This window comes from Oncorhynchus gorbuscha, linkage group LG10 (assembly GCF_021184085.1).
Source record: "Oncorhynchus gorbuscha isolate QuinsamMale2020 ecotype Even-year linkage group LG10, OgorEven_v1.0, whole genome shotgun sequence".
Classification (NCBI taxonomy): Eukaryota; Metazoa; Chordata; class Actinopteri; order Salmoniformes; family Salmonidae; genus Oncorhynchus; species Oncorhynchus gorbuscha.
Genome location: NC_060182.1, coordinates 45249919 through 45304473, shown reverse-complemented (window position 1 = coordinate 45304473; position 54555 = coordinate 45249919). Strand labels below are relative to the sequence as shown.

Genomic DNA, 54555 nt, shown 5'->3' with positions numbered 1-54555 from the left:
CTAATTAGAATGATTTGAATCTGAGAGTAAATATGGCCATATATATTCATAAAAGTCACCTTGTCCAAGAAAGATTTACACGGTTATCAAAAACGTCACAACAAGGTAAGCTTACAAAAAACACAGCCCTTATTTTAAGTGTTTCTAAAATCCCCTATGAGAAAAACCATTTCAAATCAAATCAAATCCATGTTTAGTTGTCACTTGCGCCGAATGCAACAGGTGTAGACCTTACAATGAAATGCTTACTTACAGGCTCTAACCAATCATGAAAAAAAGGTATTAGGTGAACAATAAAGAAAAAATAAATAAATAAACAATCAAATAAAAAACAACAGTAAAAAGACTAGGCTATATACAGTAGCGAGGCTATAGAAGTAGCGAGGCTACATACAGACACCGGTTAGTCAGGCTGATTGAGGTAGTATGTTCCTTTAGATATGGTTAACATGACTATGCATTTATGATGAACAAAGTTAGCCAATGTGCGGGAGCACTGGTTGGTCAGCCCAATTGAGGTGGTATGCACATGAATGTATAGTTAAGGTGACTATGCATATATGATAAACAGAGAGTTGCAGCAGCGTAAAAAAGAGGGGTTGGGGGGGGAACAGAATGCAAATAGGCCGGGTAGCCATTTGATTACCTGTTCAGGAGTCTTGTGGCTTGGGGGTAAAAACTGTTGAGAAGCTTTTTTGTCCTAGACTTGGCACTCCGGTACCGCTTGCCATGCGATAGTAGAGAGAACAATCTATGACTGGGGTGGCTGGAGTCTTTGACAATGTTTAGGGCCTTCCTCTGACACCGCCTGGTGCAGAGGTTCTGGATGGCAGGAAGCTTGGCCCCAGTGATGTACTGGGCCGTATGCACTACCCTCTTTAGTGCCTTGCGTTCAGAGGCCGAGCAATTGCCGTACCAGGCAGTGATGCAACCATGCTCTCGATGTTGCAGCTGTAGAACATTTTGAGGATCTCAGGACCCATGCCAAATCTTTTTAGTTTCCTGAGGGGGAATAAGCTTTGTTGTGCCCTCTTCACGACAGTCTTGGTGTGTTTGGACCATTCTAGTTTGTTGTTGATGTGGACACCAAGGAACTTGAACCTCTCAACCTGTTCCACTACAGCCCTGTCGATGAGAATGGGGGCGTGCTCGGTCCTCCTTTTCCTGTAGTCCACAATCATCTCCTTAGTCTTGGTTATGTTAAGGGATAGGTTGTTATTCTGGCACCACACGGCCAGGTCTCTGACCTCCTCCCTATAGGCTGTCTCGTCGTTGTCGGTGATCAGGCCTACCACTGTTGTGTTGTCTGCAAACTTAATGATGGTGTTGGAGTCGTGCCTGGCCATGCAGTCGTGGGTGACCAGGGAGTACAGGAGGGGACTGAGCAAGCACCCATATGGAGCTCCAGTGTTGAGGATCAGCATGGCAGATGTGTTGCTACCTACCCTCACCACCTGGGGGTGGCCCGTCAGGAAGTCCAAGATCCAGTTGCAGAGGGAGATGTTTAGTCCCAGGATCCTTAGCTTAGTGAGGAGCTTTGAGGGCACTGTGGTGTTGAATGCTGAGCTGTAGTCAATGAATAGCATTCTCAAATAAGTGTTCCTTTTGTCCAGGTGGGAAAGGGCAGTGTGGAGTGCAATAGAGATTGCATCATCTGTGGATCTGTTTGGGTGGTATGCAAATTGGAGTGGGTCTAGGGTTTCTGGGATAATGGTGTTGATGTGAGCCATTACCAACCTTTCAAAGCCCTTCATGGCTACGGATGTGAGTGCTATTACAGGTCTGTAGTCATTTAGGCAGGTTGCCTTTGTGTTCTTAGGCACATGGACTACGGTGGTCTGCTTGAAGCATGTTGGTATTACAGACTCAATTAGGGACATGTTGAAAATGTCAGTGAAGACACCTGCCAGTTGGTCAGCACATGCCCGGAGCACACGTCCTGGTAATCCATCTGGCCCCGCAGACTTGTGTATGTTGACCTGTTTAAAGGTCTTACTCACGTCGGCTGCGGAGAGCGTGATCACACAGTCGTCCGGAACAGCTGATGCTCCCATGCATGCCTCAGTGTTGCTTGCCTCGAAGCGAGCATAGAAGTGATTTAGCTCATCTAGTAGGCTCGTGTCACTGGGAAGCTCGCGGCTGTGCTTCCCTTTGTAGTCTGTAATAGTTTGCAAGCCCTGCCACATAAGACAAGTGTCGGAGCCGGTGTAGTATGATTCAATCTTAGCCTTGTATTGACACTTTGCCTGTTTGATGGTTCGCCACAGGGCATAGCAGGATTTCTTGTAAGCTTCTGGGTTAGAGTCCCGCACCTTGAAAGCGGCAACTCTACCCTTTAGCTCAGTGCGAATGTTTGGGGTATGTTGTCATGTTTTGTCTTATATTGTCTTGTCATTTTGCTTTCCCTTCTGTTCGTTTCCCCCTGCTGGTCTTATTAGGTTCGTTCCCTTTTTCTCTCTCCCTCCCTCTCTCTCCTCTCTCTATCGTTCCGTTCCTGCTCCCAGCTGTTCCTATTCTCCTACTCAATCATCTAGTCTTTTCACACCTGTTCCCTATCTTGTCCTCTGATTAGAGTCCCTATTTCTCCCCTTGTTTTCCGTTTCTGTCCTGTCGGATCCTTGTTTGATGTTCGCTGTGCTGTGTCATTGTCTCGCCCTGTTGTGTCTTGTCACCTTCAGATGCTGCGTGCGAGCAGGTGCCTTAGTCTGCTACGGTCGGTGCCTTCCCGAGGCAACCTACAGTTAATGGTCGAGTCTCCAGTCTGTCCTCGTCACTACGAGTGGATTTAAGTTTTTTTATGTTTTGTTTTCTGCTCTGATTGTCCAGGAGTATTGCTTTTATCCTTTACTGGAATAAAGACTCTGTTTTCGCCAAGTCGCTTTTGGGTCCTCATTCACCGGCATAACATATGTACGTACAGTCACTGTTGGGACGATGTCCTCGATGCACTTATTGATGAAGCTAGTGACTGATGTGGTGTACTCCTCAATGCCATCGATCGGAAGAATCAGAGAACATGTTCCATTCTGTGATAGCAAAACAGTCCTGTAGTTTGGCATCTGCTTCATCTGACCACGTTTTTATAGACCGAGTCACTGGTGCTTCCTGCTTTAATTTTTGCTTGTAAGCAGGAATCAGGAGGATAGAGTTATAGTCGGATTTACCAAATGGAGGGCGAGGGAGAGCTTTGTATGGGTCTCTGTGTGTGGAGTACAGGTGATCTAGAATTTTTTTCCCTCTGGTTGCACATTTAACATGTTGATACAAATTCGGTAGAACTGATTTAAGTTTCCCTGCATTAAAGTCTCTGGCCACTAGGAGCGCCCCCTCTGGGTGAGTGGTTTCCTGTTTGCTTATTTCCTTATAAAGCTGACTGAGTGGGGTCTTAGTGCGGTCTTAGTGACTTCACTACCAGTACGCACACACCTGACAGTTACGTTGCAACCTTATCCCTAAACTGTATTAAATACAAATAATTCCTCAGTAACCCATAATGACAAAGTGAAAACAGGTTTAGATTTTTTTGCAAATGTATAAAAAAAAATAAAAAACAGGAAAAACTTATTTACATAAGTATTCAGAACCTTTGCTATGAGACTCGAAATTGAGCTAAGGAGCATCCTGTTTCCATTGATCATCCTTGAGATGTTTCTACAACTTGATTGGAGTCCACCTATGGTAAATTCAGTTTATGTCAGTGCAAAAATCAAGACATGAGGTCGAAGGAATTGTCCCTAGAGCGCCGGGACAGGATTGTGTCAAGGCACAGATCTGGGGAAGGGAACCAACAAATGTCTGCAGCATTGAAGGTCCCCAAGAACACAGTGGCCTCCATCATTCTTAAATGGAAGAAGTTTGGAACCACCAACTTCCTAGAGCTGGCCGCTCGGCCAAACTGAGCGATTTGGGGAGAAGGGCCTTGGTCAGTGAGGTGACCAAGAACCCGATGTTCACTCTGACAGAGCTCTAGATTCCTCTGTGGAGATGAGAGAACCTTCCAGAAGGACAACCATCTCTGCAGCACTCCAACAGTCAGGTCTTAATGGTAGAGGGGCCAGACAGAAGCCTCTCCTCAGTAAAAGGCACATGACAGCCCGCTTGGAGTTTGCCAAAGGGCACCTAAAAACTCTGACCATGAGAAACAAGATTATCTGGTCTGTTGAAACCAAAATTGAACTCTTTGGCCTGAATGACAAGTGTCATGTCTCGCACCATCCCTACGGTGAAGCATCGTGATGACACCATCATGCTGTGGGGATGTTTTTCAGCGGCAGGGACTGGGAGACTAGTCAGGATCGAGAGAAAGACGAAGGGAGCAAAGTACAGAGAGATCCTTGATAACCTGCTCCAGAGCACTCAGGACCTCACACTGGGGCTGTTACGAATCCCTTTTGGCCCGACAGTCTAGGGGGGATGGTAATGAGACCCGTAACATAACTCATGCAAATTATTATTGTGACAAAGTAAAAGTGTGAACAAAATAACCACGACAACAGAAATCTACCGTCAAACTCCAGGTTTATTTATAAACACACGGTAATGGGGGGAGCAGGAAAAGGGGCTGAGCTGGACCCAAGGAAAGAAACAATAAATATACAAAAACACACTCCTAAGCTAGACTAGCCTACTTTAACAGCTAACTAACTAACCAAAAATACAGTGGGTGGTCCGCCCAGTTCTACCTAGTGTATTTAACAAAGTTCACCTACGGGAAGTGTATGCCCATGGGCGACTTGTCTTGGGTTTCCCCTTTTCCCACCAGCAACAAACAAACACCATAACCAAAAACAATACTCACAGGTGATGACAAAGTGCTATGGAGGTGCTTTAAACAAAAGAGAGGTTAAGATACAAAGCGAGAGTGAAACACAGAGACCTACAGACATGGCATTTACAGAGAGATTGAGCTAGAGATTTGAGCTGAGCTTTAGAACAAACAAATGATGGGGTTTTTAAACCATGGGGAAGGAACTGTGATAGGTCAGGAAATAGGAGGAGGTGTGTCTTCTGATTGATGATTGATTGTTGACTGATTGGGGAGTGATGGTTTTCACCTGTGAGGGGAGAAGGAGAGAAAAGAAACACACACACAGGATACACACACACGGGATAACTGTATCCGTAACAGGGGCAAAGGTTCACCTTCCAACAGGACAACGACCCGAAGCACACAGCCAAGACAATGCAGGAGTGGCTTCAGGACAAGGCTCTGAATGTCCTTGAATGGCCCAGCCAGAGCCCGGAGTTGGACCCAATCAAACATCTCTGGAGAAACCGTGAAAAAAGCTGTGCAGCAACGCTCCCCATCCAACCTGACACAGCTTGAGAGGATCGGCAGAGAAGAATTGGAGAAACTCCCCAAATGCTGGTGTGCCAAGCTTGTAGCGTCATACCCAAGAAGAGTCAAGGCTGTAATCACTGCCAAAGGTGCTTCAACAAAGTAATGAGTAAAGGGCCTAAATACTTACAGTACCAGTCAAAAGTTTGGACACATCTACTCATTCAATGTTTGTTTTTTAATTATCAAAATGATAAAATATCACAAATGGAATCATGTAGTAACCAAAAAAGTGTTAAACAAATCAAAATATTTAATATTTGAGATTCTTCAGAGTAGCCACCCTTTGCCTTGATGACAGCTTTGCACACTAATAATAGTTTACCCATTTAAAGCAAGTTTAAACACTTCACTTCAAAGAATTAACACTTCATCACTTCTAAATGTACAAATAACATAACTTGTATGTAAAGATTTGACATCTTAGTCGAAACAACAAGAGATAATCGAGTAGTAACAAGGTAGGCTATTATTACGAAAGCATAATTTCAGGTGAAAAAAAAATGCATTACAGCTGTGGCCAACATTGCTCCACTGATCCTTGATATACTGAGTGAGCAGACTTCTATTCCAGCCCAGCAATAGCACACTTGATTATTAACTCGTTAGATTTGATAAGTTGAATAAGGTGTGCTGTTGCTGGCTTAAAACAGAACCCTGCAAACCCAGCAGACCTCAAGCAGGGTTGGCCTTCTCCAATTGTAATAGGTTTATGTGTGTGATGTTTAACTGTATTTTTTTTAACAACATTTGCTCACATTGGTAGGCCTACACATATAACTCATGACATTTAGGATATACCCTTAGTCTCTTGGGACATTCATTGGGACCTCTCTTCATCTGCAAACAAGCTTTCACAGCTATCCATATCTGAGGACAGATTACATCACAAAGAAACAGACTTCATTATACTCCAATTAGACAGCACTGAATATCATGTGGCTTTTATCTCTCTGTCCTCAAAGTTTTCCTCTCTAGGGACTGGAACTGGAGAATATTTACATAAGGCTGTCACGCCCTGATCTGTTTCACCTGTCCTTGTGCTTGTCTCCACCCCCTCCAGGTGTTGCTTACTATTCCTGGTGTATTTATCCCTGTGTTTCCTGTCTCTCTGTGCCAGTTTGTCTTGTTAATCAAGTCAACCAGCGTTTTTGTGTCTCAGCTCCTGCTTTTCCCAGTCTCTCTTTTCTCACACTCCTGGTTTTGACCCTTGCCTGTCCTGACTCTGAGCCCGCCTGCCTGACCACTCTGCCTTACCATGACCTCGAGCCTGCCTATCGACTTGTACTGTTTGGACTCTGACCTGGTTACTGAACCCCTGCCTGGCCTGACCTCGAGCCTGCCTTATCGCCTGGTACTGTTTGGACTCTGACCTGGTTTATGAACTCTCGACTGTACCCGACCTGCCTTTGGACTATCCCTTTTGTTATAATAAATATCGGAGCTCAACCATCTGCCTCCTGTTTGGGTCTCGCCTGGTGCCCTTATAAAGGGAGTGAATTTTACATGGAGAATTTTGGACCTCTCTGAAATGAAAATGGATGGCCCTCCCTTCAGCATATATTTGACCTAATCCCTCCCTAAACGCTTGGGGGAAAAAAATAAAAGGTGACCCTCCCCTATACCCAAAATAATAATTAAAACAAAGTGGATATCAGAGAACATGTCTATCGTTTATCCTCACTTCTTGGACAGACCAGCGCCTTTGATATGGAGTTTTAGAAACAGTTCTTCATCCTGTAAGCATTACATGGCAATGCAGGAATATTGATAGAGCACAGGGCTGCGGGTCAGAAGATTGTGGGTTCACAGACCACCGTGGACAAGAGCATTTCATGAATCCATCATTGTATTTACAGGTCCGAGGAAAAATAGGCTCTAACCACTAGGCTACCTGCCGCCCCAGGAATATATGTATTCTCTGTATTATTCTTAATTGGATTGCTCTAGTACGATTACAGATAGATTTTGTTTTTGCATATATCCAAATGTCCTCCCACATCTCCTCGTCAATAATAACAGACTATTCTTTCTGCCACACTCGCTTGACCCCCTGTGTGTAAACAGTAGAAAAGGACCTTAAAGCATCATAAAATAAACGTAGATCTTTTCCTTTGTGACATTATTTCAATGACAGACATCAGGGTTTCCAATCAAGGTTGTGCTCTTCAAAATAGTCCTGCATTGGGAGTCGATATTTCTCGAACCAAATAGAGAATTCTTTCACACCCTGATCGGTTTCACCTGTCTTTGTGATTATCTCCAACCCCTCCAAGTGTCGCTCATCTTCCCCATTATCCCCTGTGTATTTATACCTGTGTTCTCTGTTTGTCTGTTGCCAGTTCGTTTTGTTTCGTCAAGCCTACCAGCGGTGTTCCCTCTGTTCCTGTCTCTCGATTGTTCCTGTTTTCTAGTTTTCCAAGTGTTGACCTCTTCTGCCTGCCCTGACCCTGCCTGCTGTCCTGTACCTTTGTCCCACCTATCTGGGTTACTGACCCCTGCCTGCCCTTCACCTGTCTTTTTCCTGCCCCTGTTGGATTAATAAACTGTTGTTACTTCGACTTTGTCTGCATCTGGGTCTTAGCTGAAACGTGATAGCCATCATTTGTGATCCAGTCAGAAATATAACATATGTGGGCACACCACTGATAAAACCTAATATTGGGCAGACCCCATAGAACTTGGCAGATTCAATATTACCATCTTAAGTCTTGGCTTGCATTTACTCCATATGAAGGAGTTTAACCAGCCATTTAAATATTTTATGACCTTATTTTAAAGGGATCATTTGGATTGGGTAAAGTAGTCTAGGGAAAATTTTCATTTTCAAGAGGGATATTCTACCCAAACATGAAATCGGAAGAGAGTTCCAGTGCTCCAGATCCTGTCTCATTGTATAACAAATTTGGCTTTGTACATTTTCTGGAATTTAGGAGTTACTAATATACCCAGAAACCTGAGGGAGACCATTTAAAAGGAAAGGGTCAGAGGTAGTAGGTACAGAGCTAAGACTACCAAGTGGCATATCCTCTGATTTACCTAAATTCACCTTGTAGCCTGAGAATTCACTGAATAATTCAACAGTATTTAACAAGAGATGTAATGGAAGTCTCAATCTGAAGATGAATATCAAAATATCATCAGCATACAAGCTTAATTTATGATCAGCGTCACCAATGAGCAGACCCTGTATAGCAGGCGTTACTCTGCCAGTGGTTCCATAGCGACCGCAAATAGGAGATGGGACAAAGTACAGCCCTGTTTGGTACCTCTGTGTGTGGAAAAGCTAATTGACCTTAGCCAATTAGTAAGGACAGCAGTCTGAGGGTCATCATATAAAACCTTAACCAATTTTATAAAGTTGTCACCTGGACCAAATTTAGTCAGAGCAAAGAATAGGTAGGATCACCACACAGTCAAATGCCTTTTCAGCATCTAGGAAGAGTGCTTGGATAGTCCACAGCGCTTGGATAGTAGGCTTGAATAACTTGAAGAAGCCGCCTGACATTATTATATGAGTTACAGCCCTTAATAAAGCCAGTTTGGTCCCCTTTCAAAATGAGTGGCAACAAGTCCTCTAGTCGTGTGGCTAGGATTTTAGAAAGATATTTTCAATCCACGTTCAGAAGGGCAATTGTTCTGTACGAGGAACAAGACTCTGGGCATTTTCCCTTTTGAGAATAAGTGATGTTAGCTTCCCCAGTTTTTTAGGGAGGCTGTCATTTGAAAATGAGTGGTTAAACATATCAAGCAATGACTCAAGGATCAGGCCATGGAACTCTTTATAGAACTCACTACAAAACCCATCTGGTGCTGGGGCCCTACCATTTTGCAGATTCTCAATTGCAAACATGATCTCTTCCTTGGTAATGGGGGCATTAAAGAAAGACCTCTGGAAATAGTAGGGAGCTCAATCTTAGAAAATATGTCCTCCATTAGTTTGGGTGGATAATGTGTCAGTTCTAAGGCATAAAGCTTGACTCATTTATCCATTTATTTGCATATAAATGGTTGCCATCAGAATCAGTAATAGTAGCAATTGACTGGGACTCTGCTCTCTTTTTAGCTAGGTACGTCAACTATTTTCCTGGTTTATCGCTATGTTCATATAGTTTTTGGCTGACAAATGTAATTTTCTTTTCAACGACCTGCGTTAGGAGAGAGTCCAACGTTGATATAAGGACTGATATTTCCTTTAATAGGGCAGGAGTGTTAATATTTATGTAGTCCTTTGCTTTAGTTGCCAATTCACCCTCCAACGTTTTTTGCTTTTCACGTTTTTTCTGCCTCTTAGTGACTGAGTATGACATAATCAGACCCCTGGGGAACGCTTTACAGGTCTCTTAGTGACTGAGTATGACATAATCAGACCCCTGGCGTACGCTTTACAGTTCTCTTAGGGACTGAGAATGACATAATCAGACCCCTGGCATACGCTTTACAGGTCTCTTAGTGACTTGAGTATGACATAATCAGACCCCTGGCGTACGCTTTACAGGTCTCTTAGTGACTGAGTATGACATAATCAGACCCCTGGCATACGCTTTACAGGTCTCTTAGTGACTGAGTATGACATAATCAGACCCCTGGCGTACGTTTTACAGGTCTCTTAGTGACTGAGTATGACATAATCAGACCCCTGGCATACGTTTTACAGGTCTCTTAGTGTCTGAGTATGACATAATCAGACCCCTGGCGTAAGCTTTACAGGTCTCTTAGTGACTGAGTATGACATAATCAGACCCCTGGCGTACGCTTTACAGGTCTCTTAGTGACTGAGTATGACATAATCAGACCCCTGGCGTACGCTTTACAGTTCTCTTAGTGACTGAGTATGACATAATCAGACCCCTGGCATACACTTTACAGGTCTCTTAGTGACTGAGTATGACATAATCAGACCCCTGGCGTACGCTTTACAGGTCTCTTAGTGACTGAGTATGACATAATCAGACCCCTGGCGTACGTTTTACAGGTCTCTTAGTGACTGAGTATGACATAATCAGACCCCTGGCATGACTGAGTTTAACAGGTCTCTTAGTGACTGAGTATGACATAATCAGACCCCTGGCGTACGCTTTACAGGTCTCTTAGTGACTGAGTATGACATAATCAGACCCCTGGCGAACGCTTTACAGGTCTCTTAGTGACTGAGTATGACATAATCAGACCCCTGGCGTACGCTTTACAGGTCTCTTAGTGACTGAGTATGACATAATCAGACCCCTGGCGTACGTTTTACAGGTCTCTTAGTGACTGAGTATGACATAATCAGACCCCTGGGGAACGCTTTACAGGTTTCCCAAAGGAGCGAGTGGTTATCTGTTCATTGAGAGTTAGAAAAAAATGCTTTAAACTCTGTGATAAAATATGATGCAAGTGTATGGTAATTAAGAATGGTTGTATTCAACCTCCAATGTCTTGATGGATTGGGTGTCCCTTTGAGTTTTATGTCCAGGATCATCTCCGCATGATCAGATATGACTATGCTTCCTATCCTAGCTGATAAAACAGACTGCAAAGACGTCCTGGGCATAAAAAAGTAATCTATTCTAGTCTGACATCCATGAGGTGCAGAGAAAAAAGTGAACTCTGTTGGAGGGATGAAATGTTCTCCAAACATCAGCCTACCCCAGATCATCACAAATAGCTTTAAGTGACTTAGGTTGAGGAGAGAGTGAAGCTATACCGCTGGGAAACGTATCAATAAGGGGGTTCAACAAACAATTAAAATCTCCTCCAACCACTGCAGTGTCTGAGTTTAATTCTGAAAAGTCTAGAAAGTCTTTCACACAATTCAACACCTTAAGTGTGTCACATTCGTCATAACAAGGAGACCAAGGCACAGCGTGAAATGAATACATTCTTCTTTATTCAAAAAAAGAACGTGGAGCTATAAACACACCTGCTGACATGCAACTACACATAGACAATAACCCACAAAACCAAAATGGAAAATGGCAACCTAAATAGGATCCGCAATCAGAGACAACGATAAACAGCTGCCTCTGATTAGGAACCAATTCAGGCCACCATAGACCTACATTTACCTAGACAAACCAAAACCCCATAGATGTACAAAAGAACCAGACAAGACAAAACACATACCACCCTCGTCACACCCTGACCTAACCAAAATAATAAAGAAAACAAAAATAACTAAGGTCAGGGCGTGACAAAGTGTTAGGTTATTTTTCACAAGATTTGCCACACCTCTACTTCTGGATGTAAATTATGAGAAAAACACTTTACCAAACCTCCTTGTTGCAATTTCAGGTGCTCCTTATCATCCAAATGAGTTTCTTGCAACAGAGCAATATCAATACATATATATATTTAAATAGTACATTTTCCCTTTTAATAGGATTATGGCTCCCTCTAATGTTCCATGTACATAAACACAGTCTGTTACCTGTCATTGCATTTTGACGAACCAATATGCAGAATGAATAAAAATGTAAAGATGGGGATGGTACCTTTTCCCATGTGTTTAACTCTCCCCATTCTCATTGAGCCTAAACTAACTGTATGAACCCTGAACCCGAACTATAACTACACCTGAAAAAATAAACATACAAAGTTCCAAAAGGGGGTTTTCCCGCTAGTTTAAACATGCATGTGATTTCAACTCTCCAATGTAGACTCCTCAGTCTGTTCAATCACTCTACAGTCTCGTCATTTGTAAATATGAAAATGAAAACCAATAGAAGAAGATTGAGGCTCTTCCACCTAAGACCAAGCCTGGGCACCAATATAGATTCACACAGCTCTATCTGAGCTATGGTGGCAGTTCCAGTAGCAAGAAAATGTTACTGAGCAAGAGCACTTGAGAACGGGGCCCATGAAATGATGTCACATTGGGCCCCACCACCACAGGCCACACCAACACTGCGCAATTGCTGTAACCACACACCTCCAAAACCCAATTGACCCATTCAAAGGTTTAAATAACTTGACATTTGCAGGCTTGCAACTCTCTTGCAGTCCAATATTTACTGTACAATATTTACTGACAGTGAGCTGTGATAATATAACACTGTGCAGACATGCATGCAACATTCTGCAAACAGTGGAATTCACTATTTGATGCAAGACTGATACCCTCTATAGGAAATATGCAAAAGTCCATATTTTACAGTCTAAATGTAATTTTAATGGTAAAACTCTTGGATGGAAAATTATTTTAAATGGTAATGAATAAATTATAAAAAATATAACTTGAAATATACATTAACCTCTTCAATTAAAATAAATTAACATTATCATAAAGAATGATATAACAGACAAAATAACATTAGAAGCAGATTTTTGGACTAAGTATATATACCAACTAGACAATAAGAAGCTGTAAAAGTGGAAATGGAAAACAAAATGGAAATGAAAAGGCCTGATGGTGGCTCTAGAGGAAAGGTCAAGTGGTCACCCAATCAATAGGTTTCTTCCACCTGGGGTCTTGATTGTGCACAGCAAATGTTATGGCAATCCAGCCATTACTTTGAGATTTATCTTGTTCTCAGTCTGTTCTCAGTCTTGTTCTCAGCCTGTGGGCATCAGGTGTGTAGTGATCCATTATCCACAGCCATGCCATTAAACAGTTATCACTGGCCCTTGCTCAGCCTTACTCACCAAGAGCCCAGCGCTGAGCCTTGCTAGCAAATTCACTGATCACGTCTTTGAAGTCCAGCTTTCTAGCTAACTGACTTTCAATGGACAGCAAGACTGCAAAGCATGTCCTGGGACATAGTGGATCTCAAATAGTTAATTAGTTTTAGCTCACTGAAAGCTCTCTCGCCACCAGCAGCAGTCACAGGCAGTGTGCAAAATATATGTAAAGCAATGCACACTTCTCTAAAAATGCATCATACAAATTGCATTCAGGAGACCAAGAGGGGACAAGTTAGGGGGGAAAGGGGCAGCATTTACAGTGTTCAGGTGTCAGGAGACCAAGAGGGGACAAGTTAGGGGGGAAAGGGGCAGCATATACAGTGTTCAGGTGTCTTACTTCATTATGAAACTCAGGTGTAAGATCTCTGGAATACTTCATGATCAGTGGTTGGCACACAGAGGGGACTTTATCCTCACTAATCTGCCCATCTTTCAGAACAGCAGGAAATGTTGATACAATTTTTGCAGTGGTGTGAAACCTACTGTTCAAGTCACTTATGGTGCTGTCCATAGCAGTAACAAAAACACTGTTCCGAAACACCGTTGCTGCACTGTCCTGAGCTGTCTCCTCTTGAGAGGTCTCATCATGGAATCTCTTCCTTTTCAGACAGGAGTGACTCCCATCCATCTCTACGAGCATCTCTTCCTCCATCTCTTCCTGCATCTCTTCCTTTAAGGCTCTGATATTGGCTGCCTCTGTGTCAAGTGAGATTTTTCCTGACTGGAGAATCACGTTCCTGTCCTCAATGCATTGCAGTGCCTGCAATTATGCCAACTGAAATGTCATTCAACACAATGCTGCTCATCTCCTTTTTCAGTTGGGAGTAGGGCTGGTTGAGGGGTATGGGGATGGGGAGACTGGGCTGCTGAGCTTGAAGCTGCATCTGTTGGGCCGGCTGTTAGCTTGACTCACTGCAGGGTCATTTATTTCAAAATTCAAAAGTCAACCGCACATCTGAGCTATCTTTGTTGCAGGTGCATGGTAACAGTTGAATAAGATGAGAAAAAAATAAGAAACACCGCACTTGCTAGTATCACTGCTCTTTATTAAACGTTACGTATCGGCCTCAAGGCCTTCGTCAGAGTTTTGTGTTTTTGATTTGCACCCATACATTACTCCACCCTCGTCAGTTTAATGCTTCGAATGGGGTTGGAGTAGAAGGACAACAAGCATGTGTTACCAAATATAACAATGTGCATTTCATAAGTATTCTGATCATTCTAATAAAGTGTTTATATAAAACGTATTAAACAAGAGGATAGAAAGCCGGTGACGCCAAACGCCGCCCGAACAAGGAGAGGCACCAATTTCGGCAGAAGTTGTGACAGGGTGGCAGAGATATTCATACTTTATCATATTGTTGCACTGTGCGCAACCTCTACAATTATATTTACCCGCACACGTGCCTAGTTAAATAAAGGTAAAATATATTTTTTGAAAGTATAGCTACCATTCGGTAGAGGGCAGAAAGCCTGGCTTATTTTGTGGCTGGCATGGACCAACGTGTAAATTGGGACCTCTCCTATATACAACATGTGGTGGATTCTTAAATTCAGCTGGCAGAGCTGGGTCTGATGTTTAAAACATGCCAGCATCTCCCACTTTGCGCGAGTTCTAAATATATGTGGTGGTGAACATTACAGATTGTTCTTTAGCTCTAGTTTGTCTATTTTTGTAGCAGTTCATCTTGTGTTTTCCCCAATGCCAAATGTAGAGCTTCATCCACACATTGTGGAGATTAGCCTCTTCTTAGAAACCTATTGCGCATCTCCGCTGGAAGTCCTCTTTGAAATGGCTCAGGGTGGAAGCTGTCCCTCAGTAATAGAGTATTTCTGTCCGTTTCTTTTCTATGCAGAGTTGTAAACAGGGTTCCTTTTGATTTCTCAATCGAGGTGCAGCGTAATGAGCACGTTGTGTCACATTCCATAGTGAATTTGAGATTGCGGTCAATGTCATTGAGTAATGCCATAAAGTCAGACAGTTCTTTTCCCGTGCCTCCCCATATGCAAAAGAATTGGCGATACCACTTCAGGATTTTATAAAAAAATGGATTTTCATTGTTAACAAAAAGTTCTTCAAAATGACCCACATAAAGGTTAGCATAGCTTGGAGCGAATGTGGAGCCCATCGCCCATTTTACAAATAAATCAAATTAGAAAAATACATTGGATGGGTATAATTTGTATGTATAAAATGTATAATAATGTTTATAATTACTAAATCAGGTACATTTGTATACATGTATTTAAAATTGCATCAGCTTCTTCTGGGGAATTCTGGTACAATGCCGGCAAAGTCGGCTGAATTCCGGTAGAAGGAAACTGCCGATGTTCCGGGCGGAATGTCACCACACCAGAACACCTCCTCTATACTTTAAGGTGAGAAATACACATGCGGAGCTCATCCGTTCACCCACACCTTGTCTCACAAAGACATGGTGGTTCGAACCAAAAATCTACAATTTGGACTCCAGACCAAAGGACACATTTCCACCGGTCTAATGTCCAAGCAAGTCTCTTCTTATTGGTGTCGTTTAGTAGTGGTTTCTTTGCAGCAATTCAAACACAAAGGACTGATTCACACAGTCTCCTCTGAACAGTTGATGTTGAGATGTGTCTGTTACTTGAACTCTGTGAACCATTTATTTTGGATGCAATTTCTGAGGCTGGTAATTCTAATGAACTTATCCTCTGCAGCAGAGGTACATCTGGGTCTTCCATTCCTGTGGTGGTTGTAATGACTGGGCGGTGAGTCAAAAGCAGGTGCAACGTTTTAATAAAATAACAACACAAAGCACACGCCACTAGCATAAGGCAGTATGCCGATACACAAGAACAACACCAACTAGTGAGTGAACATGGGAGAGTGACAAAGGGGAGGAGATTAAGGTAACTGAGTCCAGGTGTGAATCATAATGATAAACAGGTGTGTAATGTTGAATCCCAGGGCCGGTGGTTAGTACTCTGGTGACGTAATACGCCAGAGGGGAGGAGCAGACGTGATAGCTGTCCTCATGAGAGCCAGTTTCATCATCACGCTTGATGGTTTTTGAGACTGCACTTGAAGAAACTTTAAAAGTTCTTGAAATGTTCTGTATTGACTGGCCATGTCTTAAAGTAATGATGGACTGTCATTTATCTTTGCTTATTTGAGCTGTTCTTGCCATAATATGGACTTGGTATTTTACCAAAATAGGGCCATCTTCTGTATACCTTGTCACAACACAAATGTAAGGAAGTGCTATTTCTTATGCTAATGACCAGCTTACTGCTATCACATTGCTATAACTGAGACAACGTATTTTCACAGTGAAACATGTTAGGTCCCATACAGGATAGCTTTCACACAGCGCACACACCAAATCTCCTTTGTTAGCTGAACATTGTGTGACGGCGGGATTCTAGAGTGACGGACGGCCCAGCTGAGCCAATGCAAGAAGACTACCTCCAGCCTGAACCAATCCGAAGAACCGATCTTCTAGAATCAACCTACTTTCTGTTCTGTATAAATTGTGTGTGTAACGGTTAACTTTTGCTCTTTTCCTGCTGGTCTTATGGGCTAACGGAAGGGCCGTAATTACGCTGTACCAGATATCTTCACTCTGAATAAACTGTCGCTTGTCGTACAATTTTACCACCTTGTCTGAATCGATCCTTGACCGGCTCACCCTTCTACATATCCATTTATCAACACAACTGATTGGCTCAAACGTATTAAGAAGGAAATAAATTCCACAAATGTACTTTTAAGAAGGCACACCGTTAATCGAAATGCATTCCAGGTGACTATCTCATGAAGCTGGGTGAGAGAATGCCATGAGTGTAAAAAGCTGCCATCAAGGCAAAGGGTGGCTATTTGAAGACTCTCAAATATAAAATATATTTTGATTTGTTTAACACTTTTTGGTTACTACATGATTTCATGTGTTATTTCAGTGTTGTCTTCACTATTATTCTACAATGTAAAAAATAGTAAATAGTCAAAATAAAGAAAAACCCTTGAATGAGTAGGTGTACCAACACTTTTGACCAGTATTGTAGGTGTTCATGCTCTCTTGAGAACCTTGATCTCAAAATGGAGTCAGACAGTAGTGGTAAGCACGCTGAGGTTGAGCTAGTCAACAGTTTTAGTGGAGACTTCCAACGTTTGCTCTGAGAATCCTACCAGAGATGATTTTGTACCGTTAGGAGTGAGATTTTTGGAAAGAGTGGATTTCTATATTTTTCAATTCGTGTCATGCTGCTCTGTGCTTTGCTCTCCGCTAAAAGGGGTTATCAGTGGGGTAGCATTGAGTGTATTGGTGAATCAAATAAAAAGGAATATTCCTAGTGTTTGTGGCGCCTGCTGTTTGTTGAGACGTACAGTATACCTGGTGGCAATGGTGATACTGAGAATACTCTGTCTATCTTGTTGCGCTTTGACACAGAGTTTCTTCCCGAGAAGGTCAGGTTATAATTGCTATTCTGTGAGGGCCTATGTTTCGAACAAGCTTCGGTTCTTTACGAGCCAAGGATTCAGACATGTTGCAACTGTGTGTGGAAGGGAGATCCCACGATGTGAGAAATGTGCAGGAGGCCATAGTCAGAGGGAGTGTACATTTGGGATACAGAAAGCACTGTGTCAATTGGGGGGATGCCCATGCAGCTGGGGATCCGAAGTAAAGAGAGAGAGCGAGAGAAATGAGATTGCTAAAGTTCGAGTGGGGCAAAAAAAGTTTCCTATGCTTAGGCATTGAAGAGAGCTGGGGATAGCCTAGGGTTGAGTGAGTGGACTGGGAGTCCCCCAGTGAGTAGGCCTGAAGAGAGGATGAGTTTCAGTAAGGTTAGATTTTTTGCGTCGATGGAGTGGACTAGATAAATGCGGTAGTTGCAGCAGCGAAATATTTGGGTGTGAGATATTTTAATGCAGAAGATCTACAGGAAGTTTAGAGAGAAGGGGTTCCATCCTTCCAGGCCGACAGCCTGGTGTAGGATCGTGTGGTGGGTTTTTAGGTCTATTCTGCCAGAAATTCACAAGAAAAAGTAGATTGGCTTGATAGCGGCATTGACTTATGTTGGTTGGCTAGAAAACCTTGACATTAGACATCGTTCACTTTTGCGAACTGGTCTCTCAGCCTGGTCTCATAGACTTGACGTAACATAGTAAACGTAAATCCGGTACGTTCATATTAGTATGATATGTTACGTTCGGTATGGTTACATTAGACAGATGGTTACTTGTTTGGGGTGGACGTATAATGCGAACATCTAGCAACCCAACGGTTACGAGTTTGAACCCCATCACGGACAACTTTAGCATTTTAGCTAATTAGCGACTTCAACTACTTACTACTTTGTAGTTACTTTGCAACTACTTAGCATGTTAGCTCACCCTTCCCCTAACCATTTTAGTTAACCCTTTAATCTAATTCCTAAACTTAACCCTAACCTCTAAACTAGTTAACGTTAGCCGCCTAACTATAATTCGTAACACACTTTTTTAAAACCTTTATTTAACTAGGCAAGTCAGTTAAGAAGAAATTCTTATTTCAATGACGGCCTAGAAACAGCCTTGTTCAGGGGCAGAACGCTAGATTTTTACCTTGTCAACTCAGGGATTCAATCTTGCTACCTTTTGGTTACTAGTCCAACGCGCTAACCACTAGGCTATCATACATTTGGCAAATTTTTAACATACAAATTAAATTTGGAATTTGTAAAATACCATACGAAATTAGTGACTGACATTCACAAATTAATACATACAATATAAAACATCCTAAATGGAGTCGCAAATTTACATACAGACTAATACAAAATATTCTGAGACCAGGTTGGGTAGCTAGCTATCTTTACATTTTAGCAGAAGCTCTTATACAGAGCGACTTACAGTATTAAGTCCATACATTTTAATACTGGTCCCCCTTAGGAATCAAACCCACAACCATGGCATGTGGACGCCACGCATCACAATCCTTGCAGTTTGAAACCACCCCATTCACTTTGAAACCAATGTATAGCACCGTTGACCTGGCAAAATGGTTGAAATTAGTGGGCGTGTTCCACATTGCAAGCGACTGCCAACTGACTGATATACAATTCACTTTCCATCATAAATAACTAACTCACATTATTATTTGTAGATCAGTCAGTCACAATTTACCCATGATACATTACGGTTTTGATCATCCGGTCAGTTTACAGAAGCTCGAGCTGCGTAAACATAAATTTAACACAGTCAGTGCGATAAGTTTGAAGGCGAATGCATGCACATTATTTGTGCTGTACTATTATAACTGGGTTTTGTAATCTTGTTGTTATTGCTGCGTAAATTACACGCAGTTTTGATACGTTTCCGTAAATTACCGCTTCTTTGTTCGTCACACCTTATTGGCCGTGTTCGAGAGCATCAAAACGACTGCATGCGACTGCCGACTGATTGATCTACAAATCACCCTGCATCATAAATAGCAACTCATTATGATTTGGAGATCAGTCAGGCAGTCACAATTTACCCATGATACAATGCGGCTGCGATCCTCTCGAGCACGGCCATTGTGGGAAGTGGTGGTGCTGAAGAGGCAACAACGAAGATGGCGTGCTGTGGGAATTGCTTATGTTGTCACTGCTGCTGCAGGGATGAAGATACCCGAACACCCGAGGAACTGGTGAGAGAGAATCTGTATAATGTCTTATAATGTGTAGAATTGCCTCAATTTGCAATATATTGTGTGTGAGTTTTCCAAGGAAAACTGAGCCCATGTCCTGACTTCACCCTGGCTGGAGAAAGCTCCACCCTGTTCTGTTGTGTGGATATCTCAATGCTATCTTAGGTCGCTAACTATGTTGCACAATAGCTTGATAAATAAATCATGAGTTTGACTATGTTACAGAATATAGCTGTCAGTAACATTATAGGCTAAATAAATGTTTTGGGGTAATGTGTTCTGTGAGTCAAACTAAACAACATGACACCAAGCTGACAGTGCTGAGCAACTATGCTAACTAGTAGCCACTGGCAATACGCTAGGAAATATTTTTTTTATAACTAACCCTCTATGTTTTATCTGTGACTCAAGCGTGATGCTTGCTAAGCACGACCGATGCCATGTATTTATGCATGATGTGCATTGTTTAATAGAGGCCCTTGTCAAACACCCTACCGGACTGTTTGACAAGGGGGCATTCATTGTCGAGGAAGGGTATGGCTAAATAAAGGTTACATTTGAAAGAGAGCAACGTTAGCATCTAGCTATTTGTTTCCCTCCGGCTATTCACAGCCTTGCATGACTCAGGAAGAAACCTCAGCCAACAGCTTGCTCTTTTGTTGGGGTTATTGTGTGGCATATAGTACTAGGTGTAGTAAGTGCCAGCTATCTTTTCATGATGACTGGGAAGGTGCACTACACTGCATAACCTTATTTGTCAGGCTGAGAGTAGTTTTGTGTCATTGTTTTGTTAATCTTCATGCAGAATGATGGCAGTGTTACATTCTTCTAATTTCCAGACTATTCTTGGGGAAACTCAAGATGAAGAGGATGAGATCCTTCCAAGGAAAGATTATGAGGTGATGAAATCCCTTTGAAGCAGATCAAGATGTTGGCCTAACTCCATATGAATGAAGGGAAAATAGGCACACCCAAATGAGCATCAGTGTAGCTCTTGACTAGCCTGGTTGCCAGTCTGTTTCAGCTTTTTTTTGCCAACTCCTTATGGAATTGTCATGTCAATGTAAGGACTGACAATGACAATGGAGTAGGCAAGAGCACAAAATAAAATGGGACCAGACTACCTCTTGACCACGTCTGTTACCTGAGTATCATTGAAATCTTTCTCGTCAGAAAAATAAACTACAGAATGAATTCAATTAAACACACACTGACTCCTCTCCCAATGGTTCTCTCTATATTTTGGCAGAGCCTGGATTATGACAGGTGCATCAATGAACCATATGTTGAAGTTCTGGAGGAGATGAACAACAAGGTATACTAAGAAATTAATTGTGGCATTGGTATTGTGATAAATAAGCCTACATTTTGAGTTAGTTACAAAGTCGTTACTAAGTCATTAAGTATGTGGTTAGACTACCAACTACACTAGAATGCCTTTATTTTCAGAAGCTGTAAAAAAAACTACTTTTCATTTCCACAAACTGCATATTGCAATTGTGTTGTTTTCCCATCTCTTCTAACATGGGTTCTTCTATCACGTTATTAGAGAGCCAAAAAGTATGAAGCTGTGAGGTGGATGCTAGTGTTTGCCATTGGAGTTTCAGTAGGCCTGGTAAGTGCAATCATGTTATATGCTGGATGAAGAATCAGACATTCAGATTTTTGGTTGGCTTACATACCGGTATGTTAGCGATAAACAATGGACCTCTGTACATTCTTTGGAAATAATGTATGACGAAGGTATGGATGATGCGCAGGTGCTTCTGACAAATGTCTGCATGCTTTGAAAAAAAACTGCATATTAAACTCTTATTAACACCATTCTCTTTTCTTTCAGGTGGGTGTTTTTGTGGACTTTTTTGTACGCCTTTTCACTCAGCTCAAATTCAACTTGGTGGGAAAATGTATCTTTTTTTGAAGATGGAATATTTCACAAAGTCTATGCCTAATTCATAATGTCTTTCTGATGTTGAACATTTGCAAATCAACATATTGTATTAGTTGAGAGCTTTGAGGTGTTGTGTGGCAGACAATGCTTTTCCTTAGCCAGTGTGTGCTAGCTGTGGAGGAGTGCAGCGAGAAAGGCTGCCTGGCTCTTTCGCTTCTTGAGCTACTGGCCTTCAATATGATGTTCATCTTCATCGCCAGTGTGTTGGTCCTCATTGAGGTAAAGACGCTCTACACAAATACCTAACATGTCCTTACATGCTATTGTTATGCTATACAGTAGTAAGATTGCGCCGACCGACATGGCAGCTCTGCTTCTAGCTTGTAAGCAACTTTGCAGTTAAATTTTTTTCACATGTTATTTTGGACATTATTAGCCCAGAATGTTTTTTTGTGTTACATGTAGCCGGAAATAACTTTTTGATATCAGAGCGGTGGAACATCGCCAGCATTACGACCAGGAATACGACTTTCCAGAATTGTATCATTTGCTTGTACCCCCCAGGGTAATTGAACTTATCCCAGAGGCTGCTCCAAGTCGTCGCCAGTCGGAGAAGAGGTATTCACACCATCCACCACTTCCGAGGTTATTACTCGCTAATGTTCAATCTCTGGACAATAAAGTAGACGAGCTCAGGGCGAGGATCTCCTTCCAGAGAGACATCAGGGACTTTAACATACTCTGTTTCATGGAATCAAGGATTTCACGGGATATAATGTCCCCGTCTATACAGCCAGCTGGGTTCTCAGTTCATCGTGCAGACAGGAATAAAAATGACTCTCTGGGAAGAAGAAATATGGGGGTGTATGTTTCATGATTAACTACACAAGGTGTGATTGTGATAATGTACAGAAACTCAAGTCCTTTAATTCACCCAACCTAGAATACCTCACAATTTAATGCCGGCTCTATTACCTCCCAGGAGAATTCTCTTCGGTTGTAGTTACAGCCGTGTATATTCCCCCTTAAGCCAATACCCTGAAGGCCCTCGAGGAACTACACTGGACTTTATGCAAACCACATATCCTGAGGCTGCATTTTATTGTAGCTGGGGATTTTAACAAAGCAAATTTGAGGAAAATTCTACTGAAGTTCTATCAACACATTGACTGTAGTACTCGCTTAGAGAAAACACTAGATCACTGCTTTTTGCCTTTTCGAAATGCCTACAAGGCCCTCCCCCGCCCTCAGATCACGACTCCATTTTTCTCCTCCTTTCATATAGGCAGATACTCAAACAGGAAGTAACTGTGCTAAGGTCTATTCAAAGCTGGTCAAAGCTGGTCTGACCAATCGGAATCCATGCTTCAACATTCAACATTGTTTTGATCACGTGGACTGGGACATGTTCAGGTTAGCCTCTGAGAATAACATTGACGCTTAAATGGGATGTTGGGATGTTGTCCCCACGGTGACTATTAAAACCTTCCCTAACCAGAAACCGTGGATAGATGGCACATTTGCGCAAAACTTAAAGCGTGAACTACCGCATTTAACCATGGCGAGGTGACTGGGAATATGGCTGAATATAAACCGTGTCGTTATGCCCCCCCGTAAGACAATCAAACAGGCAAAACGTCAGTACAGAGACAAAGTAATGTCGCAATTCAACGGCTCAGACACAAGACGTATGTGGAAGGGTCTACAGACAATCGCGGATTATAAACGGAAAACCAGCCACGTCACGGACATCGATGTGTTGCTTCTGGACACCGACGTCTTGCTGCCCGCTTTATGGATAACGCACTCCGAAGTACTGTGGGCTCTTCTTCTCTGTGGCCGACGTGAGTAAGACATTTAAGTGTATCAATTCTCGCAAGGCATCCTCTAGCCGCATACTTGGAGCATGCGCAGGCCAGCTGGCTGGAGTGTTTACGCACATATCCAATCTCTCTCTATCCCAGTCTGCTGTCCCCTCTTACTTCAAGATGTCCACCATTATTCCTGTACCCAAGAAAGCAAAGGTAACTGAACTAAATGACTATTGCCCTGGAGCACTCATTTATGTAATCTAGAAGTGCTTTGAGAGCCTAGTTAAGGATCATATCACCTCTTCTTCACCTTGACACCCTAGACACATTACAATTTGTTTACCACCCCTATAGATTCACAGACGATGCCATCACACTGCCCTATCCCATCTGGATGAGGAATACCTATGTCAGAATGCTGTTCATTGACTATAGCTCAGCCTTCAACACCATAGTGCCCTCCAAGCTCATCATTAAGCTTGGGGCCCTGGGTCTGAACTGGGTCCTGGACTTCCTGACAGGCCGCCCCCAGGTGGTGAAGGTAGGAAACAACACTTCCACTTTACTGATCCTCAACACAGGGATCCAGGGCCTCAGCCCCCTCCTGTACTCTCTGTTCATCCATGACTGCGAGGCCATGCACGCTCCAACTAAATCATCAAGTTTGCAGATGACACAACAGTAGTAGGCCTGATTACCAACAATGACGGGACAGCCTACAGGGAGGAGGTGAGGGTCCTGGCGGAGTGGTGCCAGGAAATAACCTCAATGTCAACAAAATGAAGGAGCTTATCGTGGACTAAAGGAAACAGCAGAGGGAGCAGCCCCTATCCACATCAACGGGACCACAGTGGAGAAGTTGGAAAGCTTCAAGTTCCTCGCCGTACACATCACTGACAATCTGAATGGCTCCACCCACACAGACAGTGTGGTGAAGAACCTCAGGAGGTTTCTTCAACCTCAGGTTTACAGATGCACAATTGAGAGCATCCTGTCAGGCTGTAACACCGCCTGGTACGGCAACTGCACCGCCCGCAACCGCAGGGCTCTCCAGAGGGAGGTACGGTCAGCACCCGATGTCACAGGAAGGCGAAAAAGATCATCATGGACATCAACCATGCATCACAGCTGGGACCGAGAGACTAAAAAACAGCTTCTCTCTCAAGGCCATCAGACTGTTAAGTAGCCATCACAGCTACATGGAATCACTGTCCACTTTAATAATGGAACACTAGTCACTTGAATAATGTTTACATACTACTTTACTCATCTCATATGTATATACTATGTTCTATTCTACTGTATTTAGTCAATGCCACTAATACATTGATTGTCCTAATATTTCTTAATTCCATTCATCTACTTTTAGATTTGTGTATTGATGTGAATTGTTAGATACTACTGCACTGTTGGAGCTAGGAACACAAACATTTCACTACACCTGCAATAACATCTGCTAAATATGTGTATGGAATCAAGACATTTTAAAGTCAACTCCTGATAAATGCAGTAGCTTAGGATTGTCCTGATACCGTGTAGTTATCAGAGCAATTAAAAAGGGACCTATATTGCACTTCAACGGAGTTTGCTCTTATCTGAAGTGTACTTGTCAGGAGTCTACTGTACTGCCTGCCTGTACTGAACATGCTCATAATCCCTTTGACAATACTCATTATCAAAACCTCTTTAATTTTTTTTTTATACCTGTTGGGCAGTTATTTAGGGTTTATTTGCTTGTCTGGTGGTATCATATCAGAATTGTCCCAACGCCTTCTGATTGTCCCTTTCCTGTGTTCTTTAGCCTGTAGCTGCAGGCTCGGGAATCCCTGAGATCAAGAGCTACCTGAACGGAGTAAAGATACCTGGAATAGTCCGGCTACGGACTTTCATCTGCAAGGCTATCGGAGTCCTCTTTACCGTATCCGGAGGTACTACAACATATATGGAACAAGGTCATATTCACTAGGCACCAAACGGAAGACAACTGAAACAGAAAGGGACTACCTGAACATGTCCAATAGAAACAATAGTTATTTCACTTTTTCAAAACATTTTGCTCCAGTGTGCACTAATGAATACGACCCCTGACTTTCCAACAAATGCAAACATTATAGCAAAAGGAATCCAATGGCAAAGTGTCTGTTCCGCCTTTAAGTGTTTGATCCCTCAGGTCTGTTTGTGGGGAAGGAGGGTCCAATGATCCACAGTGGAGCCATCGTGGGAGCCGGACTCCCTCAGTTTCAGAGCATCACTTTCAAGAAGATCAACTTTGACTTCCCCTACTTCCGCAGTGACCGGTACAGTAGCATACTCTGTAAAGTGCTAATAGTGCAGTTGTTCATCATTATAAATTAAATCTCTGCTTAATCTTGATTTCAGGGACAAGCGGGACTTTGTGTCGGCGGGGGCGGCGGCTGGGGTGGCGGCTGCGTTTGGGGCACCAATAGGGGGCACCCTCTTCAGCTTGGAGGAGGGCTCCTCATTCTGGAACCAGGCGCTCACCTGGAAAGTGGTAGGTCAAAGGTCACAGACAGAGACTCATGCAAACACACGAACACACAGGCTATTTTTCTGTCATTGTCAGTCAGCCTGGTCTGAAGTACCACTCTCTTCCTGTCTACCCCCCAGCTCTTCTGCTCCATGTCTGCTACGTTCACCCTCAACTTCTTCCGCTCTGGGATCAACTACAACAAATGGGGCTCGTTCCAGCTGCCTGGCCTGCTCAACTTTGGCGAGTTCAAGGTACAAGCACTCGTTCATGTTGTGGAGGTGTGCAGATAGTGTATGTGGGTCTGTGTGCATATAATGGTTTAGCGACTTGAGTTCCATGTCTCCATGGGTGTCCATCCCTCTACCACAGTGTTCAGACGGGGATAAGAAGTGCCACCTGTGGACGGCGGTTGACCTGGCCTTCTTTGTCCTGATGGGGGTGGCGGGAGGGCTGCTGGGGGCCTTCTTTAACTGTATCAACAAGAGGCTGGCCAAGTACCGCATGAGACACGTCCACCCCAAGGCCAAGTTTGTCAGGTACCTGCTCGGCGTGATATTGTAGTGACAGTTGCATTGCTGCAATGCTTTGTTACAAATGTAACTTTTGTTTTTCAAATGATCAGTATATTTAACTTCCCCATCTGAGTGGAAAGGCATATTTCTCAAAGGGGTTACAGTGATTTGTGTTTCATGTCATGTTCTTTGTCTGGTCCCTGGGAAGGGTTCTAGAGAGTTTGCTGGTTGCCATGGTGACCACGGTGGTGATCTTTGTGGCATCCATGACATTGGGTGAATGTCGTGACCTGGCCTCCACAATCACCAACAACAACACGACAGCTCTGGTACGTTTGGCAGAGCTCAACTTTATAAAAAAGTGAAGCATATAAAAATAACAGCTGTAAAACAACGTCATAATCATCCTAAAACGAGCACTAAAAGCATATTGAAACATAACGAGACCATAAAACTACATATTCATACAAAAGCCATCCTTAAAAAGTTTATTGGTGTTTTCTGTTGCCTCTCTGACCTCAGATTGGCCAACTGAGTTGAATGAAGTGAAATGGCATTGATCCCAACCGTGCTAGTGTTCAGGAGAGTGCAACGATGAAGAACATTCAGATAGAAGTCTATTGTATTGGTCTGTCATGTAGATTATGGAATCCAGATAGAAATGAATGATTCATTTCTATCTGCAACGTACTGAACACTTCACCTTACTGAATATACCCCCTTTTCAATGTTTGACTTTACTGAACATACCACAGTTTCAACATTCAATGCTTTTAATGGTGTAAATGAACCGATTCATCGGGCAGCACACACCGTCACTCCAGTGTCGGCCATTGAAATGTTAAAATATTAACACAATCTATGGCATAGACATCACCTCTATTCCAAAACTGTTTCACCAGATCTCTAGTCTAGTATACACTCAGGTCCTTCAGAAGTGGAGTTTCACATTTTGAATACGTCCCACATCGGACAGACATGTATACAGTTCTGTATACATTAATGTACCTAAAGTTAGAAACATGCTCCCATTCAATTTATTTTTTTATTTTTTTTATTTTACCTTTATTTAACCAGGCAAGTCAGTTAAGAACATATTCTTATTTTCAATGACGGCCTGGGAACAGTGGGTTAACTGCCTGTTCAGGGGCAGAACGACAGATTTGTACCTTGTCAGCTCGGGGGTTTGAACTCGCAACCTTCCGGTTACTAGTCCAACGCTCTAACCACTAGGCTACACTGCTGCCCCAATGGTTTTGTTACAATGGTAAAATGTGTGATATGGCGCTTTATCTAGGTGTCCCTCAATGAAGACGTCATCAACTCTACAATCCGCCAGTTCTTCTGCCCCAACAAGACGTACAACGACATGGCCACTCTGTTCTTCAACCCTCAGGAGGTGGCCATCCACCAGCTCTTCCACCAGGACGGTGAGACAAGGGCTGTTCTTGGATCAGTTTAGCCTTTTAGATGATGATGAATGAGATTATGGACAAGCTCCCACCTGATTTTTAAGGGCAAAACTGATCCCATGCCTGTACTAAACTGCATGCTCAATAATCTCTATTTAAGGTACTTCTTAGTTCCAGGACTAGGCTTAATCTGTGTTTTATTTTAACAGGGTCCCTAGTCTCTATACACGTACACACCGAAATATGTTTGTGTACTCGTGATGGCTACACTTTAGTTCGTCATTATACACAACATAATGAACAGCTCTGTGGCCAGCTCTGAAAAAATCTGATGTGATTGGTCAAAATACCAATTAGTGGAAGAAAGATCAGCGTTGGACTGCCTGTGTAAACGCAGCCTTAGTGTGTGATTTCCTGTGTTTCCTGTCTGTCTCTGTAGGTACATTCAGCCCTGTGACACTGATTGTGTTCTTTGTGCTGTACTTTTTGTTGGCGTGCTGGACGTACGGCGTGTCGGTGCCCAGCGGCCTCTTTGTGCCCTCGCTGCTCTGTGGCGCCGCTTTCGGACGCCTGGTGGCCAACCTCCTCAAAATGTAAGACCAATTTTCTGATAAAGTTCTCAATGTTAGTCCAACGTTCTCATAATCAACTGTTCTCAGTGTTAGGCATGATCTAATGTACGCAAATGGTTAGGCTGTCATTCTCATTATAATTTTTTTCCCACGAAATGTAAACCCAAAGTTCTCATAGTCGGTACTCAAATATGTTAGCCCAACTGTCTCGTAACAAAATGTCCATGAATGGTAATGGTGTATATCAGATTCATTCATATGTACAGTACCAGTCAAAAGTTTGGACACACCTACTCATTCCAGGGTTTTTCTTTATTTTTGCTATATTCTACATTGTATAATAATAGTGAAGATATAAAGTATAAAATAACACATATGGAATCAAGTCATAACCCCAAAAATATATTTGAGATTCTTCAAAGTAGCCACCCTTTGCCTTGACAGCTTTGAACACTCTTGGAATTTTCTCAACCAGCATCATGGGGTAGCCACCTGGAATGCATTTCAATTAAGTGTGCTTTTGTTAAAAGATAATTTGTGGAATTTCTTTCCTTAATGCGTTTCAGCTAATCAGTTGTGTTGTAACAAGTTAGCCCTATTTGGTAAAAGACCAAGTGTATATTATGGCAAGAACAGCTCAAATAAGAAAAGCGAAATTAATATAAGACATGAAGTTCAGTCAATGTGGAAAATGTAAGAATTTTGAATGTTTCTTCAAGTGCGGTTGCAAAAATCATCAAGCGCTATCATGAAACTGCCCTCATGAGGACCGCCACATGACTCTGGAAGACCCAGAGTTACCTCTGCAAGCAGAGGATAAATTAATTTGAGTTACCTGCCTCAGATTGCAGCCCAAATAAATGCTTCAGGGTTCAATAACAAACACATCTCAACATCAACTGTTCAGAGGAGATTGCGTGAATCAGGCCTTCATGGTCGAATTGCTGCATAGAAACCACTACTAAAGGACACCAATAAGAAGACGGGACTTGCTTGGGCCAAGAAATACAAGCAATGGACATTAGACTGGTGGAAATCTGTCCTTTTGGTCTGATGAGTCCTAAATTAGAGATTTTTGGTTCCAATAGCCGTGTCTTTGTGAGACGCAGAGCAGATGATCTCCGCATGTGTGGTTCCCACCGTGAAGCATGGAGGAGGAGGTGTGATGGTGTAGGGGTGCTTTGCTGGTGACACTGTCTGTGATTTAAGGCACACTTAAACAGCATGGCTTCCACAGCATTCTGCAGCGATATGCCATCCCATCTTTTTTGCGCTTAGTGGGACTATCATTTGTTTTTCAACAGGACAATGACCCAACACACCTCCAGGCTATGTAAGGGCTATTTCAACAAGAAGGAGATGGAGTGCTGCTTCAGATGACCTTGCCTCTACAATCACCCGACCTCAACTCAATTGAGATGTTTTGGGATGAGTTGGACCGCAGAGTGAAGGAAAAGCAGCCAACCAGTGCTCCGCATATGTGGGAACTTCTTCAAAACTGTTGAAAAAACATTCCAGGTGAAGTTGGTTGAGAGAATGCCAAGAGTGTGCAAAGCTGTCAAAGGCAAAGGGTGGCTACTTACATTTTGATTTGTGTCACACTTTTTTGGTTACTACGTGATCCCATATGTGTTATTTCATAGTTTTGATATCTTTACTATTATTCTAGAATGTAGAAAATAGTAGAAATAAACCCTTAAGAAAGTTTTCATACTCCTTGACCCACATTGTGTTATATATAATATACATTTTACACACAATACCCCATAATGTTGAAGTGAAAAGGAAATACAGAAATCTAATTTACTTTAGTATTCCCACTCCTGAGTTGAAGCACCTTTTAGCGGCGACTACAGCTTTGAGTCGATTTGGGTATGTCTGTACCAGTTTTGTACATCTGTTTTTGGGGATTTTCTTAAGCTCTAAGTTAGATGGGGAGTGGCAGTGAACAACAATCTTCAAGTCTTTCCACATATTTACAATGGGATTCAAGTCTGGGAGTTATCTGGACCACTCAAGGACTTTCACATTCTTGTTCTAAAGCCATTACAGCATTGCTTTGGCTGTATGCTTTGGGTCATTGTCCTGTTGGAACATATATATTTGCCCCAGTCTAAGGTTGTTTGCACTCTGAAGCAGGTTCTCTTCAAGGATTTGGCTGTATTTGGCTCCATTTATTGTTCCCTCTATCCTTACAAGTCTCCCAGTCCCGGCCGCTGAAAAGCATCCCCATAACATGATGCTGCCACCACAATGCTTCACGATAGGGTTGGTGAGATATGCCTGGTTTTCTCCAGACAGTGCTTTACATTCAGGCTAAATCGTAACATTTGTCCACAGAATATTTTGTCTCATGCTCTGTCTGTCAGGTGCCTTTTTGCAAACTCCAGGCATGCTCTCATGTGCCTTTTGCCAGACGGAGGCCACTCCTGAGAAAATCTCCCATAAAGCCCAGATTGGTAGGGGCATGCCTGGAGTTTGCTGTAGAGACTGTTGTCCTTATAACAAGTTCTAACATCTCAGCCAAGGAACACTGAAGTTCTGTCAGTCGTCATTGGGTTCTTGGTCACCTTCCTAACCAAGATCATTCTTGCCCGGTTGCTCAGTTTGGTCGAACAGCCAGCTCTAGACATAGTCTGGGTAGTTCCATATTATTGAGACCACTGTGCACTTGGAAACTTTCAATACTGTAGAAGTTGTTTTATACCCTTTCACAGATGCAGTGTGGTGAAAAAGTATTTGCCCCTTATTTATTTTTTTGTTTTGCACATTTGTCACACTTAAATGTTTCAGATCACCAAACAAATTTAAATATGACACAAAGAAACTGCATTTTGTGTTTACTTGAGTTAAGTGATGATTTTATTTTTTGGGCGTGGGAAAGCAATCTGAACTTTCATGGCCCTATGTGAAAAAGTAATTGCCCCCTAAACCTAATAACTGGTTGTGCCACCCTCTGCAATCAAGCATTTGCGATAACTGGAATTGAGTCTTACACGTCGCTGTGGAGGAATTTTGGCTTAATCATCTTTGCAGAATTGTTTTAATTCAGCCACGTTGGAGGGTTTGAGCATGAACCGCCTTTAAGGTCACGCCACAGCATCTCAATCGGATTAAAGTCCGCACTTTGACTAGGCCACTCCAAAACCTTCATAAAAAATTTTAAAAAGCCATTCGGAGATGGACTTGCTTGTGTGTTGTGGATCATTGTCCTGCTGCAGAACCCAAGTGCGCTTCAGCTTGAGGTCACAAACTATTGGTCGGACATTCTCCTTCAGGATTTTTCGGTAGAGAGCAGATGGTTTCATCAATCACAGCAAGTCGTCCATGTCCTGAAGCCGCAAAGCAGCCCCAGACCATCACATTACCACCACCATATTTGACTGTTGGTATGATGTTCTTTTTCTGAAATGCTGTGTAACTTTTACCCCAGATGTAACGGGATGCACACCTTCCAAAAAGTTGAACTTTTGTCTCATCAGTCCACAGAATATTTTACCAAAAGTCTTGGGGATCATCAAGATGTTTTTTGCCGAAAGTGAGATGAGCCTTTTTTCTTTTTGGTCAGCAGTGGTTTTCACCTCGGAACTCTGCCACGGATGCCATTTTTGCCCAGTCTCTTTCTTATGGTTGAGTCATTAACACTGACCTTAACTGAGGCAAGTGAGGGCTGCAGTTCTTTAGATGTTGGTGTGGGTGCCTTTGTGACCGCTTGGATGAGTTGTCGCTGCGCTCTTGGGGTAATTTTGGTAAGCCGGCCACTCCTGGGAAGGTTCACCACTGTTCCAAATTTTCTCAATGTGTGGATAATGGCTCTCGCAGTGGTTCGCTGGAGTACCAAAGCTTTAGAAATGGCTTTGTAACCCTTTCCAGACTGATAGATGTCTATTACTTTGTTTCTCATCTGTTCCTGAATTACTTTGGATCACGGCATAATGTCTTGCTTTTTGAGATCTTTTGGCCTACTTCACTTTGTCAGACAGGTTCTATTTAAGTGATTTCTTGATTCAACAGGTCTGGCAGTAATCAGGCCTAGGTGTGGCTAGTGAAATTGAACTCAGCTTTCCAAAAAATGTGATTAACCACAGTAAATTCATGATTTAACAAGGGGGGGGGCAATTACTTTGTCACTTAGGGCCGTGAAGGTTCGGATAGCTTTTTTTCCCTTAATAAATAAAATGATCACTTAACTGCATTTTGTGTTTACTTGGGTTATCTTTGTGTAATATTAACATTTGTTTGATCTGAAACATTTAAGTGTGACAAATGTGCAAAAAAATAAGAAATCAGGAAGGGGGCAATTACTTTTTCACAGCACTGTATATGCTTCATCATAGTTCTATCTCAGAGATCTACAGTTGAAGTTGGAAGTTTCCATACACTTAAGTTGGAGTCATTAAAACACATTTTTTTTAACGGCTCCACAAATTTCTCGTGAACAAACGATAGTTTTTGCAAGTCGGTTAGGACATCTACTTTGCATGACACAAGCCATTTTTCCAACAATTGTTTTCAGACAGATTATTTCACTTACCATTCACTGTATCAAAATTCCAGTGGGTCAGAATTTTGCATACACTAAGTTGACTGTGCCTTTAAACCACTTGGAAAATTCCAGAAAATGATGTGGCTTTAGAAGCTTCTGATAGGCTAATTGACATCATTTGAGTGAATTGGAGGTGTACCACAGTATTTCAAGTTGCGGGAGGGACTGGTGCACTTCACAAAATAGATGGCGTCATGAGGAAGGAAAATTATATGGATATAATGAAGCAACATCTCAAGACATCAGTCAGGAAGTTAAAGCTTGGTCGCAAATGGACAATGACCCCAAGCATACTTCCAAAGTTGTGGCAAAATGGCTTAAGGACAACAAAGTCAAGGTATTGGAGTGGCCATCACAAAGCCCTGATCTCAATCCCATAGAACATTTGTGGGCAGAACTGAAAAAAAAGCGTTGTGCGAGCAAGGAGGCCTACAAACCAGCTCTGTCAGGAGGAATAGGCCAAAATTCACCCAACTTATTGTGGGAAGCTTGTGGGATGATACCCGAAACATTTGACCCAAGTAAAAAAATGAAATAAAGGCAAATGTAACTAAATACTAATTGAGTGTATGTAAACATCTGACCCACTGGAAATATGATGAAATAAATAAATAAATAAAATAAATCATTCTCTACTATTATTCTGACATTTCACATTTTTAAAAAGAAAGTGATGATCCTAACTGACCTAAAACAGGGCATTTTTACTAGGATTAAATGCCAGGAATTGTGGAAAAACTGAGTTTAAATGTATTTGGCTAAGGTGTATGTAAACTTCCGACTTCAACAGTACAGACATTTCCTTGGATTGTATGGTATAGTTTCTGCTCTGACATGCACTGTCAGCTATGCACTGTCAATGTTTCTTTCTAAGTCCTGTCCAAACAATTGAATTTAGCCACAGGTGGACTCCCAAGTTGTAGTGACGTCTCAAGGATGATCAAAGGAAATTGGATGCACCTGAGCTCAATTTGGAGTGTCATAGCAAAGGGGTCTGAATATTTATGTAAATGAGGTATTTGCAAACATTTCTAAACTAATTTTTACTGTTATTGTGGGGTATTTTGTGTACATCCATTTGAAATGCAGGCTGTAACAGTACAAAATGTGGAATAAGTCAAGGGGTATGAATACTTTCTGAAGGCCCTGTATATGGATCTGGTTTCTATGATTTGAAATCTGTTGGTTTGGAAATCTCCCAACTACTTTCCCAGTACCAAACTACTGTGAGATATATATATATATATATAAAGTGTAGCTTCCCATAGAGTTTATCTCTTAGAATGTGTAAAAATGCCAACAAAGCTACATTTTAAAGTTGACATATCCTCTGAGAAGGAATCTGCTGATTTGGCACTTTCTCTAAGCGCTTCTCTCCCACACTGAGTTTTTTTTTCTCTCTCTCTTTGACCCGGTTGTCCTCTCTACTCTGCTTTGTCAGACTCAGGCCTCTTGGGTTCTTGCAAGTAATGGCTGCTTTCATGTGCCATGCTGAGGCCCTTGTAATGCCTGTGGGAGATTGTTAACTTAGCTAAAAATTAAGTTTCTCTTGGCGTTTTGGACTGTAGGTGCCAGTTCATTTTCTCACTTCAGATAGTGTGATTTGTGAGTGTAATGCCACCTGTTGGACGATAATGCAAACTGTCTTATCAAAACATGATTAATATGTTGGTTTACATAGATTTGTGGTGGTCTTGGGTATAAGAAAATAATGCAGTTTGAGCGGACAGTGCTAGCAATAAGCCTTAGTCTTTCCTTAGTAATCGCTATCGAACTGACCACTTTTATGAAGTAATTTTAAAAAGTTGAGATTTCTCCCCCATCCTTTGCTAAAACCTTTCCTAATGTTGACACTTACTGTTTCGACTGATCCTGCTTTTCCTGGTTGGTTCCTTTTTGGCTGTTCTGTTGCCACAGCAACCTGGGGATGGACATCTACTCTGGAACCTTTGCTCTGATTGGTGCAGCAGCCTTCCTGGGAGGTGTGGTCCGGATGACCATCAGCCTGACTGTCATTCTCATCGAATCGACCAATGAGATCACCTACGGCTTGCCCATTATGATAACCCTCATGGTAAAGTACACCTCATTGATTTGAACTTACATTCACAATTTAGTAGACTTGCATCAGAGTTGGTACTTACAGGTGTGTGTGTGTGTGTGTGTGTGTGTGTGTGTGTGTGCGTGCTCAGGTGGCCAAGTGGACGGGGGATTTCTTCAATAAGGGCATCTATGACATCCACATTCATCTGAGAGGAGTGCCACTGCTGGAGTGGGAGACAGAGGTCGAGATGGACAAGTAAGAAAATAATACTACATTTCTGATAATAAAGATCAGTGGTCATTAAACCAAGATCAGTGGTCATTGTATCCAAACCCACTTACAACTAGCACATTTCTCTTCAGTATACACGCATATTCTGTATATATGCAGCCCTTTTCAGCCTTTAACCAACTGTGTAATCTGTTGATGGGTTTAAAAAAAAAGCATACATAAAAAAAAGCTTTTCCTTTACTTGAAAATAGGTTACCTTTTTTGAATGATTGAATTGGAATTTTACTTCCTGAATTGACTAACCCTAACCCTGGTACATGTGTGTCCCTTGTTTGTCCCCCAGACTGACAGCCAGTGACATCATGGAGCCCAACCTGACGTACGTGTACCCCCACACGCGCATCCAGTCCCTGGTGAGCATCCTGCGTACCACCGTCTACCATGCCTTCCCCGTGGTCACCGAGAACAGGGACAACGAACGGGAGTTCATGAAGGGCAACATCCTCATCAGCAATAACATCCGCTTCAAGGTAGGAGCCAGGGCAACGTGCAGATAGAAATTGCATGAATAGAACTGATATGATTTCATGTCAGAGATGTTTGTTCTACTGAACCTATTTCTATCTTAACATTTCACTATGTTGTGTCCTGGGGTGTATGCATTAGTTGCAGATCGTAGCAATACGTTTTGCCTGGTTACTCTAGGACCCAAAAATATTCAAACATAATGAAAGTGGGAGGGACCTACCTGGTTTTATCCAATAGATACTCTTGTTTTCATTACAAAACGTTTTCCATTTGGATCATCAGGCCAAACGTTTTGCTACAGTCTGTGACAAATGAATACACCTCTGCTGAAGATGCCCTTGCCATACCACGAACTGCCAACAGGAGTAATCAGAACCCTGTTATACTGTATAATGCATAGGTTGGGGCTACTGATAAAGGCCACTTAGTTTGGCCGTGTTTCCAATAATTGTATAATGTTGTTTATCCTTCCTTGCTCCCCTCCTTGTAGTATTGTTACTGTAAAGCCCTTTGTGACATGTTAATAAAAAGGCTATTCACATCTATTTATGTGTTAGGGCAGTGTCAGTAATTACATTAGGGAATGTAGGGAACAGTGATGCACAGACAGTCTCACGGTCTTTTACTGTAAAATGATTTACATTTATATGAACAGGAAGGTGTGTCTGTGGAGCATATGTAACCCTGCCTCCTCCGCCAACCTCCTCCTCAGAAAGCAAGCGTGCTGACGCGGGCCGGGGAGCAGCGGCGGCGCTGCCAGTCCATGAAGTCATACCCGTCCAGTGAGCTGCGCAACGTGTGTGACGACCAGCTGGCGGCCGTGGTGCCTGCTATGGAGGAGGGCCAGGACATGCTGCAGCAGATGCTGGAGAGGAGGTAAGCCTCACACATACATACGCACACCTTAATTCTCACACCTGACTTGACCCCATCCCATTTTTTACAACCACAACCATGTAACCATCCTAAAGTTACAGGGGGTAACTTTGACTTGGGTCAAATTAAGATTTTTTTTTTTTATACATCATTCTTCTGAAATGAACTATTAATAAACTTTGCACACGTTGTAATTGATGGAGTCACTGTAATGGGTCAGTCTGGTGTTTCTATTTGGAGAAAGTTCTAATGTTTCTATGGCTGTGTGTATGTTTCTAGACATGCACCCTACCCTAACCTGTACCCAGACCAGTCCCCTAGCGAGGAGTGGACCATGGAAGAGCGCTTCCGACCTCTGACCTTCCACGGCATCATCCTGCGCTCTCAGCTGGTCAACCTGCTGATCCGCGGCGTCTGCTACGCAGAGAACCAGTCGGTCAGTGGCCCAACTCCCAACCCACAGGGTCGTATTCATTAGTGATGGGGGGGAAATATTGATACAGGAGAGTATTGCAATATTATTTTTGCATTCGATTCTCTGACTCAGTATTAATTAAATTTTGTTAGCTGGTGCTAATCAGCTCTACCTGTGCCAAAACTCCAGTATTTCTCATCCTATGGTTTGTTATCCATCGGCCATTTTATTTCTATGACTTATTAAAACTTGTTTTCTCATGCCTCTGTAGTGGCATGTAGTAAGACCTGCAGTGAGCCAGTTTTTGAACATTGAATCACAATAAAATTGCAGTATCAAATCACAATACATATAGAATTGTGGTACGTAAAGAATTGCACCAATATTGTATCGTGAGGTCCCTGGCAATTCCTAGTATGAGGTATGAAAGTGGCGTGTCAGTGGCATGTCATTTTCCAGGAAGTAGCCTTGTAGTTTTTTAACTCTTGTAACCTTTTGAATGGTATTCCATGTGAAAAACATAAGCACAAGGGTCTTGAGCGCAAAAACGTAATAAATTCATCCTCAAATGCAAAAATGATTTTATATGTACCTTAAATGACCGGATTTTCACTAATGTTATGATATAATCGTCAAGCCCAATCAAAAGATTAGGGGAAAGGACCCGGAAGTATGACGTAGGACGATGTCACTTGCACATCGTATTCATTAGGCAAGAAATTGAATAAAACGTACTGAAACATGAAGGAACTACCTGAACTCTCGTTTTTGTTCTCTGTTGCAAAACATTTTGCTACGTTTTGCCACTGTGTGCTGTGTACTAATGAATATGACCCAGGAGTTAGTCAGTGTGTGTGTGTGTGTGTGTGTGTGTGTGTGTGTGTGTGTAGTGTTTCTACACATGTTCTTGTGTGTGTATGTCTGTGCACCTTTTTATTTGTCTGTCTGTGTCCACATAGAGTGCCACGCAGCCGAGACTGTCGTACGCTGAGATGACGGAGGACTACCCCCGTTTCCCAGACATCCATGACCTAGACTTGGCCCTTCTCAATCCCCGCATGATAGTGGTACGACCCAGTCCATCACACATCTACAGCTACTGCTGCGCTTACAATCGGGGCTCTAAATTAAACATTTTCATTGGTAGCACTGGTGCTCCCAACTTTAAAAAGTTAGAAACACAACATAACATTTATGAGCAGCAGAAAATACAATTAAAAAAAAAAGTAGATTGAGATATATCCTACAGTACATTTGGAAAGTATTCAGACCCCTTGACTTTTTCCACATTTTGTTACATTATAGCCTTATTCTAAAATGTATTAAATATTTTTTTCCCTTATCAATCTACACACAATACCCCATAGCTGTAAAAACAGGTTTTTGCAAATGTATAAAAAAAAACAGAAGTATCACATTTCCATAAGTATTCAGACCCTTTACTCAATACCTTGTTGAAGCACATTTGGCAGTGATTACAGCCTCGAGTCTTCTCGGGTATGATGCTACAAGCTTGGCACACCTGTAATTCCCCCCCCCCCATTCTGTGCAGATCAACTCAAACTCTATCAGGTTCTATGGGGAGCGTTGCTGAACAGCTATTTTTCGGTTTCTCCAGAGATGTTTGATTGGGTTCAACTCCAGGCTCTGGCTGGGCCAATCAGGGACATTCAGAGACTTGTCCCGAAGCCACTCCTGGCTTGTCTTGGCTGTGTGCTTAGGGTCATTGTCCTGTTGGACAGTCTGAGGTCCTGAGCGCTCTGGAGCAGGTTTTCATCAAGGATCTCTCTGTACTTTGCTCCCTTCGTCTTTCTCTCGATCCTGACTAGTCTCCCTGTCCCTGCCGCTGAAAGACATCCCCACAGCATGACGCTGCCACCACCCTGCTTCACCGTAGGGATGGTATTGGCCGGATAATGAGTGGTGCCTAGTTTCCTCCAGATCAGACTCTTGGCATTCATGTGCACAAAAAGCTTATTTCTCTCAAATTGTGCCAAATTAGTTTGCATCCCTGTTAGTGAGCATTTATCCTTTGCCAAAATAATCCATCCACCTGACAAGTGTGGCACATCAAGAAGCTGATTTGAACAGCATGGTCATTACACAGGTGCACCTTGTGCTGGTGACAATAAAAGGCCACTAAAATGTGCAGTTTGGTGACAACATAATGTCCCAGATGTCTCATGTTTTGAGATATGCAGTTGGCATGCTGACTGCAGGAATGTCCACCAGAGCTGTTGCCAGATTTAATATTAATTTCTCTGCCATAAGCTGCCTCCAACGTTGTTTTAGAGAATTTGGCAGTACGTCCAACCGGTCTCACACCCGCAGACTACGTGTATCCACGCCAGCCCAGGATCTCCACATTCACCTGTGGGATCGTCTTAGACCAGCTACCTAGACAGCTGATGAAACTGTGGGTTTGCACAACCAAATAATTTATGCACAAGCTGTCAGAAACCGTCACTGGGAAGCTCATCTGGGTGCTCGTCCTCACCAGGGTCTTGACTTGACTGCAGTTTGCCATCGTAGCCAACTTCAGTTGGAAAATGCTTGCCTTCGATGGCCACTGGCACGCTGGAGAAGTATGCTCTCCACAAATGAATCCCAGTTTCAACTGTACCAGGCAGATGGCAGACAGCGTGTATGGCGTTGTGTTGGCGAACGGTTTGTTGCTGATAACGTTGTGAACAATGTAGTGGAAACACGTTCTCTGGAGTGATGAATCATGCTTCACCATCTGGTGGATGCCAGGAGAATGCTACCTGCCCCAATGCATAGTACCAACTGTAAAGTTTGGTGGAGGCCCCTTAGTTCCAGTGAAGGGAAGTCTTAACTCTACAGCATACAATGACATTCTAGACGATTCTATGCTTCCAACTTTGTGGCAACAGTTTGGGGAAGGCCCTTTCCTGTTTCAGCATGACAATGCCCCCGTGCAGAAATGGTTTGTCGAGATCGGTGTGGAAGAACTTGACTGGCCTGCACAGAGCCTTGACCTCAACACCCTCAAACTTTGAGGCTGAATTGGAACAACGACTGCGATCCAGGTCTAATCGCTCAACATCAGTACCCGACCTCACTCATGCTCTTGTGGCTGAATGGAGGCAAGTCCCTGCAGCAATGTTATAACATCTAGTGGAAAGCCTTCCCAGAAGAGTGGAGGCTGTTACCTCAGCAAAGGGGGGGGACCAACTCCATATCAATGCAGATGATTTTGGAATGAGATGTTCCACGGCAGGTGTCCACATACTTTTGACCATGTACTATATCTGTGACCAACCGATGCATCTCTGTATTCCTAGCCATGTGAAATCCATAGCTTATGGCCTAAAGAATGTATTTAAATTTACTGATTTCCTTTTATGAACTTTAACTCAGTAAAGTCTTTGAAATTGTTGGGTTTTATATTTTTGTTCAGTGTAGTTTCATACTCCTAGCCTATATGAAATATAGCTACTTCTGAAGCACATGTTGTGCTATAGAAACTAATATGTAACCCTGCAAATACATTTATTTAAAAAAAATATATAATATTGTTAGAAATACATGTAATTGAAATTAGAGTAATTGTGGAATATTAGGTTTCTACGCATTGCATTAAATTGTACACTGTTTCTTTAAGAGCGTCACGTTTGTGCATTGTCACCTAAAAGGAACAATTTTCCTCAAAAGTGTTACTACCTGGTTACATGTTTGTGATAGTAAGTGATCATCTTCTTTCCCTTTCAGGACGTCACCCCGTACATGAACCCTTCCCCCTACACAGTGTCCCCAAACACACATGTGTCCCAAGTGTTTAACCTATTCAGGACCATGGGCCTTCGACACCTGCCTGTGGTCAACGCAGTAGGAGAGGTGAGTTGCACCGCAAGGGGTTAAAATTCCCACTCCTTAACTTCCTGTTTCCTCTCTGTGGCCTGGGTCATATTCAGTAGGGCAGTGTTTTCGAAATTTCTGGTCCTTTGTTTTTGACCAAGTACCACCCACCTGATTCCACTAATCAACTCCTCAAACTTTTGATTAGTGGAATCAGGTGTGTTGTGCTCTGGCCAAAAACAAATGTGCAGCCCTTTGGGTCCCTGGGACCAGAATAAAAAATCACTGCATTAGGGCACACCATTTCAAAATGGTTTGCAACGGAAATGGAAAATAAGCATTTCTTATTGGACAAGTTCAGGTAGTCCCTCCCTGTTTCATTCAGTTTCCTTAGGATTGATTGCTTATCAATACAACCCAGGTGAGGAATTATATTAACTGACACACCAAGCTGTGTTGGCCACTATAGCCTTAATGCTTATTAATGGTGATATTTTAATAACATTAAAAGTGGCCTTGTCAAAATACTACATCAAGTACATAAAATGTGTATGTATTAAAGGTCCATATTGTTCCATTCTAAACCTGAATGAATAATCAACACTCTGACAAAAATGCAGCTTCAAGGGACTAACACCACTTTTCCCTTTTTTTTCTTTATCAAACTGTCTAAGATATTTGCTTTTGCTTAGAAGCGCTACGCAGAGGAATAGCTCAGTAGCTAACTACTGTAGCTAATTAATTATTTTTGAGTCTTTCTAGAGTGGAGGAAGCAGTCTGCTCCATGATGTCGCTCCCTGTACCTTCTCTTTCAGATTGTGGGAATAATCACACGACACAATTTAACCCACGAGTTCCTCTTGGGGAAACTCAGACAGCATTACATCACCATTTGAGCTCCAAGGTCCAGTCTTTAAAGCCGTCAAGAGTCACCCACGTCTTGCAATCCCTCCTTCAACTGGACCTGTACCATACTTTTCCATGTCTTATCCATTCCCCCACACTCTGTACGACACGATGGGCACACACCTCTGTAACGAGAGGTTAAAGGATTACTTTTGTCTGCTCCTGGAGCCTCTACAGCCCAAGACATCCCCCCCCCCTGTATCCCAAGTGTCCACGCTTTACCAACAGACCGACTTTCTCATCTTTATCACTGTAACACTCTTGTTTTGACTTGTGACTGTACATTTGAATTTTATGTTCTCTGTGTATTTAAATGTATTATACTATATATTTGCGAAAAGAACATTTCACTGTGCCGCCGGGGGTTTCGATCAAAGTAGGTTTTTCCTGTAGTGTTATCAAAATGTCACATTGCGGACTATTTCTAACCTAGGCATATGTGTGGAGCTGCATTAACACACAAATACACAATTGCACTCGCATATGTTAAGCTTAACAGAGGACAGTTCATCTCACAAATATTCAGGCAGCAATGTTATGGGTGTGTTTCGAAAGGACAGAGGAAGATGGAGGAATATAGTGTATGTCAAGACTGGATAGAATCGACCAAGGTTTTTTTGTTTTAATTTTGAGTTAGAGGGTGTGGGACCAAGAAAGGTCCAGCATATTTTCTAGACAGAAAAGGGTGGACATTTGTTTGTCAGTATTAAGTACCTCTGTAAAATCTTTGTGGAAATGTTGCCGTTGTTCACCTTGTAGATTCACATTGCAGGGAACCAATAATGTGGTGACTTTCTGGCTAGTTTCCCCATCCATGTAGGTTGTGTTGGTCGTACTTCAAAGGTAGAATCCGCAATATGACATTATCACACAGCTCAAGAGATGGTGTAATGGTGCTTTCAAGACTGGGAACTCAGGGAAAAACAAGGTCAAATCAGGACGTCAGTGATCTTCAGGTCGGAAAGTCGAGGCTCTAGAAAGAGGTCAGAGTTCCCCACTTGGATGACTGTTCAAAACGAATTTTTCTGGTTCCCAGTTGTCTTGTGCTCACTGAAGTCGAAAGTCAGAGATTTTCGAGTTCCCAGTTGTTTTGAACGCAGCATAAATTGGCATAAGCCAGTAATGTCTGTGCTAAGTTGATGTGTGTAAGTAGGGCGTTTGCCCACTGTCTATTAGGGGTGTAATGGTTCACCAAACCCACGCTTCAGTACATATTGCGGTTTTGGGGTCATGGTTCGGTCTCGGTATAACGGGAAAATGAAATGCCATTCACAATCTTCCTGGCATTGTCGGTTGTGACAGGATTGTTATGTTGAGTCTCAAGTTTCCACTCTGATGCTGCGTTTGTAACCATGTGGGAGGTGGGAATTTACCGGTTTTCAAGTCCATAAATAAATATCAGTTGGATGCATTCATGTGATTGGATCTCGTTGAGAAACGCTGATTGACTAATGACTAACAAGCTGCGTCAACCATAAACTAAAAGTACAGCTATCATGCGTGCAAACAAATTATAGTTTCAAAACCTCAGTAATAGATGCTGTAATGTTGTTTTCTTTTGCATTTAACTGCCAAAGATTATCTTAAGCGGCCATTTCTGTCATAGGTGACTATAGAGGTCACCATCCATGTGCGAGAAGTTGCTCAGGATGATCGACAAATTTCCCACAAGTAATTCATTACCAGATAGAGGGCTGTTCAAGTGGATTTTTCCCAGTAGTATGTGGTAAATTCCCACTTCCCACTTGGTAACAAATGCACCATGACTCTGCCTCCTTCAGTGCCAGATGCACACTTGTAGCTCTCGTAAAGGGGCCGTGTCTGTAGCACAGTACATTTCCCACTCCAGGGTAAGGTGATGGGCTGTCACAATTAAGTAAGTGCAACACAGGGTGCATTGGCCAATTCATTGAAAATGTTGGCTTTGGCCTGCTTATATAGAGCGGGTATGACCTGTTTACTGAAACGGGTGCAAGAGGGAAGTTTGTAACATGGCTCGATCACTTTCACGAGGTGCTGAAACCCACTATTCTCAACTACTGAGACTGGGTGCATATCCGTGGCTATAAACCAAAGAAAGGTTAAAAAAATATATACACTTAGCCAAACTATCACTCTTGTAATTTATTTGTCCCGGTCAGATTTAGGTGCTTGAATTTAGAGGAGAGACATTGTTTCTTTGTGTTTCTGTCTTGCACCGGTATACTGGAGTGATGTCGGCGTAAATGTGCCAACATATTTGAGGTGTTGGCAGCTGCATAGGTGACATTGTTATCCACAACTCTATCCATTGCGGTTGTAATTTACTGGGAGGAAACCAAAATGTTCTCAAACTTGATCTAAATGATGATGGAGGATCCTCTAATTCTGGTTCGTTGACCCCACCACTCGCCATTATGCAGAACAAATTCTTTGCTGCGCCTCACAAAATTTTGAAATGCTCAAAAATAAGATTACAATTAATTACAATGTGCACATAGACTGTACTTGTTTTAACGGAATAGCCTGAAATGTTTTTTTTTTTTCAGATCAGATTTACTCTAGGCCTACAATGCAGCATAGCCTATAGGCCTAGTGTTTTTATGTTGTAAATAAAAACATTTTAACGTATTTTAATTTGGGTTCACAGTGTGGACGGTTTGGTACAAATACATGTACGGTTACACCCTTGCTGTGTATGGTGATGTTATATTGCAGAGTCTACCTTTTTTAACATGTGCTAAAACATGATGATGAGGCCAGTGCAGCTTTTTTATAAATAGTAAAGATGGATGTAAAGTGAATCAATTATGACAAACCATGATGGCACATAAAGTGCCTTCAGAAAGTATTCACACCGCTTGACTTTTTCCATACTTTGTTGTGTTACAGCCTGAAATGTCTTGAGTCAATAACTACTCAACACCTTTTGTTATGGCTAGCCTAAATCAGTTCAGGAGTATCTATTGATAGATGGGTAAAAAGCAGATGTTGAATAACCCTTTAAGCATGGTGAAGTTATTAATTACACTTTGGACACCCAGTCACTCACTACAAAGATTCAGGCGTCTTTCCTATCTCAGTTGCCAGAGAGGAAGGAAAACGCTCAGGGATTTCACCATGAGGCCAATGGTAACTTTAAAACGGTAGCAGAGTGTAATGGATGTGACAGGAGATCTGAGGAGGGATCATAAACATTGTAGTTACTCCACTATACTAACCTAAATGACAGAGTGAAAAGAAGGAAACCTGTACAGAACAAGGCACTTAAGTAAAACTGCAAAAAATGTGGCAAAGAAGTTAACGCTTTGTATTTCAGGACAAAAAGTTATGTTTTGTGTAAATCCAGCACAACACATCACTGAGTACCACTCTTCATAGTGGAGGCTGTATTATGTTATGGGTATGCTTGTCAAAAAAATTGCACAGGCAAAATCTAATACAAGACTTGAAAAGGGCGTTCTAGCAATTATCAACAACCTGCTTCAGAACATAAAGAATACATTTTTTTTTTTTTAAAGAATAATGTGCAAATATTGTAAATCCAGGTGTGCACAGCTCCGAGACTAACTGAGAAAGACTCACCTCTGTAATCCATGCCAATTCTGATTCTAACATGTTTATTTTATATGGCAAATCAGTTAAGTGAAAAATTCATATTTTCAATGACGGCCTAGGAACAGTGGGTTAACTACCTGTTCAGGGGCAGAACGACAGATTTGTACCTTGTCAGCTTGTCAACCTTGTCTGAAGGGAATTTTTTTTTTGAATCAATTTTGAATTCAGGCGGTAACACAACAAAATGTGAAATAAGTTAAGGGGTCTGAATACTTTCCACATTTGTTACGTTACAGCCTTATTCTAAAATGGATCTAAAAAAGAAAATCCTCACTACCCTATACATTTTTGCTAATTAATTTTTAAAAATAAACCGATACCTTATTTATAGAAGTATTCTCAACCCTTTTTGGTATGAGATCACAAGTGCGTCATTATGGGCTATTGTGTTTAGATTGATGAAACATTATTTTTTTGTCCATTTTAGAATAAGGCTGTAATGTAAATGACTTAAATGTAATGTAAATGTAATGTAACAAAATGTGGAAAAAGTCAAGGGGTCTGAATACTTTCTGAATGGACTGTATACACTAAGCATTCCTTGTTATGTTTCATGTTTTTTGCCTTGTTTTATTTAAGAGTTTATTTTTATGAAATGTTATTTGTATGATTTGCTACATGTACTATAAAGGATATAATGATAAGCCGTTACATTTGGTCTAGAACAAGATAAATAGTAGTTACTTTGGGGGGGGTATTTGTTTGTAGAATTGCCATAGCGTGGGTTGCAAAATGTAAGGGTATCTTTCCCAAAATTCTCGGGTTTCAGGAATCGTCCAACCAGGATTTATGGAAAACGGTGGAATTTTGGGTCAGTCAACATCCACACTAAATGTGTCTCTGCAGATGACATGCATCAAATTAAGTTGTATGGAAAATGGACAGGTGGTAAATGTGCTATGCTTAGCCATTGTCAGGACCAGGGGGACCGGTTTCCCCCACCCCCTCCAAATAACATTATGGACACACCAGTGTTTAGTAAATCTGCTGTGGAGGTTTGGGCATTGCTCTGAGCTTGGTGATACGTTTGTGGAAGCTTGACATACCGTATGTAGAAAAGCAAGCCCATGGCAAACAACATAGGTCCCTGGGAAAGAGAAAGCAGAAACCTCTGTCATGTGCCTTGATATTGCTCTTCAAAATAAAGGTCCCTTTTGTTTTGTAAATCATTCAGACATATCCATCATATTTAAAAAAAAAAATTAACACTTTAAAATGTTTTAGAAGATATACAAAGGTGTTGTTATTTTCACTGATTCTATACATACAATATATTCTCATACTGTACGACTTAAACTTTCCAATGCTTGAGTAGTCCAGAATGACTTAAGACTCCCTGTTGCCTGGTACTAAAATGAGGGCATGCATGTTCAGGCTGGCTGTGTAAGGCAGTAAGGTGTCCTGATGTGCCAGATACGGGGGCATTCCACGAGGTCCCGGTCCGAGTTTTCCACATTTGACTGGCTCTGGGAACCTGGCCCACACTTATAAACTACCAATCAGGCCAATCTTCCCCCACAGTGGAAAATTCCATTGGTCATCAGACCTGTGCTTATCACTGGGATCACAGTCACTGACAAGCCCTGGAATCTATCTGGAGTTCCATAAGGGTCAGTTGCGGCGCCACTTAAAGTTTTCAAGCGATGGTGACATACTGTTAAGAGAAGTCTCCAGGCGCATCATTTGTGTTTTAATTAGTTGCTGCACAGCTCAGCTGCTCCTGTATGTTGCACCTTCTCTCAATGGGTCACTGCCATCTTTGGTAATACATTGTGTGCAGTATTTTTAAAAATGATTTATGAATTAATCACATTCTTTATGTCAGGGTGAAAGGTTATTTTTGTCTTCATGTACCGAAGTGGCTGTTATACAGATTTGTACTGTTTCCTGGTGTTGTCTCATACTGTAGCCACCTCAGTGCTTTCTCGAACGATCATTGTAGGCTTTAGGGCAGGGATACTCAACTAGATTCAGCTGCGGGACCTTTTCTTTGTTTTCTTGAGAGAGGGTGGTCAGGGGGCCGGAACATAATTACAAATCATTTGTAGACTGCAAATTGACCGCAAGAAACCCAAACATATATAATATTTGACTAAAACATAATCATTTCAAACCTTGCTTACATTTGTATATGATGGAAATACTTGAACATATTTCCCAAATTAAAATAACTTGAAGCTGATTTCCTAGTGTTTAATGTCCAACAATGAAAATTCTACCAAAAAACCTAGGGTGCCAAATTAAACCGCAGGCTGCCAGTTGAGGAACCCTGCTACAGGGAGACCCTTAAGTAACCAATGGTTCGTTTTTAGAATATCGCAGAGTTGTGGCACATACAAAATATTTCAATTAATTATGACATTTCACAGACCAGGTCATCTCAGTACAGCTTTGTTTGGTTTGGCTCAGTAGTGTGAAAAGCCTTTCTTTGTGGTAGGCATTCACCATATTGCTCTCTTTTACTCTGTGTTCTTAGGCCAGCATAAGATATGAGAGCAACCTCATTGAGATGCATCTCATGTCTGAAGGCACTGCAGACTCCTTGGAGGAGTGCCCTACTGTAAATGACAGAGTATTAGGATCTTATTAGCTCACTTCACCGCTGCCTAGAAAGGTGTTTTAGGATGTAATGAGGGCCTTCTGCACCGAGTCTATGGGGAAGAAGAGGTAATATAATAATAATAATAATAATAATAATAATATATAATATAATAATATAATAATAATAATATAGGTAGACAAATACTCTGGAAGTGTGGAGGCAGCCACAACACGGGCTACTAGTTTTAATGGGTTTCGAAGTCTGGAGACTTGGGAAATTTTGAGTACAGGTAGTGGCCTTCAATAGGTTATAGATTCTGCATGGCTGTAGATCAAGTATTGATTATTTTTTTTTGTTTACACATTTCTTGTGACTAGTCTAAAACAACACTTGCTGACCTACAAACAAATATACTACTGTATAAACATCAATGCAGTCATTTCTGCAAAAATTGTCCCTATACGTCTAAGACTTTGGAACTACAGTATGTCAAATTGAGCAGAGTGACTGATTTATCTATGATTTATCCCATAACTTTATTCATGTGAGGTGAATTGATGTCAAAGTTGTATCCTGTGAAACTCATGGTCATCCTATCCAAATAGAAAGAGAACCTATACAAAGTATGTAATAACAAAAGTACTGCCAGTGGCAATGTGATATTAGAACAATCCACATCATTCAAGCCAGATTTATAACAACTTGAGCTAGCAGTTAGCCAGCATCCTAAACTGTTATCTTTGAGCTGATACAATGAAAGAACATAGACAAATGTTTTCAATATACTTCCTGTAAAGGATTGTACTGACATAGATGGTACAGATCCGTGTTTCCAAACTTTGGTCCTTGAGTACCCGCAACAGTACACATTTGTGTTGTAACCCTGGACAAGCACACCTGACTCAACTTGTCAACTAATCATCAAGTCCTTAATGAGTTGAATGATGTGTGTTAGTTATGAGCAACGATGAAACTGTGTATTGTTGGGGTTACTCGAGGACCAGGGTTGAGAAAGTGATCGGTAAGCTGCTCAGATAGCTGATGCTTGAAGTTAGTGAGGGAAATATGTCTCCAAATTCAGTGATTTAAATTTTTTTTTATTTTTATTATTATTATTTATTTTTTGAAATTTGTTCCAGTTATTGGCAGCAGAGAACTGGAAGGAAAGGCAGCCAAAAGAGGTGTTGGCTTTGGGGATGACCAGTGAGAGATACCTGCTGAAGCGTATGCTACGGGAGGGTGTTATGGTGACCGGTGAGCTGAGAAGGCTTATAGATGACCTGGAGCCAGTGGGTCTGGCGACGAATATGTAGCGAGGGCCAGCCGGCGAGTGTATAGAGGTCACAGTTGTGGGTGCTATTGGGCTTTGGTGACAAAACGAATGGCACTGTGATAGATTGCATCCAGTTTGCTGAGTGGAGTATTGGAGGCTATTTTGTAAATGACATCGCCGAAGTCAAGGATCGGTAGAATAGTCAGTTTTACAAGGGTATGTTTGGCAGCGTGAATGAAGGAGGCTTTGTTGCGAAATGGGAAGCCGATTCTAGAGGTACTTAATGAGTCTGGAAGGAGAGTTTACAGTCTAGCCAGACACAGAATATGTGGACAACTACAAATACCTAAGTCAGAACCATCCAGAGTAGTGATGCTAGTCGGGTGGGCGGGTGCGGGCAGCAATTGATCGAAGAGCATGCATTTAGTTTTACTAGCGTTTAAGAGCAGTTGGAGGCCACAGAAGGTTTGTGTGGCATTGAAGCTCGTTTGCAGGTTTGTTAACACAGTGTCCAAAGAAGGGCCAGATGTATACAGAATGGTGTCGTCTGCGTAGAGGTGGATCAGAGAATCAAAACGTTTTGAGAATGATACAAATATACATTTTCACAAAGTCTGCTGCCTCAGTTTGTATGATGGCATTTTGCATATACTCCTGTTATGAAGAGTGATCAGATGAATTGCAATTAATTGCAAGGTCCCTCTTTGCCATGCAAATGAACTGAAAATTCCACTGCATTTCAGCCCTGCCACAAAAGGACCAGCTGACATCATGTCAGTGATTCTCTCGTTAACACAGGTGTGGGTGTTGCCGAGGACAAGGCTGGAGATCAGTGTCGTGCTGATTGCGTTCGAATAACAGACTGGAAGCTTCAAAAGGAGGGTGGTGCTTGGAATCATTTTCTTCCTCTGTCAACCATTGTTACTTGCAAGGAAACATGTGTCGTCATCATTGCTTTGCACGAAAAGGGCTTTACAGGCAAGGATATTGCTGCCAGTTAAATGGTTGATTTAGGTGCAATCTATCGGATCATCAAGAACTTCAAGGAGAGCGGTTCAAATGTTGTGAAGAAGGCTTCAGGGCACCCAAAGTCCAGCAAGCGCCAGGACCATCTCCTAAAGTTGATTCAGCTGTGGGATCAGGGCACAACCAGTACAGAGCTTGCTCAGGAATGGCAGCAGGCAGGTGTGAGTGCATCTGCACACACAGTGAGGCAAAGACTTTTGGAGGATGGCCTGGTGTCAAGAAGGGCAGCAAAGAAGCCACTTCTCTCCAGGAAAAAACATCAGGGACAGACCTGATATTCTGCAAAAGGTACAGGGATTGGACTGCAGAGGACTGGGGTAAAGTAATTTTATCTGAATCCCCTTTCCAATTGTTTGGGGCATCCGTAAAAAATCTTGTCCGGAGAAGACAAGGTGAGCGCTACCATCAGTCCTGTGTCATGCCAACAGTAAAGCATCCTGAGACCATTCATGTGTGGGGTTGCTTCTCAGCCAAGGGAGTGGGCTCACTCACAATTTTGCCTAAGAACATAGCCATGAATAAAGAATGGTATCAAATCAAATCAAATTGATTTATATAGCCCTTCGTACATCAGCTGATATCTCAAAGTGCTGTACAGAAACCCAGCCTAAAACCCCAAACAGCAAGCAGGTGTAGAAGCACGGTGGCTAGGAAAAACTCCCTAGAAAGGCCAAAACCTAGGGCGGAACCAGGCTGTAATGAACTGTAATGGTACCAACACATCCTCCGAAAGCAACTTCTCCCAACCAGTTTGGTGACGAACAATGCCTTTTCCAGCATGATGGAGCACCTTGCCATAAGGCAAAAGTGATAACTAAGTGGCTCGGGGAACAAAACATCAATCTTTTGGGTCCATGGCCAGGAAACTCACCAGACCTTAATCACATTGAGAACTTGTGGTCAATCATCAAGAGGCGGGTGGACAAAAAAAAAAAAGATTAATTGATTATGCAAGAATGGGCTGCCATCAGTCAGGATGTGGCCCAGAAGTTAATTGACAGCATGCCTGGGCGGATTACAGAGGTCTTGAAAAAGAAGGGTCAACACTGCAAATATTGACTCTTTGCATCAACTTCATGTAATTGTCAATAAAAGCCTTTAACACTTATGAAATGCTTGTAATTATACTTCAGTATTCCATAGTAATATCTGAAAAAAATATCTAAAGACACTGAAGCAGCAAACTTTGTGGAAAGGAATGTTTGTGTCATTCTCAACTTTTGGCCACGACTGTATACAGAGAAAAGAGTCAGCCCAAGAATTGCACCCTGTGGTACCCCCATAGACTGCCAGAGGTCCCGACCAACAGGTCCTCCGATTTGACACACTGAACTCTGCCTAGGAAGTAGTTGGTGAACCAGGCGAGTCAGTCATTTGAGAAACCAAGGCTGTTGAGTCTGCCGATAAGAATGTGGTGATTGACAAAGTCAAGTCTTGGCCAGGTCAATGAAGACTGCTGCACAGTACCGTCTTTTATCGATGGCGGTTATGATATCGTTTAGTACCTTAAGCATGGCTGAGGTTCACCCGTGACCAGCTCGGAAACCGGATTACACAGAGGAGAAGGTACGGTGGGATTTGAAATGGTCAGTGATCTGTTAACTTGACTTTAGAAAGGCAGGGCAGGATGGATTTAGGTCTGTAACAGTTTGGGTCTAGAGTCTTTAAAAAGGGGGGTGACCGCGGCAGCTTTCCAATATTTAGGAATCTCGGACGATACGAAAGGGAGGTTGAACAGACTGGTAATAGGGGTTGCAACAATGGCGGAGAGGGTCCAGATCGTCTAGCCCAGCTGATTTGTATGGGTCCAGGTTTTGCAGCTCTTTCAGAACATTGGCTATCTGGATTTGGTGAAGGAGAAGCTGGGGAGGCTTGGGAAAGTAGCTGTTGGCCGGGGTTGAGGTAGCCAGGAGGAAAGCATGGCCAGCCGTATAGAAATGCTTCTTGAAATTCTCGATTATTGTGGATTTATTGGTGGTGACAGGGTTTCCAAGCCTCAGTGCAGTGGGGCGGCTGGGAAGAGGTGCTCTTATTCTTCATGGACTTAGAGCTGCAGCTCCTTTAAAAAAAACAACTAGCCTTTGCTTTCCTGACTGTGTGGTTCCTGAATTCCCTGAAAAGTTGCATATCACGGGGACTATTCAATGCTAGTGCAGTCCGCCACAGGATGTTTTTGTGCTGGTCGAGGGCAGTCAGGTCTGGAGTGAACCATGGGCTATATCTGTTCTTAGTTCTACATTTTTTTGAAAGTAGCATGCTTATTTAAGATGGTGAGGAAATTACTTATAAAGAACATCCAAGCATCCTCTACTGACGGGATGAGGTCAATATCCTTCCAGGATACTCGGGCCAGGTTGATTAGAAAGGCCTGCTTGCAGAATTGTTTTAGGGAGCGTTTGACAGTGACGAGGGGTGGTCGTTTGACCGTTCACCCATAACGGATGCAGGCAATGAGGCTGATATCCTGATTGAAAACAGGCGTATTTGAAGGGCAAGTTGGTCAGGATGATATCTATGAGGGTGCCCATGTTTATGGATTTAGGGTTGTAACTGGTCGGTTCCTTGATAGTTTGTGTGAGATTGAGGACATCTAGCTTAGATTGTAGGACGGCCGGGGTGTTAAGCATATCCCAGGTTAGGTCACCTAACAGAACGAACTGTGAAGATAAATGGGGGGGCAATCAATTCACATATGATGTCCAAGGCACAGCTGGGAGCTGAAAGCGGTCTATAACAGGCGGCAACAGTAAGACGTATTTCTGGAGAGATTAATTTTTTAAATTAGAAGCTCAAACTGTTTGGGCATAGACCTGGAAAGTATGAAAGCCAAGTTCTATCTCTGCAGTACAGTTCAAATCTCAGAATTTTTGGTGGCCTTCCTAAGCCAGGATTCAGACACGGCAAGGACATCAGGGTCGGCGGAGTGTGCTTATGTAGTGAGTAAAATTAACTTGAGGAGGCTTCTGATGTTAACATGCATGAAACCAAGGCTTTTACGGTTACAGAAGTCAACAAATGAGAGCGCCTGGGGACATACAGGACCTGGGTTAACCTCCACATCACCAGAGGAACAGCAGGAGCAGGATGAGAGTACTGCTAATGGCTGTCAAAACTGTTGGTCTAGTGCGTTGGGGACAGAGAATAACAGAGAATAAAAGGAGCAGATTTCTGGGTGTGGTAGGATAGATTCAGGGCATAATGTACAGACAGGGCTATGGTTGGGTGCGGGTGAAGTGGAGGTAACCCTAGGCAGTGAGTGACGATGCATCTCTGGACGCACTAGTTATGCTGGGTGAGGTCACTGCATGTGTGGGAGGTGGGACAAAATAGGTATCTGAGGCATGTTGAGTGGGGCTAGGGGCTCCCCAGTAAAATAAAACAATGATAACTACCCTAAACAACAGTATACACGGCATATTGACATTAGAGAGAGACATAAAGCAATCACAGGTGGTGATTGGGAGAGCTAGCTAAGACAACAATGGGTAAGACAACAGCTAATCAGATAAGACAACAACAACAGGTAAAATGGCAATGAATGGTTAGAGAGGGTCAGTTAACTACACACAGGGCCTGAGTTTGAGGCTGGGGCTGACAGATAAACAAAAATGGAGTACCGTGATTAATGAACAGTCCAGCAGGCATCAGTTATGTAGCCAAGTGATCATAGGGTCCAGTGAACAGCAATAAATGAAACAGTGAAGCTGCTAGGTAGTCGTTTCTATGCTAGCAAGCGAGAGACACAGAGTTCATAAAGTTAGCAGGCCGGGGCTAGCAGAAGCGTTTTCACCGACGTCCGACAAAGGCCGGTTGAGAGCATCCAAGCGAGCGAAACAGCGCCCCTCTGTCTCTCTATGTGTAAGCCATCTATTTGATGCTGTCTGGTGTGGTCCTTCTGGAGCTCAGTTGGTAGAGCATGGCACTTGTAACGCCAGGGTAGTGGGTTCGATTCCCGGGATCACCCATACGTAGAATGTATGCACACATGACTGTAAGTCGCTTTGGATAAAAGCGTCTGCTAAATGGCATATATTATAATTTGGTCCAAATGAGTATGACATTGTAGCCGCCTGAAGCATTGAAGGCAAGGGAAGCCAGTGAGTATCTGGCCTCCCTTGAAAAAAAAAATGTGCCTATTAGAATATTTCAATTTTTGAGAATCTCTTATAAAATGGGTTAAAGTTTTATATATATATATATATATATATATATATATATATATATATTGAGCACGTCCAGGAATGGCTGAAGAATTACAACATTTACCTAGAACTAACCCTGCAGATAGCAATACTGGGTGATTTGAAAAGTCATAGTCAATCGATCAATAATATAATATACATTTTTTTCTACAATAATTATCTTTAATTTACAATCTGTAGAAGCTACTGTATGAGAATAGAAAGGTTCAGG

At 42.3% G+C, this 54555-nt stretch overlaps 1 protein-coding gene across 1 annotated transcript; it reads left to right on the top strand.

The window, feature by feature from the left end:
- The first annotated feature begins 19244 nt into the window (after window positions 1–19244).
- On the top strand, window positions 19245–46470 carry LOC124046173 (chloride transport protein 6-like). The gene is made up of 22 exons (XM_046366257.1): window positions 19245–19650; window positions 20490–20549; window positions 20900–20965; window positions 21200–21265; window positions 21491–21557; window positions 21714–21820; window positions 25154–25280; window positions 25523–25649; window positions 25732–25864; window positions 25981–26094; window positions 26213–26379; window positions 26564–26684; window positions 27653–27785; window positions 28207–28360; window positions 34803–34959; window positions 35078–35184; window positions 35504–35690; window positions 36401–36564; window positions 36844–37000; window positions 37939–38046; window positions 40712–40837; window positions 41614–46470. The coding sequence occupies exons 1-22, from the start codon at window positions 19576–19578 to the stop codon at window positions 41692–41694; spliced, it is 2604 nt and encodes an 867-aa protein (XP_046222213.1). The 5' UTR covers window positions 19245–19575; the 3' UTR covers window positions 41695–46470.
- The last annotated feature ends 8085 nt before the right edge of the window (window positions 46471–54555 follow it).

What these genes read in the sequence shown, in the direction of transcription:
- LOC124046173 (XM_046366257.1), top strand. Translation starts at nt 19,576, where the DNA reads ATGGCGTGCTGTGGGAATTGCTTATGTTGTCACTGCTGCTGCAGGGAT. An exon ending in CCCAAGGCCAAGTTTGTCAG is followed by an intron (nt 26,380 to 26,563) that starts GTACCTGCTCGG and finishes GTCCCTGGGAAG; the next exon opens with GGTTCTAGAGAGTTTGCTGG. An exon ending in CCATTATGATAACCCTCATG is followed by an intron (nt 34,960 to 35,077) that starts GTAAAGTACACC and finishes GTGCGTGCTCAG; the next exon opens with GTGGCCAAGTGGACGGGGGA.